The 72,089-nt window shown below is 41.3% G+C and overlaps 1 protein-coding gene across 3 annotated transcripts; it reads left to right on the forward strand.

Annotated features, from left to right (window-relative positions):
- Window positions 1-17,278: 17,278 nt before the first annotated feature.
- spdl1 (spindle apparatus coiled-coil protein 1) lies at window positions 17,279-56,400 on the forward strand. 3 transcript variants are annotated; one of them, XM_055648066.1, is made up of 12 exons: window positions 17,279-17,407; window positions 25,882-26,064; window positions 26,678-26,854; window positions 29,534-29,728; window positions 34,140-34,289; window positions 35,187-35,285; window positions 36,607-36,717; window positions 40,842-40,982; window positions 41,417-41,520; window positions 42,773-42,960; window positions 45,305-45,683; window positions 54,895-56,400. In XM_055648066.1, exons 2-12 carry the CDS (start codon window positions 25,891-25,893, stop codon window positions 55,055-55,057), a joined length of 1,881 nt encoding a protein of 626 aa, XP_055504041.1. In that variant the 5' UTR covers window positions 17,279-17,407; window positions 25,882-25,890; the 3' UTR covers window positions 55,058-56,400. The 3 variants fall into 3 exon arrangements, with proteins under 3 accessions (XP_055504041.1, XP_055504042.1, XP_055504040.1); XM_055648067.1 differs by lacking the exons at window positions 17,279-17,407; window positions 54,895-56,400 and adding exons at window positions 23,972-24,029; window positions 46,814-47,289; XM_055648065.1 differs by lacking the exon at window positions 17,279-17,407 and adding an exon at window positions 23,973-24,029.
- Window positions 56,401-72,089: the final 15,689 nt, after the last annotated feature.

A 72,089-nucleotide genomic window follows, 5' to 3' on the forward strand; every position in this document is an offset into this window, starting at 1 on the left:
TAAACCTGGAACAACGTGGTTTTAGTATAAACTACCGCACAGGAAATGGGCTGTCAGAAGCACTCTATCATTTTAGTGTAATCAATTTAGGTGTCCACTATAATTCTGTGTGCACATTTAAATTAGCATAAAAACACAGAAAGATAGGAGCAGGAATAAATTAGTTGATTCTTTGGGCCTGCTGCACGATTCAATGCAATCAATATTGATGGCCTAAATCAACACATTATTCCATCTGTTTCCATATCCTTTGATGCCTTCTGCCTCTGGAAGTTTATCAGCAATTTGGTCTCTGTAGCCTTCTGTGGTGGGGAATTTAATGTTCACTACCTACTGAAAGAAGTCACCTCATTCCTAAATAGCATGTTCCATCTCCTGAGACTGCAAACTTTGGTTCTATACCATCCTGGCCAAGAAAACAGCCCCCTGTATCCAGCCTGTTTAGGTTATTAATAAAACACCCACTGTAGATTATTAATAAAGCATGGATTATGCTTTTTAAGTAAATCCTGCAGGTTATCTAATTATACAATGAAATTGGTCATGAATTCCATTAATTTTCTTTTTCGATGAAATCCTTAATCCATTGTCGTCCAAACTCGTGAGTTTCTGAGTTAATCACAAAGACTGCAGTTGAGACATACATGGATTGGGAACTTCCGTGTTTAATTAAAAATAGATGACACCCTCTCCTCCAACCATTACACGTTTACAACAATACTAATACATAGCATATGGTTAAATATATGGTGATAGAAATCCATTCGTAGTTGCCAACCACACAATATAGTTGTGGCTACATGTTGACCTTCACTCCAAGAATGGATTCTATTCAATGGGGCAGAGCTTCAGATGCAGAATGATACATGCAACCACTATAATATCATCTATTAAGCATACAGTATATGCCTGAGGACAAATTGTGCAATATAAATGATGTAGCTGAAAGTTTAATACAATTGCAGAAGAAAACATGCTGTTTACTTAACCCGTAGTATCCATTAAGGAGTGAAATCTGCTTTCTTTACTTGTTTTGGCTAATGTATGACTTTGGGCTCATAAACATTGCTAGCTCTGAACAGCCTATCAATTCAAGGGACAATTGAAGATGGGTATTAAATGCCATGTTTTCTTCTGATATCTTCATGCATTAAATTAATAAGAAATATTCACTTCAGAGGCCACAAAGGTAATCTGGGCTTCTGCCACCAGAGGACCTGCTACCCTTAGCAGGCTTTCTGCCACACTCTGGTCCAGCTTCCATTCTTCCATTCGGTGATCTGTTTGAAGATGCTTCTTTAGCACTCTATACCTCATCTGGAAATTTAAAATTAGGCCCGAGGCACTTTGCTCCTCTGACTCGTCAATCAAAAATGTGCAAACCCTGTAGCTTACTTTCTGTTATTTTTTGTAGATTCTTGGAAAACCATGTATAGCTCATTACAGATCAGTCAGAGTTAATATATTTTTGCTTTAAAAAAAAAAAAATCAAATTATGTAATTTGAACCACGATACAACAAACACAACAAATTGGGAATTTAGTTCTTACATAATTGAATCATCAAGTAATTTAAATTAATCAATTTTAAATTAAGAGGTGGATTGAATTCTACAAATATTCGGGACTGTGTAATACGCAATGTTCTTTCAAGCCTCGGATCTGGGATTTGATGCAGTCCAGGCTAATAGTATACCAAAATCTGATGGAAATGTTCACAATAGGGCATTTCCTGTCATTCTAAACACATTGTCACTTTCAATTTGGAGCAGTCCAATGTTTTGTTTCCTGCAAGGCCAGAATTTAATGGCCTCCTGTAATTACCTCAAAAGGATGGTAGCAATCTACCTTCTTGAACTACAGCATGAAGAATCTCCCACAGAGCTGAAATATGAATTCCTGTATTCTAGCTCAATGACAATTGAAGGAATGGTGATTAAATTTCAATTCAGGATGGTGTATGACTTGGAGGGAAGATTGCAGATCTTCTCATGTTCCTGTTCCTTGTCCTTCTAGCTGATTTAAAGGTCACAGATTTGAGAAGTATGGTCAGAAAAGCATTGACAATTTACTGTGGCGCATCAGTAAATGCTATGGAGTGTACCATGGTGCATAACTCAAAGTGCTGGAAGAACTCAGCGAGTCAGGCAATATCAGTGGAGTAAATGGACACACAGGGTTTCTGGTTGGGACCCTTCTTCATTCTGATAGTGATAGCGATGAGACAGTTAATGGGTGGAGTAAATGACAAGGACTAGAGGTGAAGAGATAAAGCGTCAGATAAGAAGAGGAGAGGAGAGAAATGTAAAGCCAGAAGGAGGGAGATTGGTGGAAGGGAAAACGGGGGAGTGGGAGGAGGGGTGAAGAGGGATAACAATAAAATGGAGGATGGAAAATGAGTGAATAATCACTTATCCTGTTATTAGTGCTAATGGAATAATGTCTGCTGGTACACAACGAAAACCACTTTTTTTCAAGCTAACTTTTTAAGTCCTGTCAACTAGGCATATGAGGCTTCGGGTCTTGTAGGGAAGAACGTACTTTCTGCAATATAGCATTATTTTAACAATACACTGATAGGTCAGCATATATTATGAACCAAAATTAAAACTGAAACAAATGTGAAAAAAAATTGAAACTTGGCAATTTCATATCATTATGGATTGCACCAGTCCAAACATTCTTGCGTTTAACTATCTAAAAAGATCCTAATGTTTTGTTCTGCTTGGAAATATTGCTGATAACCAGAATGCTGTAGTTGATGAATTGTTACTACAATCAGTCTGAAGAAGGGTGTAGACCTAAAACGTTATCTGCGCATTCCCTTCCCAGAAGCTGCCTGACCCACTGAGTTCCTTCAGCACTTTGTGTTTTGCTCCATATTCTAGTATATGCAGTTCCTTGTGTCTTCTCCACAGATGTTGTCTGACCAGATGAGTTCGCTTGTATTTTGTGTTTTATCACTGAATATCAAATTTGATGCTCACAAATTTAAACACAAGCAGATGTAGAATGGCCATTTCCCTTGAGTGAAGAGTGGAACCAGGGTTTGTGGGATGGGGATGAGGAGGGTGGGGGGGGGGGGGGGGGGGGGGGGGGGGGGGGGGGAGTGTGATGAGATCGAAGTTTAGGGATTAGGTAGGTGTTTACGACAAAATGTGGTGATGTTTCTTTCCTCAGAGGGCAATGAATCTTTGTAAGTCTTTGCCTCAGAGGGTTATAGATGTTCAGAGGCATATTCAATACTGAGATTGAACCTGCCCTGGTTAAAACAAGACACTGGTCACCTATCCTATCTTTGCCTCTCATCATTTTACATATCCCTTCCATGACACCTCTGAGTCGCCTTCACTTCAGGGAAAACAGATCCAGACTATCCAATCTCTCCTCCTCACTCAAGCCTTTCAACCAATATTTTCAGCGCCTTCTCCATCTTAATCACATCCTTCCTACAGCGCAGCAACAAGAATTGCCAATAATATACCATGCGGCCTAATTGACATTTTGTACAACTGCACAATGACGTCCTGACTCTTGTACTCAATCCCTGAGTCAATGAAGGTAAGCTTGTCATATGCCTTCCTCACCACCCTGTCAACCCATGTTGCCACTTTCAACCATGTACTTGTACACCAAGGTCTCTCTCTTTAATCACACTCCTGAATGCACTGCCATAACTCAAATATAGGTTTAACTTCCTAAAATGCATTTAGTTAAGTTCAATTCCATTGTAGTGACTGACCTTGTACAACTGTAATAGGACCTCTTTGCTCCTATACTCAAATCCTCTTGCTATGAAGGTCAACATGCCATTTGCTTTCTTCGCTGCCTGCTCTACCTGCATACTTACTTTCAGTGACTGATGTACAAGGACAACCCAGGTCTCGTACCTCCCCTTTTCCTAACCTGACACCATTCAGATAATAATCTGCCTTCTTGTTCTTGCCACGAAAGTGGATAACCTCACATTTATCCACATTATACTACATCTGCCATGCATCTGCCCACTCACCGAACCTATTCAAGTCTGCAGCCTCATAGCATCCACCTCGCACCTCACACTGCCACCCATAGGGTAAATGGTCAGAGTCTGGCAGAAATACGAAATGTTAGTGGACATAGAAATAAGATGAGAGGGGGAAAGTTTTACAGAGATTTATTAGACAAGATTATTCCCAGTTTATTGGTGCCTGGAACACGCTGCCAAGAAGAATGGTGGAAGATGATAAACAGACACATGAACAGGCAGGGATTTATGGAACAAATATCACATACAGGGAGATGTGCAGTTTAAAATGGAATCATGATTGGCACAGACATCATGAATTTATTTGTGCACAAAACAGTTCTATGTTCTAAGGTACAATTTCTGTGCCAGCAGGTGGCACTGATGTTCTGCAGTATTCATTTTTGTAATTATGTGGCATCTTCATTAATTTCATTAAGTTAGTATATTTAAGTACTAAGTTGAGAGAAGACACAACCAGAAATAATTCACAATTATTGAACTTGTAATTTTGGGCTTAACCCAAGGTCAGGTGAATATCAGGTTACAGCAGTTGCAGCAATACTAGTTGCCCTCAATACATTATTTAAATAGAGTGAGTATTGAGATTAAAATTAACCTTAATTGAAAATTTTATTTTTTGTTTGTTAGACGATGATAAAGTTAGGTTTTACTGAAGCACCTCAATGAGGAATTGCACTGTCAAAACTTTCCAATAAGCGAGTTCATTATTACAACTGCACATGCCCAGGTCATGGGTCATTCGGGATAAACATTCTCGCCAGCTGAGCTACAGGGTGTGTACAGACCTGCATATTCATTTCAATGACATTTATAAATAAATGTATCCGTTGAACATGTCAGCAGTAGGCCACGGTGTACTGCAGGCTACACAAATCCACAATTGTATCTATTTAAATTATTGACTCACTACAGTACCAGCCTTGAAAACACAAGAATGCCTGGAACGAACCTGTCAATTATCAAATCCGTGGCATTAGCCTGAGTCACAGACATTCAAATTCAATATTGATTTACACGAATTACAAGTTGTGTGGTCAACCAATTTGAGACAGTCCTTACATTCCTTTCTAAACAACCTTCCTGTATTGACCCCTTCGACCACTCGGCAACCTGGGCTGCTCTGATCTGACAGCCCTCTCGTTAGCTCGATGCGTGCCCGATCCTAACGCCGAACCTCCACAAAACCTTTGGGCTTCGGGTAACACCTGCACAAAGAGCCTCTGCTACAAGGGCTGGCGAAATGTGCTGGTCAATGTATACTGGGTGAGATGGCTGGGGGAAACGCACCACAACCAGCGCAAATTTGGAACAGTACAGACCCTCCTCTCAATCTATCCAATACTAAAGGGCAGGCATTTCGTAGTTAAATGTCTTATATTGGACTGGCAGTTCCTTCACAGGGCCAACCCTGTACTCGGTTTTCCTCTGAGATTAATCTTTGCCTTAACGGTACATCACACAGCCTGTAGGTAAAGCATCAACCCACATCACACTGATACAGTCACTGCTTGCCTCAGATTAAATAGATTTTTACAGATAAATTATGAATAAAGATACGAAAATATTTCAAACAGTTACAGAGAGCAAAGCATTTAAGAGGCATTTAGATGGGTACATAAACATGGAGTAAATCGAGGGATATGTATTATGTGCAGGCAGATGGGGTTAGTTTAATTTGGTATCAAGGTTGGCAATAGGCAGATGCCCGGCGATGTCCGCCTCATGCTCGCCGGCGTGGATTTCTCTGATCCTCAGCAGCTCGCCAAATGGGCCAACGAGCTCTAGATGACCAAGCATCAAGATAGCGGCGCCATTAACCGCGTATCCGCACCAGCATGTTTTCCGCCTCAGCGGGCCCGTGATGAGGCCCTGCCCACGTTTTCCAGCGCTGAACCACAGCAGCATCCCGAGATTCGCGGTAGGCACCGTTGGTGTTACTATCACTTCCGCTACGGCGCGACGCTGCCGCCCACCCTGTACGTTTCAGGGAAATGCCTCGGCCGATCGTCTGTAGAGGCGATCGCGATCGGCACAAACAACCGCCTCTATGTCCGCGGCCGGCCGTCGTAAACCTGCCCACGTGGATGTGGACAGCGACGACTGTGACAGAGAGGTCGTCCGCCATTCAGGCTGCCATTTCCTAGCGATGTTACAAAACTTACCTTCAGCGGCGCTGCAGTTCTGCCACTGGCCGTGTGCTCGACTTTGGCACCTTTGAGGGAGGGGGGGGGGGAGGATTAAAATGCCGTTTACTCCTGTTTATCGGAGGCATCTTTCCTCGGGCTGCTAAGCTGCTGAAGAACAATCGATCGGACTTCCGCTCCCGATTTTTAAAATTTATTTAATCGCGAGACAATTCACTAATTACATTAAAATAAAAAGTGACTCTTACGCTCTCAATGCCTACAACGGGACAGATTGCATGAAGGGGACAAAACATAATGTAAGTTGTTTATTTTCATTTGCGAAAATGTGATTTGGGCCCCATACGAATCAGCAGTGTTTTTCCTGCCGATATGGGGTTCAAATTCACTGCAAATGCAACGTTCTAATCAATCGCGTTTCTGAAAAACCCACTCTCAAGATGATTTTAATGCTTTTTTTGCATTAATGATGCAAAAATGACTTTTAATTATTTTTTTTTAGGACAATCATGTCATAAGAGCATCTAAAACATCTATATTTTGTGTTATTGTCTACCCATTGTCAATATTTTTAGACTAAATATTAGTTTTAGTCCCTTGTATTGTGCAAAAAAAAAAAAAAAAAATTATATTGAGTGGATGTTTCTAGATTCATTTATGAGAATTAAACATTAAATTCCTTCCATCTGGCATATAAATTCATGACAGTGAGATTCAAAAATCATGTTATATTGTGAATTTGTGTGTGAATGGGATTAGTTTGTTATTTGGATAGGCTATTTAAAACAAATATCCTTTTCTTAAGAAATTGAATCGACAGGACATTCTTAATGGGAAAGTAGTGGGCAGAAAGGCATGTCATGTGTGGTTTGAAGAGCAAAAACTTGTAGTTTACAATGCCAACATTGAAAAGTTGAGGAAAAACAAGGTGTACAGAGTTACTTATTGGTTACAATCTGAGGAGTATGATGATGCTACTTATTATGATATGCCAATGTACCAGCAAGCAACTGATCTTCTCCATAAAGACTTGGTCTATTGCTAGAAATTGTAAATTATTTACCTATCTGTTACAGATGTACAGCATATAATACAATAATATTAATGTTCTGATCTAAATATCACATTTTTGAATTTTCAAGGCAGTCTGTGTGTTTATTACTATTTCCGTCACAATGGTCAATTTTGTAATTAACTACAATTAGGTAATTAACTAATTATAAGCTTTAATTTCAGGTCACCCAAGTAAGATAATAATAATAATAATAATAACAATGTTTATTTATATAGCACTTTTCAACAAAACCAGTATTTGAACCAAAGTGCTTTACAGAGATTGATTAAATTAATTGAACAGATCAAATGTCAAATCCATACAAAACAAAAAAGAGAAAAAGAAAAAAAGACACAGAACAGTACACTATAGAAATCAACATGAAACGTCCCCCCACAGCAGAATTCACTGTGAGGGAAGGCACTAAAAATATCCAGTTCTCCCCCTCATAGTCCACCCGAGGTCGGGGTCTATATGTGGCCTCCTCAGCCAACTCGATGTTCTCAGGCCCTCTGCCGCGAAGCTGGATCATCGGCGTCGGGTGAACATTCTTCAGCGGCCTGGACTGAAGCGGCCGCATCCTCCCTGAAGACTGCAATGTCCAAAGTTCTCAGGGCCGCGCTGGCCGGACCTCTGACACTGGCGAACTCGGACACCAGGCCCCGCGGTGTTGAAATCCAGTGCCGCCCGCCCGCGGCTGGACGCTCTGCAGCCGCAGCTCAGCGATGTTGCAGTCGGCGTTCCCAGTGCCCCGGAGCTTACCGGAAGGCGACCCGGTAAGGCATCGCCCGCTCCGTGTTGGTGTTGGTGTCCCAGCATCTGCACCGCCGGCGAAGCTGTAATCCCGGCAGGAAATCGTCGCTCCAGCTCGATGGTAGGCCGCACAGAGAGGACGAAGAAGCGGTTCGGAAGAAAACCGCATCTCCGACCAGGTAGGACTGGGATTAAAACAGTTTCCCCTTCCCCCCCCCACCCACCGCGCACCACATAGAAGAAGACTTCCAATGAACAATTTTCACGGACAGGACTAAAAATAAAAATAAAAAAGGGAGAAAGGACGGACTGCAGGAGGAGCAGCCATATACAACGGCGCATCACCCCCGCAGTCCGCCATCTTAATGGTGTATCATATTTGTTTCAGAATGCTTCAATCTATAATAACTGAACATTTCATTCAGTTCTCTTGAGTTTTAAGAAAGTTATGGGCTTTTGACTGTTCTCGATCACAGCTTTCGTGTTAAGTCAATGGAAAAGCAATAGGGAACAAGATGCTAATTTCCACGTATGGAAATGGCCATAACTATTTTAATACTTAAGATATGAAAGTGAATTTAGTGTCAAATTAAACTTTTTTTTATGCTTTATCTGATGGGATAAATTGCAGACTTGATTTTTTAAATCTCAAAATTTTATAACATTGCTACATTTCCTGGTGGACTCCGGTGTAATCGTCAGCATCCTTCCCCCGACCGCCGTGACACTCATGCTGGTAAACGGGGCCCCGTTCTCTTGGCCGTTAACAGGAGCACCATCCGAACGTACGGTACATGAACCCTTGCGCTCACTTTCGAATCACGCCCGTACAAGTGAATGTTTATCATGGCGGACGTCGCTCAGCCGCCCTTGGGAGCTGATTTCCTCCGCTGCCATCATCCGCCCCCTGTTCCGGTGCCTGGCAGGTAAGCCGCGGGATCTCGTGTGGTCTGCAGAGACAGACGCGGCTTTCGAGGGTGCCAAGGTGGCCTTGGCCAACGGCAACATGCTGGTACACCCGCATTCTTCCACCCCTACTGCGCTCACCATTGGTGCAATTCTGGAGCAGCTCGTTGACAGCCGCTGGCAGCCGTTGGCTTTTTTCAGCTGGCAGCTGTGGGTTCCAGAATGCAACTACAGCGCTTTCGACCACGAGCTTATGGCGCTATACCTGGCCGTCAGGCATTTCAGGTATTTTCTGGAGGGCCGCGCATTCACTGCGTTCACGGACCACAAGCCCCTTAGCCCTCGCTAAGATCGCTGATCCATGGTCCGCCCGGCAGCACCTTGCCTACGTCTTGGAATTCACGACTGATATCCGACACGTAGCGGGAAGCTTAACGTCATTGTCGATGCCTTGTCCCGCCCCATCATTCCCTCCGTTTCGGCCCTGGCCCAGCTCTACGGTGCCCGGTTGCACCACACGACCGCCTACCACTCGCAGGCTAATGGGCTGGTCGAAAGGTTCCATCGGCACCTTAAGTCAGAGTCTGAACTGGGTGGACCAACTGCCCTAGGTCCTCCTTGGTATCCGCACCGCGCCTAAGAAGAATTTGTCCGCTTCCTCCGCCGAGCTCGTGTCTGGCTTGGCCCTGCGGGTGCCTGGGGATTGCTGGCCGGCCTTCAACGGGTGCGCACATTGGACCCTGTTCCCACTTCCAAGCACAGTTCATCCGCGGTGCATGTGCCCGAGGTGTTACAACAGTGTGCCTATGTTTTGAGTCGCTGAAGCGCTCACCGCTCGCCATTGCAATGGGTCTATGAAGGGCCTTTCCGGGTGCTGCGAGTGGACGTGGGAGGCCGGGAGGAGTTTGTCTCCTTTGCCGTCTTAAACCTGCCTAAGTGGATGTGGACAGCCCGGTGGTCATTGCTGCACCACGACGTAGAGGTCGGCCGCCCGCTGTTCCGCCCGTACCGAGTAAGCCTGTTTCCTCCACCACTGTTACTGCTGCTCCTTCACCTGCCCCTGGTTTTGTTTCGCCGGCCCCTCATGTTACGCCCACCCTGCCTTCACGGACCATGCGTTCCGGTCGTCCCATTGGGTCCCCGCTCAGTTCCGTTCCTTGGGTTCTGGGGGGGGGGCCTGTAGCGGCACCTGCTGGTGCCCGTGGATAGTCAAACCCTGTGGTTGGTTACTTCGGTCATGTGACCGTGAGGAGGGGTTGTGTGTTTGTGCGCTTTCTGGTTGACGCCCATCCGATCTTCGACCACCGTTGTGGTTAGATAGTTTTTGTTGGCTATTGTTCAAGTACTGTTGTTTTCACCTCTTCGTCAATAAAGCTGATTTTGAAACCTAGTCTGTTGCAGAGCTTATTTGTTGTTGTGTTTAATAGCCTGATGGCTGTAGGGAAGAAGCTGTTCCTGAACCTGGACATTCAGTTTTCAGTTAGTACGATAGCTATTGCAAGAAGATTTATTTACTGGCTCAATTTGAATAGTTTTCTCCAATCATTGGTAAGCAAATGCAGTCCTTGCCAAATTTGTAAGAAGTCTCCCAAAAACGTATTTGCAACCATGGTGATGACCCACTACACCTTTTCAGAGAATATATTTGGAAGGGTAGAATATGTAGAGTATGTGAGATAGAAAATTTAAAAAAATGTTATACCTGCAATCCAGCTCAAGTTGTTCTTTTGACAAAGTTAATTCTTCTTTGGGCCTTGGGTTTCTTCACAAGTTCTATGATTTTTTTGAGGTAGAGCCAGGGATTCAAGCCAGAGAATTGCCAGGACAACAGAGGACAAGGCCAGCTTACAGTTAAAGAAGGCGAACTGAAGCAATGTTCATCTACCTTCCCTGGGTGAGTCTCAAGTACGAAGGAGCTGGTGGAATATATACCTTTCACATTCCTTCATAATGTTGCACAGCACGTTACAGCCAATGAAGTGCTTTTGAAATGTAGTCACTGTTGTAATGTCAGAAATGTGGCCGTCATTTTGCACATATCGAGCTCTTATGCATAGAAATATGAGGCATCAGTATTGGGGAGAATATTGGGAAACCTCTGTTCTTCAAAATAGCAGCAAGAGATCTTTTACTGCCTCTTGAGAGTGCGGGTGGGATCACGGGTCTTCACTCAATGATTAAACACAGGCACGGCACTGGAGAGTACAGATGTGACGTACAATACTGAGCTAAAGTACTGGTGGGGACTGATCTGCTGCTGTGTAACAAAAAAGTACAGATCTCTGCTGTGACACGGTAGTTGTATTTCTAAGAAACCTTATGTTAAAGAAATCCACACAGTAAAAACAATTGATTCACTGGGAGAAAGGGTTGAAGGCCTGAGAGTTTCAGATTTGCAATAACCGTTATATTTCCTGCAGGATTTTCAAAAACAAAATTGTTTTCAGTAGCTAGATTATTTTGTTACTGCAAACTAAAAATGGTTCAATGGCCCTTTAATGTCACGTTACCCAAGTACAGTGAAATTCTATATTTGCTTACAGTTCAGTGACAAGCCTACTATACATTAGGCATAATCATACTAAGTATAAGTGAAGACAGTAGACCACACCGTGGCCACACTACATTAAAGGCGCCATCTTACATTTTAAAAAAAAATTCAAGAGTTTTAATTTTGTTTACATTTTGACCTGGCAACAGCACAGGGTGAAAGTTGCAGGGATTGTCATGGCAAGGCAACATGTTGATGTCCTCTGCTTCTGCTCCGTTGCACCGCGCAGTGCCACATTGTTTCATCAAGTATGGTTGTACAAATGTCAATACAAATGACTTCTTATTCATTTCCAAAGATTTAAAACCACTCTAAAATAGGCCTCCTGCTGTGAAACTGGTGACTTATGTTTCTAAGGGGTATTATGGAAACACAAGCTATAGCAGGACTATCGGTACCATACTAGCGGGTACATACTTATTACACAAACTGGAACACAGCTTTTGTCACTTTTATTATTATCAGTCTCTTGTACGTTATTCTTGCTACACTCCTCAGCTTGTTTATGAAAGAAAGAAGTTAACGTTGTTTGCATAGAAGCCATAGCGTTGTTAGTGAGAAAAATTAACTTTAGTTTTAGAGAGTAATCTACGGAGTGGCATGGATTACCACAGATGTGGCCTTATGTGCCTGCCCCACTTACATGATTTGTTCGGCGACTGCCGGCACCCATCATAGGTCGTTGCAGGTCGCCGAAAATTTGTAACATGTTGAATATCCAGCGAAAACCAGAAAGGCGAATGAGGAGACTACTCATGACCATACAGGCGACAACCCAGCGATATGTCATGGGGTGAAGCCTGTATGGTCGTGAATAGTCGCCCAAAGAGTCTTTCCTTGTTCTGGTCGCCGTTGGATTTTCAACATGTTGAAAATCTTCGGCGACCTACAACGACCTATGACGGGTGCCGGCAGTCGCCGAAAAGGTTGCGTAAGTTGGACAGGCCCATCACTAATGCGACTGAGTCAGAGCAGACAATAGGGCCCGCAACGCTTAGCAGTGTTGTTGAGCTGCAGTTATAAAAGTAACAGAATTTACCGAAATAAAGCAAATACCTTTTTTTTGCATTTTAGCCACCTAAATTGGAACCAACGCAACCAAGTAATCAAGTATGAAAAAAGAACGTCAAATGAACTATTGCTAAAGCCACGAATATCGCAGAATATTACTATCAAAGGCGGTAGATTGGCAACTCTGTCTCATACCGTTTCTTTCGCAGAAATGTTTGGGCAGGAAGTGTACCTGTCGATACAATATCCTCACACGTCGGATATTACATAATTAGTAGACCAATACAAATCGTGTTTTGTTTTTAGATATATAAGAAGTTATAGAAGGTTGAATCATTACATAAATTATGAGCTTATCTACCCCAACCTACGCTTACATAAAATTCCCTTTACTTACTTTGCGGCCGCTGTTAAATTCCCTGCTAGTTAAAGCTTCACGGCTTATTTTAGCTTTTTTTTTAACAGAGGTGCCGGAGCAGCATTCCGGTGAGCTCCGGCAGCATTGCACCCCTGCCTGTCAAGTCTTTTATTGGCTGCCAGGGGTACTTCCAACCAAGGGACCATCTTCTAAACCATTTGATTCCATGAATCCTGCTATTGATTGATAGTCACTGAAACTGGGAAATGTGTGGGGTGCAGAAACAGATTCACAAGGAGTTATAAGGGGAGATTGTTCAGTTATTTTAATATCACCAATGACAGTGTAAAATGACTATAGACAAAATGTATTTTTCTCTCCATTGGTCCACAAAGTGCACCAGAGGACAGAGTCACCTGATATACAATGGAAGAGCCAGTTTCAGTTTCAAGCACTTTTCCACTAATGTAACTGTGAATTTCATCATTCAACCATTTGCCTTTGTTGTGAGGTGGCTCAGATTTGAAAACAATCTGTGTTTGGAAGCAGAAGAGACTGCTAATGCTGTAATGAGTTTAAAAAAAAAAACACTGGAGGAACTCAGCAGGTCAGGCAGCATCTGTGGAGGAAAAGGAGTTGATCAATGTTCGGGTTGAGACTCTGCATCAGCATTTCATGTGTTGTGTGTTATGGCGAGCAAGTGCAATGTTGCAACAAAATCAAGATAAAGGGCGGAGCAATAATGCAGTCTACATCAACCCAATCTTGAAAGGAATTGGATCAGTGGTTGGTCTAATGTTTAGAATCAGAATCATGTAGCAGGTGCGAAGGCAACAACATTTGAGAAGGGATTGTCTATTGTTCCCCTCTGTTGCAAATTTAAGGTTTTTGTTAACTCAAATCTGTGACTATGTGGTGGTTGATAATGTATCTGCAATTTTTCTTGCAGTTCTTACAGGGAGAAAACTTATTTTAAAGTATTTTTTTAATTAAAAGTGGGTATCAATCTAGTGCAAGGCTGATGTGCCAGAACAACAACCTTGATTTCAACATCAGTAAAATCAAGGAACTGATTGTTGACTTTGGAAGAGGAAGATTGAGGATCCGCAACTCTGTCTTTATAGATGGGATGGCAGTGGAGAGTCAAAACTTAAAATTCCCGGGCGTGCATATTCCTGAAGATAGACGCAAAATGCTAGAGTAATTCAGCGGGGCAGGCAGCATCTCTGTCAAGTCATCTTTATTAGTCATATACACATACAAGATGTGCAGTGAAATGAAAGTGGCAATGCCTGCGGATTGTGTAAAAACAACAGAACAACAGAACAGAATAGAACAGAACCAGTATTTACATTTTAGGATTTTTTTTTTAAAAGACACAACCCAACAGTAAATTAGTCCCTGTTGAGATAAGAGTTTACAGTCCTGATGGCCTGTGGGAAGAAACTCCGTCTCATCCTCTCTGTTTCCACAGCATGACAGTGGAGGCGTTTGCTTGACCGTAGCAGCTGGAACAGTCCGTTGCTGGGGTGATAGGGGTCCCTCATTATGTTGTTAGCTCTGGATCTGCACTCACTGGTGCAGGGGTGTGAGTGTAGTTCCCATTGTGCGTTCGGCCGAACGCACTGCTCTCTGCAGAACCTTCCTGTCCTTGGCAGAGCTGTTCCCAAACCAGATTGAGATGTTGCCGGACAAGATGCTTTCTACAGCCCCAGAGTAGAAGCACTGAAGGATCCTCAGAGAGACTCTGAATTTCCTCAGCTGCCTGAGATGTTAAAGGCGCTGCCTTGCCTTACTTACCAGTGCGGCAGTGTGTGTTGTCCATGTCAGGTCCTCTGTGATGTGGACTCCCAGGTATTTAAGGCTACTCACCCTATCCACATTTATCTCCAGTGGTGTGTACGTGCTCGGATGTTGAGCCCTTCTAAAGTCCACAATCAGCTCTTAGGGGCCTGTCCCACTTTACGAGTCATCCCGACTATTTTTTTTACTCGTGGACATTTTTCATCGGGATGAAAAAACGTCCCGACTTACCTGATGCCCTGAGTACCTACGGCTAGCGTAATGAGCCGCTACAATATATCTACGAACTCCTATGGACTCGTTACGAACATTCTGCGAGTTTGAATCGGGGTAAAAACTCGGGAGAATTCGTGAATTACCTCATATAGTGGGACAGGCCCTTTAGTTTTTGTGACATTCAAGAGGAGGCTGTTGTCATGACACCAGAGAGCTAGATCAGCCACCTCCTCCCGGTAGGCCTTCTCATCATTATTGGAGATCAGGCCCACCACCACAGTGTTATCAGCAAACTTGATGATGGAGTTGGAGCTGAACCTGGCCACACAGTTATGTGTGTACAGGGAGTACAGTAGGGGGCAAAGGACGCAACCCTGGGGGAAGGGGGTTGCCGGTATGTCTCCCCATCTTGACCACCTGGGGCCTGGTGATGAGAAAGTCCAGGACCCAGGCACACAGGGGAGTGTTCAGCTCCAGTTCCAGCAGCTTCTCAGCAAGCCTGGTGGGGACTATGGTATTGAAAGCTGAATTGAAATCAATGAGCAGCATCCTCACATAGCCCCCCTTCTGGCTGTCAATGTGAGAGAGAGTGGTTTGCAGAACCTGGGAGACCGCATCATCCGTGGATCTATTCAGACGGTATGCAAACTGCAGTGGGTCCATGGTGCGAGGGAGGAAGCTGAGGGAGGAATTCCTTCTGGATAGAAGGAATGGGTGACGTTTCGGGCCGTGACCCTTCTCCAGCTTTTTATGTCTATCTTCGGTGTAAACCAGCATCTGCAGTTCCTTCAAGCACTATAAACCCTTCCGTCGGGCGCACAGCGTGCATTGAACTGGTCCTCCAGCTCCAGCTTCCTCCAGGCGCCGCGGACCCTGTGATAAATGTTGACTGGGTCTCCAGCGGTACAGTTGCTGGAGACCCAGGTTTGATCCTGTCTGTATGGAGTTTGTACGTAGTCTGTCTGAAGACAGGTCTCGACTCGAAACATCACCCATTCCTTCTCTCCAGAGATGCTGCCTGACCCGCTGAGTTACTCCAGCATTTTATGTCTCATCTTCGTAGCGTTGTTACAAAACCTACCATCAGCGGCGCTCCAGATCTGCCACTGCCTGTGCATGCGACTCCAGAGGCAGGGTGGGGCAATTCCAGAGGCTGTGGGGGAGGTGGGCGGGATTAAAATTCAGGTGTGCATTGGTTGTCGGAGAGGTATTTGCTCGGACTTACAAGTTGATAAACAAAATTAGTTCTGTGCTTCCATTCCCGTTTATAAAAAACGTTGCTGGACGATTGCATCGCTGGATTGAAGTTAAACGCGACTTCTAACGGCTTCAACATAACGGATCAAAATCAACATCAAGGACTTGCACATCAGGACAAAACAAAAGTTATATCGTTTATTTTACATCTTACCTTGCTTTTTGGTGTGGTTTCATTTTAATCTGATGATTCAAAATATGTTATTTAGGCCCCAATATTGGCCGTGTCTTGCCTGCCGATATCCCTGGGCTTATGGCAGTGGCCACATTCCGATCCATCACAAACCACTCTCAAGATAACCAAATTCATTATTTTTTTGCCTGATCATGTCATAAGAACATCTAACATTTATACTTTGTGTTATTGCCTATTGAAAATTTTTTAGCCTTTTAAGAATGGGATAGATGTTTAGATCTAGTAATTGAATTTAGATGAATTTAATTGATTTGATGACTGATTAATATGATTTTTTAGTTGGGTGTTTACTGTTTGTTTTAACGTTACAATAAAATTAAGGTTCTGATCTTGAGAATACCCCATTTTTGAATTTTCAAGGCAGTCTGGGTGTTTATTACTATTTCCATCACAACGGTCAATTTTGTAATTATCTACAATTAGGTAACTAATTATATGCTTTAATTTCAGGTCATCCAAGTAAAATGCATCATATTTGTTTCAGAATGCTTCAATCTAATAACTGAAAATGTAATTCAGTTCTCTTATTTTTTAACAAAGATTGTCTTTTATGTCAATTGACTGTCCTCGATCACAGCTTTGGTGTTAAATTAATGGAAAAGCAATGAGGGAACAAGATGCTAATTTCCGAGTATGAAAATGACCATAACCTTTTTAATACTGAAGATATGAAAGTGAATTAGATGTCATATTAAAGTCATTTTTATGCTTTATCTGATGGGATAAATTACAGGCTTGGTTTTAAAATCTCAAAATGTTGAAACATTCCTAATTCTTCGGAGTTCGTACGTTCTCCATGTGACATGCGTGGGTTTCACTGCGTGAGATCTTCGGTTTCCTCCCATACTCCAGAGACGTACAGGTTTGCTTGGTATGGGTGTTAAATGTTCATAGTGTATAGTGTGTCGATGGTCGGCACAGACTCGGTGGGCCGAATGGCCTGTTTCCGCGCTGCTCTAACCTGAACTGGTGGGGGAGGGATGGGGGGAGCGCAGCGCCCTGATTGGCTGGCCCTGTGGAACGTGCCCAGTTCAAACTGGTCACGAGGGGAAGGCGGTTGCAGAGCGCGCTGCTGCTGCTCCTCGTCGTCCTCCTCCTCCTCCTGACCCGGCGCTGCACCGGCTCTCAGGTAAAACAATTGCTCCCATTGCAATCTGGCCCCCTAGCCGTTCATTTGTATTTGTGTGTGTGTTAGTGCCGGTCGCTTTTACATAGATTCTCTCTTTCTCACTCGCGCCACTTGCGGGGATAGTGTGGCCTTTGGGCCGAGCGTGTGTGCGGGCGGGTTTGCAGGCGGAGAGCCGGCTTGCAGGCAGCGCGTCAATGGTCAGCATAATCTTTTGGTCAGCATATCCCGCATTCACCATCCGAGAGCTCCTAGCCTCGGGTAACCAATGCCAAAGGTTTACCTCTCCCGAGCCGAAACATCACCGAAGATAGACACAAAATGCTGGAGTAACTCAGCGGGACTGGCAGCAAGTATCTCTGGAGAGAAGGAATGGGTGACGTTTCGGGGCGAGACCCTTCTTCAGACCATCACATATTCCTTTTTCTCCAGAGATGCTGCCTGACCCTCTGAGATACTGCGGCATTTTGTGTCTATCTTCGGTGTAAACCAGCATCTGCAATTCGTTCCCATGTACTAAAAATCACATCGTCAGTAGATGCGGTGTCAGGAATCGGTAAACATTGCAGCGAGATATCTTCATTCGTGTTATTGCAAGCAATTAAACGGTTGCCGACCTCTCAAAGATCAATAGTTCGTTTGGTTCGGATGGGCTATCCGGCCACCGGGCAGCTATCATTCATTCCCAAACCAATTGGAGTGCTGTTAAAAAAAACAGCATTGCGGATGGCAGGGGAAAGTAAGGCAGATTAACGTACACGCAAATGGTGCACCCAATCGGTATACTTTTGCGGGACTGTATTATTTGTTTACTATGTTATCCAGATCAGCCTATGTAAAAATTAGATGAACGTCTATGTGTAATTTTCCTAAGAATGAGCAAGGTTTCCCTTTCTGTAGGGATGTTTACACCAAGCTCTCGGTTAAAATGCCGGTCCGCAGCCTGTTTGTCATGTCTATTGGTATCAGGACCACTTCACATCGTCATTCAATCTGCTTCTACATTCTCCCCTTTTTCCATTGAAGAAAAATCTGCTCATTCTTAAATATTAGGGTCTAACCTCAATCAGCTTGCATCTCTGTCCTCAACCAAGATTTTATTGTGCCACGAATACCCACTTTTTCTTAATTTCAACGGATGGTTACCTCCAGCCGTTTTATTGCAGCCGTTAACTCTAAAAATATAGCAACGGTGTTTGCAAACTGTTAGCCTCTGTCAAATGTTCCCTTTGCAACCACAGGCACATTGTTAATTGAAAAGATTAAAATGAATGGCTCTTATAGGGGTTGTAGAAATGAGGTTGAGAAGGCGATGAAGTTCGGCCCTTATTTGCACGTGCCATTAGATTCACATGAGAGCCTCATCTAAAATCGGTATATTAAGCAAGAGGGTACACAAAAATTAAGCAAGAAATTATTATCTTTACTTGATTTTAAAATGCAGCTCCTGGACTTTTTGCGTGTACATCCAAAGAAACCTAATCCAGAGATAGCCTGGTATTATAATCTTCTTGAAAAGTTTTGGCTCTCCGAATAAGATATCGAAAATTCCAATATTGAGCTTAACTGCAGAAGTTCAAATTATTGTATACATAGAATTCTGCAATGACCCATAAACCTAGCTAAGGCCTACGTATGTTTAAGATAATTCTGTGCTACTCCTTCCACCCTACCACTATGCTAAGATTGAATTAATGAGGGCATATTGCAGTGGTTTTGTGTTAATTGTGGGTAAATTGGTGGCAGGTAAAAAGATAGTTCTTTAAGATTAAAACTCGGTCATTTTCTCTTTTTAGCATTAGGACCATCAGTGTAGTTCTTAGCAGTGAAGATTTTATGTGTTTGAGACATTGCTTATTGTTTAATACATGTTAAACATTTACCAGCAACGTAATATTCAGAATTATGGCAGTATAAATACCTGTTAGCATGTATTGATTTTGTGTTTATTAACTAGCTTTTGTTATGAGTATAACTGCAGTTGAAACATAGAAAATCGGCGCAGGAGTAGGCCGTTCAGCCCTTCGAGCCTGCACCGCCCTTCAATATGATCATGGCTGATCATCCGTTAGCCCTAAGAGCTCCATCTAACTCTTGAAAGTATCTAGTGAATTGGCCTCCACTGCCTTTTGTGGCAGAGAATTCCACTGATTCACAACTATGAGTGAAAAAGTTTTTCCTCATCTCAGTGCTAAATGGCCTACCCCTTATTCTTAAACTGTTACCCATGGTTCTGGACTCCCACAACATCAGGAAAATGTTTCCTGCATCTAGCCTGTCTAATAGAATTATGCTTGTTTCTATATGATATCCTCTCATCCTTTTAAATTCCAGTGAATATAAACCCAGTCGATCCATTCTTTCATCATATGTCAGTCCCGCCATAGTATTGGTAGTTCAGAAGCTGGTCTTCGGTTAAAGAATGATGTTGATAGGTTGGTAACCTGAGAAGAGCAGGACAATGGACCTCAAGGGAATGTCGATGAGCCTTGGTGTACAACCCCAAGGATCTCAGAGTGGCAGCTCTGGTGGTTAAGGAGCCATATGGAATATTTGCTTTCATTAGCTGGGGTGTAGAATGTAAGAGCAGTAAGCTTTTGGTGCAACTTTATGAAATACTAAGGTCACATCTGGACTACTGTGTGCAGTTCTGATTGCCAAACAGAAGGATATGATTGCACTGGAAAGAGTGCACCAGAGCTTCATCTTAAGGTTGCCGGGAATGGTGCATTTCAGTTATGAGAAAAATCTAGATAGGCTGGGTTTGTTTTCCTTGCAGTAGAGGAGACTGATTGTAAAGACTTGGCTGAAGTGCTCAAATTTACATAAATTACATAAAGGCATAAATAAGAGCACACTTTTTCTCTGTAGCAGAAGTGTCTAAAGCCAATGGGAATAGATTTAGGAAAAGGGATAGGAGGTTTTGAGAGAATCTGAGGAGGAACCTCAAGAGTGTGATTAAAATATAAAAAAAGCTACTAACCATGTGTTGGTAAATTCCATCAGTGTAGACAAATTCTTGATTGTCATACGCATGGTGGGCTGAAAAGCTTTTTCCTGTGTATTACAACTCTTTGTCAATGGGACATGTAGATACAAATGAAAAATAAGAACATGTAGGGGAAGATCAACAAAGCACAAGTAAAAGGAGCAGGAGTAGACCATTTGATCCGTCAAGCCTGTCCTATCTTTCAATATGATTGTGGCTGATCTATGATGGCCTCCAATTCTTCAGTGTCAGTTGCCCATAACTGTCGAGTCCCTGATCTTTCATGTATTTATCTACTCTTTAAATAGGCACAGAATTATAGAGATTCATTAGCCTCAGAGAAATTTCCAAGCATTTTATAGGTCACAATGGAATATTGGGTAATGTACAACAATGAAAGGGGAAATTGATGAACAGAGGGAGCTTGAGGTTCAACTCCATAGTTTCCTGACAGTGGCAATATGGATGGATGGAGTAATGAACCCATATGGTTTGTGTGCCTTAAGTCGGGGCATAAAATATAAAAGTTGGGATGTTACATTGCAACTTTATTGGTTTCAGTTATGGTGAGAGATTGGGTAGGCTGGCTTTGTTTTCTGTAGAGCAATGGAAGCTGAGGGAGTAACCCAATAAATATAGATACGATTTAAGGGATCTAGTTAGTCGCGAAGGTTGTGGACACCAATAAGATCAACAAACTGATCAGGTAGGCTGGTTCCATCCTGGGGGTGGAGTTGGTTTCATGGGAGGTGGTTTTGAAGGGGAGGATGCTCCTTAAACTGCGGTGCCTCCTGGACAATACAGCTCACCCCCTCCATGACACACTGGTCAACCTGAGGAGTACCTTCAGCAACAGACTGGTTCCACCAAGATGCAGGACAGAACGCCACAGGAGATCCTTCTTCCCTGTGGCTATCAAACTTTACAACTCCTCCCCCTTCTGTCATGCGGTAGATTGAGAAGGACTCCCCTCCTCCCATCCCAATCTTTGCACATCCCCCCCAAGCCATTCCACTCGTCACTTTAATTTCATGCTTCATGTATTTTGTGTTTTTATGACTCTTGGCAGATCAATTTCCCTCTTGGGATAAAGTTCTAATGTATCGTAGATAGTAAAAATCTTTTGTTCCATGGTAGGGGCATCAAAGTCAAACAACCAGGGAATAATTGTTTTTAACCCCTCATTTTCTTGACGTAGGCATAGATGGTGTGGCTTTGTGTTACGGAAATATGTGATAAGGGCCATTTCGTAGGAACTCAACACCCCCTCCCCTTATCACAGAGGTCACCTGCACCAAAATTCCATGATAACCCTATTCTGAAAATGCACCCGATGCGCACACACATCTCTCCATTATCAAAATTCCTTTAGTTTCATATAGTATAATTCTTCCTCATGTCCGGCCATCTTCTATATCATGTCTTTCCGGTCGGTCAGTGATGGTTGACGGTCGGTGGTTGCAGAATTGGCTACTTCAGTCAGTCACTGTGGTACTGTTTCTGTCGTCCGCATTGCCTGGGATGCACCACGTGCAGGATTCTGCTTGCATCCCATAGTATAATTAATTCATGTAAAATGTAATCAATTTGGAGTGTTAATAGTAAGTGATCACACATTCCACATCTTGTTTTTTTACAAATGTTTGTGATTGAGATCATGCTTAGCATAATTATTGCATAATGTTAATTGGAACTATTATTTACTGTAAATTGTGTAAATTCTGGTCCTGCATAAGGACATTTCACAAAATAGTTAGGATTTAACATTAAAATATTTGGTCTGTGACATTGTTGCCTGCCTGATTAGGAAATGAAAGGAACTTAGAACGTGAGGAATTAAGATTCCATTGATTGCCATCTATGCTTGCATTGCAGTTTGGGCTTGCATTCAAAAGTATATGTCAGTTTAATGATGCTTGTCATCTTTTCAATAGTATTGATAACTGCTAGTTACAAGCTGCTTGGTTGTCCAATAAAATGTAGTCATCTAATATGAAATCTAGATGGTAAATTAGGGATATGATTTGCTATTCTATGTTACTGCACAAATATAAGCAGATTGAGGCCTTGGATATTTACCTTGGGTTACTTGTTTATTCACAAGGGAAGTTCAATACATTGAAGAGCTTATACTTAAAATTCAGAAGTTACCAGGCAGAGATTGTGATCTCTCAAATTATCAGGAAATAAACTCTCTCCCACAATGTAATTTTGCTTGTTTTGTGCTCCAATGTGCATTGGTTCTTACTTACAAGCACAGACTTGCTAAAAGTTTTTAAAGCACAAAAGCCTCTGTGTTAAAGAGCACAAAGTAGAATGCATTCATTAATATGGTGGGTTTTACTCCCATGATCTAGGGATATTAACACTTTTATGTTGCACAGCATACAATAAATTGGTGAGAGTGAAGTAATTTGAAATTACGAATGATTTAAATATTTGTTGGGAATAGTTATTGTGAGAGAACATTTTACCTAGTTTGGACAATGCAGAAAGGACACTGGAAGCATAAAGTTCAATATTACCATATCTTTTGTGTGCAATTAGAAGTTGAGTTGCACTAATCTTGACAAGTCAATGTTTTTTGAGGATCATGCACATTAATTACATTGCAGAATTTATTATGCTTATTAGCAATATATGCAAGCTGAATGGTTTTAATTTGTCGTTGTGGTAGAAATAGAATTGAGTTTATATTCAGGCTTGTAGCTGTTGATTTGTAATCCATGCACGTGTAACCACTGCACAATTCATTTGACAGCATCTTGAAGACTGGACAAGCAGCATTAAAGCTGATCAAAGGATCATTCAGCCATATATTTAACAGGACATGTTGCATTGCCAGCTTTGTTGGTCTGTGGAAGTATAATGCCTTGTTTCTTGCTTTCCAAAGTTTCCTTTTCTGATCTGGCCGGCAAAGCTGGTATGGCACCAAAATATTTTAATAATAATAACTGTGTACTTGGGTATTTCATTGTTGGTTGGAATCTACGTAACTTAGAGAAAACTAGTGTTATCTGAAAAATTATAATCAGTGAGTTTGTGCTGAAATATTTGAGCTCCTGTATGTACTGAAAACTAAACGATCATGCTAAATACCAGGGCCTCTTTTATGAAAATCAAAATTTTCGTAAGTGCCAATCAAGCTGCATCACTTTTTGTATGTATTTTCAATTTTGGTTGCTTGGAACAGGACAGTATGATGTGAACGAGCGTTTGATCTAGTTCTACAATTTATGTGGGTTTTAAATGTGTACTGCAGGGATTTGAATTTTCAAGTTTACTCGGTTACAGAATATTGGGTGATTTAAAATATTGAAAATGGTTTGTCTGGGAAAATCTCACCATATTGGGGTTTTTTGTTGATTAATTCAGAAAGTAATATAAAATGTTATTTTTAATTGAGATAAATACTAGAACTTGTTCGCTATTTACCAGGGTAGTGTGACTTGTGGTTAAATACACAAGTTTCCAGTTGAGATGGTGGTGTACATCTCATTGTTCCAGTGGAGCCTTGGTTTCCATTTTTGTTTGTTGTAATATCCCCATTGTGTTTGATCACAGAAGAGACTTAAAACTGTTTCTCAAAGATCCTTGGAGAAGTGTTTGGCAGCGTTTTATGAATGTGTGCAAATGGTGAGAGCTTTCTTCAGTAGCCTACTTTTGGATTAAATTTGGTGCTTGCCATCCAGGATACACTGATGATTATGATAGTTGCTCCAGTTTTTATAGAATACTAGACCAAGTGCAGACCCGTTGGGGCTGTTCCCCCAACGTGCGGTTGTGGGGGGGGGGGCATGCAGCATCACACACTAACTACAGCACTCACGCTAATAGAGGGGAGGAGGGGGGGAGAGAGAGGGAGAGAGGGGGGTGAGAGGGGGGTGAGAGAGGGCGGGGAGAGGTGGGGAGCAGGGAGCGGGTAGGGGTGTGGTGTGGGGGGGAGGGGGGGTTTTAGGGAGGGACGGTGGGGCGGAGAGGGGGGGATTGGAGGAGAGGGGGGGAAGAGGAGAGGGAGGGGGGGGAAAGAGGAGAGGAGGGGGGGGGGGGGGGAGAGAGAGTGCCTTTTTACTTGAACCCAAACCCAAACATCCATTTACAGGCAGTGCTTTTTTACCTCTAACCATATTTTCATTGTCAAACCAAATTAAGGGTACTCACAGTGCTGTAGACATTTGTCAGTGTCATTCAAAGCTCTGATTGAGGCACACCACTTGCAGAGACTGATTGAGGCACACCACTTGCAGAGACTGATTGAGGCACACCACTTGCAGAGACTGATTGAGGCACACCACTTCCTGGTTTTATAGTTCCTTTCCCTCCCTCCAGCAGGGGCAGCGAATGGGGAATGTTGTAAAAACATTAATATCTCTGTCAATTTTCATCGACGGGACAAATCCTCGGCACACACACGTCGGAGGGGGGCTCTGAGCGAGGTTGCCAAAAATGATGGCCGTAGGTGGCGGCGTACTCTCGGAAACCGCAGCACAGAAAGCCAAAACCAGTCAAGAACAGAGTTTTAGTAATATAGATAGATAGTAGATAAATCACTTTGTCTCAGTGCACAAATAATACTTGCATGTGCCAGAGCATGCTTGGTGAGACAGCTATCTGCAACTGCCCTTGCCATTTACTGTTCCTCCTGCAACTGTCCTTACCATTTACAGTTCAATGATCTGGCAGCCATCACGTGAAGCTGAATAACCATGCGCAACAACTTGAGCTTCTGGTTAGGCTTGATCCTACAAACCATCACTAGCACTCCCTGAAGGCCTTTGGTCCACTTGCTGTTGCCAACAGCACTTTTTACATGCTTTAAAAAAAAATTAGCCCATTTACCTGTGTAGGAAGGACTGCAGATACTGGTTTAAACCAAAGATAGACACAAAATGCTGGAATAACTCAGCGGGACAGGCGACATCGCTGGAGAGAAGGAATGGGTGATGTTTTGGGTTGAGACCTTCAGACTGAAGACGAGTTTGACATTTGATGCTATTTCCTACCGCACCCTCCCCATGGCCATTTATAATGAGGGTTATCAATAAATACGTATGAGCAACTTCAGATTTAAATTTTTGTTAAGGTTTGATATTCAAGAATGAGAATTAGATTTTGCATATTAGTTGAATATTGTTTGTATTACAAATGTTTCGGTACTGGAGTATGTCGGTCCTAAGTACAGACCTTCAGTTGCCTAGAGAATCCAGACCCGCTCCTAGGTTTCAGCACAATAATGCTATGTTTAACAGTTGGAATTGGCCTTTAATTCTGAAAATTGCTGTTTTACATTTTTTAAATAATGCTTCATAATTGGTGATATGCCTGGCTTTAACGAAATGGCTTTTTGCCATCCATTAAATTGTTTCTCTAAATTACATGTACTTAATTTTTAGATTCATCTGTAGACCTGCAATTTATTTCTATCTCCATATCCATTCTGAAGTTTTAGTAGCAAAAATGACATTAATCTCACCTTGTTACTTTGCAGCTTTCCAAAATGGCAACTATTGCAGAGTTGGAAGAGGTAAACCAGCAGCTTCGGCAGCAGCTGCAGGAATCGGAAAGTGAGAGGATGAAGGCAGCTCAGTATGGACTAGAGCTGTTGAAAAATGAGGCTGAGTTGGACAACAAATTGATAGAAGTGACAAATGAATTTGCTGCTGCCAGAGAGGTATGTATAGTGGTTACTTAATTTAGGACCAACAAATTGGCAAGGAACTTTTGGAATGATACATTGCAAACAAGTGTTTGAGCTAAGAAAACATTTTCTACTGGTTTGGTTCAGAGATACAGCAAGGAAATAGGCCCTTCAGCCCACCAAGTACATGCTGATTAACCTGTTCACACTAGTTCTATGTTATCAAGCTTTCGCATCCACTCCCTACACACTTCGGGTAATTTCCAGAGGCCAATTAACCTCCAAACCCACACGTTTTAGAAAGTGGGAATAAACCCGTGTGAGAACGTTCAAACTCCACACAGACAGAGCAAGGTCGGGATCGAACCTGAATCTCCGATGCTATGAGGCACAAACTCTACTGTGTCATCCTTAAGCATTTACAAAACCTGTTCTTGGGTATGTGTGCTTAAATCAAGTAGATCTACTTCCACTCTCCCTTCTGTTATGTTTTATCATGTGGCTGTTATGTTTCATAGTAATGTATAGCCAGTTGTCAAGCTTCTCCAAGATTAATTACATAAAAGTATGAATCGTATGCTTATACTTTGTACTAGGAGGAGAAAATGTTCTTATTTTAAAAAAAAAATCTGTATCCTTTAAACAGCTCCTGGAGCAAGAGAAATATTCATTGCAGCGAGAAGTTGAGCTGAAGAACCGTATGTTAGAAAGTCAGAGTTCAGATATTGAGAGCATCAAACAGCAACAAAAAACACAACTGAGTCAACAACTGGAACAAGTGGAAAGAATTCACACTCGTGAAATTAATGAGTTGAAGAGCAAGGTATGATATTCAAACACTTGTCTCTCGTTGGATATCTAACACAGTTTCTTATTTTAAGGAGATCTTAAGGAAATTGAATCATTAGCTGGCAGCTTTTCATTGGGTCTTTCAAACACTCATTCTTCACAAATTGTGTTTTGCATTTGAGATGTAGCAGTCTTAAAAAATAAAGCTTTACTGGCAGATCACAAAAATGTCTTGTTCTTCAGTGGCATAAAATAATGAGGTGAATCAGTAACTCCTGAGTGACATTGTGAGTGTTTGTTGAAACTGGACTCTTGCGACTATCTTAATTGTTTCAGGTACAAGATTGTACAAAGGTTGTGATTGCCCACACTATTTAACAAGGACCATTAAAGTGTCTTTTAATTGCTTTTGAATATAATATTCCTTCTCTTCACTGGCATATCTGACTATATTTTTTCCTTCAACCATTATTCACAGCAAAACCAAAGCTGGGAATGTAGAGTTGTTGTACCATTGACTTTTAAGATCTTGTTTTCTTTTGTTGATGTGCGTTATTTAAACCACTGCAAAATCAGCAAGAGGCTTAACTTATTTACTTTTGAGGACCTTAGAACTATTCGTCTAATCAGTATAGTCTAAATATAATGTGTTTTGTTGGGAGGTGTGTAATTAGCCAAGAACTACATTTTTCTGGCATCGCTGGAGTATTGAGGTAAAGTTAAAAGGGGAGCCATTATAGAACCAACACTTATTTACATTTGTGTAATAAGAATGGAGAATCAGGTAGAGGTTGAAGAAAGAAGAAATCACTCGAAAGTAAACTATAACAGGTAGGGGGTACACAAAATTGCTGGAGAAACTCAGCGGGTGCAGCAGCGTCTATGGAGCGAAGGAAATAGGTGACGTTTCGGGCCGAAACCCTTCTTCAGACAGGTAGGGATTGGGAACCTCTGAACTATTCAGTGTTAGTCCTCTATTTTTAAAAATGTGGAAGAAAATGTATATGTCTGATAGCTTATTTTTAAACTGGATGTGTTTTCCTAACTGACGATAGGTCAATGCAGTTAAAAGAGATTAGCAGCACTTTTGAGAGATATCTGAAACTTAATGATGTGATAATTTGAAATACAGGTTCTCTCTGGTATTGTTTGAAGGTAAAGAATTTAAGATTTAGGTACAGGTGCACAACCTTTTATCCGAAGTTCCAAATAACGAAAACCTCCGAATAGCGACATTTTTTCAGTCCTTGAAGAAAGGTCCTTGAAAACGTTCACCGAGGGCGGCCCGCAGAGGTGACAGCGGAACCTCCGGTCGGTCCTCGAAGAAAGGGGAACTAAATCCCCATTCATAAAAGAGAAGGTGAGGGTATATTGCGCGGGAGGGTTAATAATTGACAATCTGCTGCTGCCTGCCCGCTGAGTTAAAACGTTCCCACGGTAGACTCACGATACACAGTGTATCGTGAGTCTTGCATGAGAACTTTTTAACTCAGCGTGCAGGCAGCAGCAAATTGTCGCTCCCTTCAGTTTCACCCCACCTACACCCCTCTGCTTCCAGGCCATGTGTGTGACCCCTTCCCTCCCCTCTCCAGCTCCCCGCCCATTGCACCGGCGTGGGGGCTTTGCACTGTCTTCACGTCGGAGCCAGTGCCAATCACCGGAGACGTCAGGACCAACGGGACACCGGCCCCCAGGCCCACTGCAAGCACGGAGATCCCAGAGACCCACAGCCAGCAGCAGCCCAGCCCCGTTCCAATTCCCGAGGAACACGCTCCCCGTAGGGACCGAAGCTGATGGTGTGCAAGGTGCGTCTTGGTCTTGAGGTTGCGGATGAGGGGGCGCAGCTCGGGCTGCGACATCTCCGGCCACCCCCCTGTACAGGAGCTGAGACTGGGAACTGTGGGGTTGTTTGCAGTTGCAGAGGGAGGGGGCAAGGGCGGTACAGTTCCCAGTCTCAGCTCCAGTCCAGAGGGGTGACCGGAGACGTCAGGACCAACGGGACACCGACTGCAAGCACGGAGATCCCAGAGACTCACAGCCAGCAGCAACTCTAGCCCAGCCCCGCTCCAACTCCAGAGGAACCCGGGTTGCGGATGAGGGGGCGCAGCTCGGGCTGTGGGCGAACTGCCACTTGTCGCCGTAGCGGCGCATCGGGGAGCGGATTCCTCTGGAGTTGGAGGGACAGGGAGACACAGCGGCTTTTGAGAATGGTGGGCAATCACTTCCAAAGTTCTGCCCACACAGTCAGTACACCTCTCCTACACTTGTCTCCCGCACTAAGATTATCTCGCAGAGAATGATCCCAGCCTAACCCTCCCTATTCTCTCCTATTCTGCAAGAAAAAACTACATTGAAGACTCAAACTCGCGATCGAGTAACTGCCGGGATCGAGGCGCAAACTCGCGACCTTGCGGATATGAGCCGAGCACTCTACCACTGCGCCAGCCGTTAAAATCTACGCTAAAAATCTTCCATTCCGAAAGCCGAAAAATTCTGAATTACGAAAAGTGTCTGGTCCCAAGGCTTTCGGATAAAAGGTTGTGCACCTGTACTTATTTTTAAGCAAAATTATGCAATTCCTATTACTTAACACCAACCGATCAAGTAAATATCTTGATTCATAACTAAATTACAAAAGTAAACCTTCCCATGGGTTTAGGGAAAAGTGATGTGGTGAGCCACTTTTAACTCTTAACCATTGCCTGTTTACTAGTTGGAAAAGCAGAAGTCTGAGCTGGATGAAGCACAGCTATGTGAGAAACAACTGAGACACAAACTGGATCACCAAAGTGAACTACTTAATACTAAGACTGAAGAATTGCGGAATCTATCTGAGCGTGCGCAGGAAACAATGTCATCTGAAATGATGAGCCTACAAGTGGAGAACATGGAACTTGAAGCTGCAAAGGTAGAGAATCTAATATCTGAAGTACATTTTCATATAAATAATTTGCATTACGAAAGCACAAAACTGTTCTTTTACTTTTGTGATTACCCAAATACATTGTCAGTAGAAACAAGTTCACTGGAGGTTTGTTCTTAGCACCACAGAAATTACATGTGGTTTTGCATGCACATTTAGGTGCTCGACGTACTAAAAAGGTGCAATTGCGAACCTGCGCTTCATTGGACTTTGCAGTAATTGTATTTAGCAACTGGTTGTGTACTTTGTCACCAAGTTTTTTAATATTTTAACAATTGTTCTTGAATATGAGATAATATGGGAAAAAAATCAAAGTTTTAAACAATCAAATTTGCTATCAGTTTTTAAATTTGCTATCAGTAACGTAACAAAAGCAAAGATAAATCTGATCAAGTGGCTTATTTATGCAGCAGGTGTCCAACCTTTTATCTTTTGTATTGTCTAAGTTAACCTCTTCAGCCATATGCAGTTATAATGTGTAGGAAGGAACTGTAGATGCTTTAGACTGAGAGTCCGGCGGAGGGGGAAATTAAAGATATGGAAGTGTAAGGTGAAAACAACAGATCAGAGCAGATGCTTATAAAGGAATTGTAGATGGTTAATTGTTGGCTATGGGGAAGGTGACAACGAGGTATAGAAAAAGTAAAATGAACTAGGGTGGGGAGGGTTGGAGAGCAATGGTTACTTGAAGTTGGGGAAATCAATATTCATACTGCTGGGTTGTAAGCTGCCCAAACAAAATATGAGGCGCTGTTCCTCCAGTTTAGGTTTGGCCTCACTGACAGTGGAGGATAGGACAGAAAGTTTACTAAGGATGGGGGAGTTTGTGTTTAGCAAGCGGGAGATTGCGTAGGCCAAGGTGGGTTGAGCGAAGGTGTTCAGCTAAACGTTTGCCTAGCCATTATATATAGGATACACACCTGGGAACAGAGATCAGTTTCGAGGAGTCTGTCTCACCTGAAAGGACTGTCGGGGTCCTTGGACGTAGTTGAGGGAGGGAGGTATAAGGACAGCTTTAGCATCTCCTGAGATTGCAGGGGAAAGTATTTGGGGAGGGGGTGGATTGGGTGGGAAGGGATGAGTTAACCAGGGAGTTGCGGAGGGAACGATCTGTGCAAAAAGGGGTGGGAATGGGAAGATGTGGCTCGCGGTGGGATCCCGTAGGAGGTGGCAAAATGTTGGTGTGCTGGGTTGTATGCGACGGCTGATGGGGTGAAAGGTGAGGACTACGGAGATTTTCTCTCACCATCTTATCCATCTGCAGAAGACATAGCCCTCACCTTTTCCATTGCACTGTATAGCGTCCTGAGCATCATTTCCTGCAGAATCAGCTATTTTTATTTCCTCCGGTGTTTTATTGTTGTGATGGTACACACCATATGATATACCAGCATTGTCAAAATGTTAAACAACATTACTTTGTTTTCTTGCCACGTGACATATGTTTATTAATTGTGTGTATTCGCCATTTTCTACACAAAAAAAGCACTGATGTCCTCCGATTTGATAGACTGCATTTGGTGCTTACAGTCTGTTTTCATCACTGTGGAAACCAAATACAAATTTGGTGACCATCTTCACAGAAGTCGAGTCGGATTTATTCATCACGTGCACATAAAGTGCAGTGAAATGAACTTGCCAGCAGCGGTACAATAAAAAAAAAAGAACGTACAATACACAAATATTTAACACAAACATCCACCACAGCATTCATCACTATAGTGGAAGGCACAAAGTTTGGTCAGTCCTCCTCCATTTTCTCCAGACATGGTAAGTCCTGAATCGGTGCATCCCCATTGGAGACCGCAGCTTCAAGATGGTGTAGGCCGCATGCTGGCGGTCGAAGATCTAAAGTCCCCGCCACGCCGCAGCCAGAAGCACCGCAGGGCCGCCGGTCGGAGCTCCTTTCCTCCGGGGTCTTCAACGAAGGACCCCAGGCTCCGGACGCCGCGCCAGTTGGAAGCACCGCAGTCCGCAGTCTGGATGATGTAGGCTGCGGGCCGGCGGTCGGAGCTCCTCTCGAGGGATCCCGCTCAGGGTGGTAAGTCCCCGCCAAGCCCGCGGTTACAAGTAGGCTGCAGGCCAGGGGTCGGAGCTCTTCTCCGGGGTCCTCAATGAGGGACCCCAGGCTCTGGACGCTGCGCCAGCTCGAGCCCCGCAGACTGCCGGCGGCAGGCTGCCTCGGGCCAGCGAACGGAACCCTCCCCGCTGCTGAAGCCCCGGGCACGTCACTGGGAAAGGCCGCACTGATCCTTTGTGTTAGGCGGCGAGGGAGGCAACATGGAAAAAGTCGCCTCGCTGTAGAGGAGACGACCGAAGCAGTTTCCCCCTTAAGCCCCACACCACCCCCCACACTGAGAAACGTTAAAAACACATAGGGACACACTAAAAAACCAAACAAAAGTGGAAAAAACTAACACGCTGCTGGCAGGGCAGCTGGCTCGCAGCGCCCCCACTGACCCCTTCAGAAAGCCATCTCAGAGTGACTCCCGCCCCCCTCTCCCATATTTTCCAGTTACCTGACACTTTAATCCTCTGCTGCTCCTATTTTTGCCTCAGATTTTAACTTTCTGGGACGAAGGTCAACATAAATTTGAGGAACCATATCTTATCTTTTGACGGCATGCTACAGTCATCCAGACCCAATAGTGAATTCAACAATGTCAGATAATCAACTATTCCTAAGTGCATTTTTTTTAATGCTGTCTGGGTCTTGACAATTTCAGACTTTATTTGTGGTTTCCTGTTTACATCACTTGCTAATTGTTAATCACCAATTTTGATACCTCTCATTTAGTTATTGCCATTCGTCATTTGTTTTCTCCTAGCTTTCTTCTTTATCAGCAACTGAGCCATTTTCTTCCCACAAACCTTTTCTCCAACATAAAACTATTCTTGTCTCCAACTGTTCCCAGTTCTGATGAAACATTGCGGCCTGAAACTTTAGATACTGCAGGTGCAAAGAAAGACAAAGTGCTAGAGTAATTCAGCAGGTCATGCAGCATCTCTGGAGCAGGGTCCCAACCTGAAGCATCACCTATCCACGTTCTCCAGATATGCTTCCTGACCCGCTGAGGTACTCCAGTACTTTGTCTTTTTTTAATCTGAAACCTTAACTCTGTTTCAGATTTTTCAGCACAGATACATAGAAAATAGGTGCAGTAGTAGGGCATTTTACCCTTTGAGCCAGCACCACTGTTCAATATGATCAATGCTGATCATCCAAATAAGTACCCTGTTCCTGCTTTCTCCCCATATCCCTTGATTCCATTAGCCTTAAGAGAAGAAGGGTCTCGACTCGAAATGTCACCCATTCCTTCTCCAGCGATGCTGTCTGTTCGGCTGAGTTACTCCAGCTTTTTGTGTCTATCTTCGGTTTAAACCAACATCTACAGTTCCTTCTTACACAGCTATATCTATCTCTCACTTGAATACATCCAATGAATTGGCCTCCACTGCCTTCTGTGGCAGAGAATTTCACAGATTCACAACTCTCAGTGTGAAAAGGTTTTTCCTCATCTCTGTCCTAAATGTGCAGTATTTTACTTTTGGATTACACGCATTGCAATTGGCTTCAGTGCTCTTGGCTAACATGTTTTCTGTGCCACATTGTCTTTTGGAGATCAATGTGTATATGCTGACAGGATGGAATCAAGCTCAGTTGCCAGAATTGATACACTAGCTTTTCTTATCTCTGCAACAATGCTGGCAGTTAAGAAAACGCATTGCACTATATTCTAAATGAATGTTCAATTGAAATATAACATTTATTTCATAATTTTCACATTTGGTCCTTTAAAACTCTGAATTTGAGTCTGTGCCGTGACATTTTTCTGTTTTGTAGAACTAAAATGAATAATATACTAATATATGTGTCATTAATTCTCACAACTGTTGTAAGTAATCATAGTTTTAAATAAATGAGTATAATGTCACAATGTATATGGTTTACATGAGCCTTTGTTAAATTGGAATTGCAATGTTTTGAAAAAATCTAATTCCCCCTTCTTGCGATGCTCATTACCATTTAAAGTAATACTTCCTGAGTCTCCGTAATTTTACAGATATTACCTGTATTTGCACTACCACTTTGACCCTCAACACTCACCGCCTCTGCAACTTGTAGCACGTGTTTACTCAATGCATCTAAATAAATAAACTCCTCCGCAGTCTTCCCTATGAGATGTATACAATATGGTCTGAACTTCTACGAATGATAGCATGGAAAAGAAACTAACTGTAAATCCAAGATACTCTACATACAGATCTGCATCTGTGCTGTGACATTTTCTTGGTATGCTGACATAACATAGGATTATAGAACATAGAATAAAGTGGACTTAAAATCATTTGTTGCGAAGTCCTGATTTCAAATGTTTTATTGTCTCCAATTCAGGCAAAATTGCAGGAAGATTTTAATGAAATGATATACCACCAAGAACAGTTGGAACTTGCTAATAATAATCTTCTACGCAAGATTGAGCGAATACAAGAGGAAAAAGAGGAACAAGAGAAAGAGACGGTTTCATACTGCAATGCATTGGAGGTGATCACATTTGTTTATTTTTAAAACCTATTGTATATTCTAGATGAAGTACACGGGTCCAAAACTGATCACAGTTCAAACACTGTTTAAGAAAGAACTGCAGATGCTGGGAAACATCGAAGGTAGACAAAAATGCTGGAAAAATTCAGCGGGTGAGGCAGCACCGAAACGTCACCTATTCCTTCGCTCCGTGGATGCTGCCTCACCCGCTGAGTTTCTCCAGCATTTTTGCCTACTTGCAGTTCAAACACAGACAAACAATTTAACCCAGCTAAATTTACAGGTTAAGAATTTTCTGTTGATGTAGCTCATGATAATATAAAATGATGCCAAACTGTAACCCAAATGTCCACAAGGCATTCATCTATAATTACATAAAAACATTTTTTTTTTAATTGTGATGTGCACATTATTCTGGATGGGTACAGACCAAGTGCTGGTAAATTGAATTAGTATAGATAGGTGCTTTATATAGTTACATGGACATTATCGGCTGAGCAACCTGTTTCTGTAACTTTATAAAATTTTTAGGTGTGATATTGTGCTTACTTTTATGTTGCATTCAATCGTGATTTTGAAGACAATTTGCTTTATCACATTGTTTGCATAGCAAATGATACGTTTTGCAGCATTTTAATTAAGAGAGGATCAATTATTTTTTATCTATATGCAGTGAACAATGGAATTTAATACTCATTATTATATTTTATCACTTTATATTTACTTTTTTTTGCCGGATCATACAATTGTTCCACTGGGCATTGTTGTAAGATAAGAATGCTGCAGACCCATTCTTAATCTGAAAGAATACTCAAAAAGTATATATACATGAATCATTTCAAGGTTTTTCTATTTAGTTCTTGCAGTGATTTGCTGTTTATGTTTGTGTTAATACAGAAAGCACGAGTGGCTAACCAGGATCTGCAGATCCAATTGGATCAAGCTGAGCAAGAGGCTCGTGATCCCAACAGTAAAGGAAACTCGCTTTTTGCTGAGGTATGGTATTGCAAAAATCTCCCAATACAACTGTTTTTTAACAAGCGTGTTCCATCTGAGAATCGGATGATATAATCTCAGATAACGTTAAGTATTTCTGAACAATAAAAGTTGTTCATTTTAAGTAGTTTTATGATTTATGTGCACTCTCCGAAAACCTGTCAATCAAAGCATCTTCCTGGGTAGCCCTATTTGCCTGTATGTCTTCTTGGTCTTAAATACTATAATGTCCAAATATCTTAAACATTATAATCAAACCCACCTCCACCATCTCTGGCAGTTCATTCAATATGCCCCCCCTTGCTCTGTGTGGAAAAAGCTGCCTTTTGGGTCTCATTTAAATCTTTCCCCTCTCATCTTTAATGATTGCCTAATAATTTACCTATAACTACCTATCGAAAATGACAGTGGCCATCCACCTTGTGTATGATCCTGCTTCTTTTCTTCTTCTGCACACCCATAAGATCACTTATCAGCCTCCTTCATTCCAGGGAAAACAATCCCAGTCTATCCACTGTCTCCTTATAACCCAAGCACTCCAGTCCCAGAATCATCTTCCTTAATTTAATTACACCTCTCTATAATATGGTGACCAGATCATTTAGTATTTTGTCCATTCTATGATATTTAGTACCTATCCTTAATCAACATAAGGATCACACTTTGATTGGTACATGTAAGTATGGTGATAATTAAATTGAGGGATTTGTTTCTGAATTATTATAAATTCGTCATTGCTTAATCACAACAGAATCAACAATCAACTAGGTCAAAGCCCTGCATAAAGGGCCAGTAGAATTCTGCATATTAGAAGATTTAATTTAGAATACATTTTAAAGAATATGTCACTTTCAATGGAGGCGCAAGAACTCTTTGCAGAACTGCAAAGTCTATATCTCCTCAAGGTATGTCTACTTTGAAGAAGTTCTCCTCCTCAAAGTCTATATCTGATTATTTGAAGCTGATTGCTATTTCAAACCAGCCACAGTGGTGTCATATGAGCTCCTATGTGCAAATTTGGGAAAAGGGAAGTTGGAAGATGTCAGAATTCGTTCTTCGCACCAAAAAATTATATGAATCTGTGTAGTGTCCTTGTAAGTCATTATGATAGATGATGGTTTCTGCTCTTGTTAGATTGTTATGCTTTTCTTCCTGGTTGAAGTGATCATTGCCATCAGCAACTCTATCCAATACCATCTTACCCTTTATTTCCTGGAACAAGCTTTGATTGTTAATGCCTGTGTGTTAGTTATGCCAGAGCAGTTGAAGGACAGGATGATAACAACTTTTTCAATTGATTGATGCTTTTTTTTCCATCTAGGTGGAAGATCGTAGAGCAATGATGGAGAGACAGCTTATTGGTATGAGAGTACAGTACCAGTCCCTGCAGAAGCAACATGCATTTTCTCGTCAACAGCTACACAGAATGAAGGTATTTCTTCAAAACAAGTTTCTGTAACTCCCAGGATACTATCTTTATTCATGAACTCAGGGTTCTAAAATTGATGGAAAAACTAATTTTGGTAATTGCTTTCTACTATTACACAATTGGAGAGAATGTAAAGAAGATTGACTAGGATGTTGCCAGGGGTGGAGTAATTTGTCCAAGAGACTCTATAGACTAGGTTTGTTTTCTTTGGAGTAGAGATGGCTAAAGGAGTTGATGATTGAATGCAGGACCTCATTCTGTTAGGTCCAGTGTATCTATCTTGTGATCTGTTCCAGCACCTTCTGGATAGGACAGGTTTGGAGGGATATGGACCAAATGCTGGCAGATGGGACTAGTGTGGCTGAGACATGTTGGCCAGTGTGGGCAAGTTGGGCTGAATGGCCTGTTTCCACACTGTATCACTCGATGACTATGACCTCCTCACCTAACGAGACACATTTAAGCTTCAAAAATTAACCCTGAATTCAGCAAATTTACATCATCCATTCCATTTCTTATCTTGCATTTTGAGAATTATTTTTCATTTATCACCAAATTTCACTTCTTTCAGATGTTCCTTTAGTATTGGTTCATATACCTGTACAGAAATCCTTCAGCTTGCATTATGATCGGAAGAGTGTTAAATCTCTTATGCTTGCCACCCTTTAGGGAAACTTCCCCCATTGTTCCAGCCAGCTCCTTCCTTTCTCTGCAACTTGTTTCATTCTCTCTCGGTTGCCCGACTATTGAGTATTTCCATAAATTGCATTTTGCTCTCTGTGCATCTAGACATCTCTGTTGGGAGCAATGGTTCTCTCTTATCCCCCTCATGCATTTGTAAAATTCATCAACTCCTTTAGCCATCTCTACTCCAAAGAAAAGAAACCTAGTCTATAGTGTTTCTTGGATGAATTACTCCACCCCTGGCAACATTCTAGTCAATCTTCTGTACGTTCTCACCAGTTAAATATGTCTTCCTTTTGCGTGGCGACCAGAACTGCACAGAGTACTCTATAGCCTGAGTACCATGGTGCCACGCCTTCCCCTGGCAATAGGCCTGGCCCACCGCTACAGAATCAGGAAACCTTCCCCCAAAAGGCAAGCCGCCAAGCCCTGCTCATACCGAGGGCTGAAGAATGGCGGCAGGAGTTGGTCAACTGCGAATGTTACAATTCAAGATGGGTGCGGTGGCAGAAGCAGGGAAACAGACGGGCCGGTAAATCAAGTGGAGTCTTACCTACGAGGTTAGAAGACTGAACAGATCATGATTGACGTTTCTGGATTGTGGAGTGGGCCGCTGAAGGCCCTCAAGCTGCCTGGGGCTTCACTGGATCAGGCGCAGTTCCAAGAGGCGGAGTACATGGATCGGACACAGCCTGCAGTGACACAGAGCAGCAGCAGCAACAACTTTGCCTGCCCAGGCCAACCCTGCTACACCACTAGGACAATGGGCCATTATGGTGAAGTCAAGAACTCTACATTTATCATTTATAACATCTTTCAAACTTTAATCTTGAAAAAGGCATCAAAACATGTTGATTCTTGTGTATTGTCTCGGTGTACTATACCTATGTACTTGTACTTATTGCGTTCATGAATAGTAATACTTTTACTGAACTCTGCAAAAACAAAATTTCATTGTACTTTGGTGCATGTGACAAAGTACTATTGAACCATTGTAACATTTTAAATAGTACCATAGTAGTAATGGTATTTTAAATAGTAACAGTACCATAACCCCACCTACCGGTTACTCTTTTAATCTATGCTGTGGCTTATGAAATCAAATATTGATTTTGTGTCCACTATGCCGTTCCTTCGGGGACCTGCAGCCAAGATCCCTCTGTCTGTTGATACTTCTTAGAGTTTGACCATTCACCGTGTACCTCCTTGCCTTATTGTTTTTCCAATAATGCATAGACCTAGCATTTTATAAATCAAGTTCCATCTGCCATTGCTCTGTCCATTTCACCAACTTGTCAATGCCGTCCTGTAATGGATAACTATCCCCCTTACTGCCATCAGCATCATTAATTAAGGAATCGTTGGCAGGCTTGCTAATCATTCTGCCTACATTCACAGCCAGATTATTATGTATCTAACAAATAATAAGGATCCCAGCACCAATTCCTGTGATTAAACTACTGGAGGCCAGGTTTCCAATAGTAAATACAACCCTCTGCATAACCCTCTTATCCTCGCTGCAGGTTCAATCCTCATAAGCGAGCAGAGCAGACTTCAAGCAATTCAGTCAAATTAGTCAGCCAGGATATCTCCTTTACAAAGGGATTCTGGCAGATCTTGATTAATCCTTGTCTCGCCATGAACAGATTAATACGGTTGCAGAATAATTCCATTACCACCCCTGTCCCTTCACCCGACACGTTTGATGTGCCTTCTTTAAATGTGACAATGTTTGATTCACTTAGTTTTTCCCTGAAGGCTCTGTGGCATATGAAGATTCATATGCCACAGTTGTCACTGCTCATCGATGTGTGAGGTAAATCAATAATTTGAATCAAATAGACATGCCGTGTCTCCTGGAATTGAAGGACTCTAATTTAAAATGGAAACTGGTCCACCAAAACAGCTTTCATTGACTGCCACACTGCTTATCAGTGGGGTTTTTTTAGCTTCAATTCAGCTTGAACCATTTATTTTAATTCTTACATTTTTGTCCATCTTGACCCAATTGTTAATTTATTTTGTACATCAAATGTGAGGTTATTCATTTTTAGTTTTTGTATAAATACAAATTTAATTGTAGAAAATGGTTCCAAACACTAATAATTAAAAAATCAAAACATTCAGAAACATAGATAATTTTATTTTATAATAAGACAGGCATTTTCAATTTACACATAGTTAACCTTTATACAAAAAATCTTGTAGCCAAATCTTTTGAACTTGTGCATAACCACCGTTTACTTAACTGCCTTGCATATTAGTGAGTATTTTCTGCTTTCAAGCCATTTCCAGGTTTGTTCTTGATTATTCCGCATGGTATACTCAGCGCACACTTAAATGTATTTTTCCGTGTGCTCTTTTGCATTGCATTAGCCCAGTGGTGTATAATTTAAGGCCAACAAATTACCAGAGGCACTTGATAAGTTGATCCATTAAAGTGTATTGCTGAAAATGAAAACTAAAACTCAAGGCAAAAGAAAGGAACAACAAATAACAAGGAATATCGGGTAGGCATAAATGGGTCTTTTTCATGCTGACAACATAGTATGAGCGGTATGCCACTTGGATTGGTGCCAGGGCCTCCACTAATTGCAGTTTGTACAAGTTAATTGGTTAAAGAAATCAAAGGTCTGTTAATTTTGCTGATGACCGAAATGGAGACTGTGAAGGCATATAAATACAGTAAGTAAATGAGCAAAGATCTGGCAAATGGGAATATAATTTGGGGAAATGAAGGAAAATTTTAAACACATATTTTTGAATGACACTGCAGAACTTGGTCTATGATGAAGGATCTCGGTTTCCTAATTAATCATTTGCAAAAGGCTAGTGTATGCAAATACAGTAAGTGATTAGAAAAGGTAATTGCAATGGGGAATTTAGATAAAAGTAGGGAAGTTGTGCTTCGCCTAAAGAATTGTTGAGAATATTTCTGGAGTACTGTGTGTAGTTTTGCTCTCCTTGCAATGATTGATGTTAATACTTGCCAAATGCCTGGAATGGGCAGTTTTTATTTGGAACGTTTGGTTAAACCAGGTCTGTATTTCCTGAAGTTTTGAAGAGTGAGAATTTCATTGAAACTATAGGTTACTGGGGAATCCTGACAGGGTAGATATGAAGAGGATGGTTCATCCAGAGGAGAATCTGACACAAGGGTGTCTGTTTATAATAATTTAAAAAATGGGGTCTCCTATCTAGAACACATGAGATTTTTTTTTCTGGAAAGATCCTAAGTCTTTGGGGAAAAATACTTGACAAGCAGGGGGGTCGAAAAGTCATCTTGGCTAGATGGGTATTTGAAATCGAGATTCCAGTCAGCTCAGCCATGGCTTTATTAAATGGTTGAACAGGCTCAAGTGGACGAGTGATCTTATCTTGATCATAATTTATAAGTTTATATGTTCCTTCAAGATTTAATGTTTCTAATTTTATTTTATTAGGTGCAGATAGCCACAATGTTACAAATAAAGGGCTTGCAGTCAGACCCAGGACAGCTAGAACGTTTGCAATCCATGCTCACACAGAAGAACAATGAGATTCAAGCTCTAGTGGTAAAGCTACGACGCCTGGAAAAAATGGAGGTAAATTAATACTCAAGTACTACAATGAATATTAGATATTTTCTATTGATGGCAAGGTACCACTAGTGTGTGACAACATTAAACTGTCTGACTGTGCCAATTTGGAGGAGTGGTACATGTAATTAGGACATAATTTTATTCCAAATGTTTGAAAAAACATGCATGAAATGTATGTGCTAAAGGCCATTGTGAGAACATTATGATTTACTAACCTTTCTCCAAACTGGCGTCTAAGCAGATTTGTATTCTATGTTTGCCAGATTGGTGAAGTCTAATGCCAACTTCTGTTATAATGATGACTTGTCTGAGGGTGGGATCTATTGGGTAGATATTGCACAACTTTCTTGTCATGAGCTGTGTTTTTTTTTAAAGTGGCCACGTTTGCATTGCATCTTTTCTCCACTATTATCCAGAATACATTTTGTATGTTTTAGATAAACTATGATCCTGTGGAAAATCAGAATGAAGTTGTTGCTGCAGATTTTGGAGATGGGCAATATTATATTGAATTGCTGAAACTGCAAATTGACAATGCCAAGTATGTATCAAGTTTGCATTGTGAACAATAATAAGTCTATCTGTGACAATAGCTTCATCAGGAAACCAGCTTTAGATTTAGGCTTCTGTGAATATGTTGACGTCTCTGATAGGATTAATAAAAATGTTTGAAGTCTACCATCATAGTTTAGTAGGCAAGATTCAGTCAGAATAGAGAGCCCATTTGACTATTACACAGTCATATAATAAATATGTGGGGAATGTCTGAAACTGCACAAGAACATTACTAGCAGTTGTGTGTTTGGTTACTATTACTATATCCTGACCCCCAAAACGCCCTGGGTATAGTTGTACTCCACATTGGCATCATACCTAGTTTGAGTTTCTTATTTCTAGGTTTAGATTTTGAACTTTTTTGGATTTTAGTATTTTTAATTCTCACACTCCAGTTGGAATCTTGCTCTCCTTGATTGGATTCGTTCACAGGATACGGTTTTATGCATTCTAGTTGCCTGCAAGAGTCAGGCAGGTGAAGGACTCAACAGCACATCCCAGCTTGCTAACTATTGTATCTGAGCATGATCTTGTGTTTCATGAAAATTGAATAAGTCTAGTTTTGTGTTTGCACAATTTCAATTTGTCTTAATTATTAAACCGGAACAATAAATTGATATTGTTGTAATCTTCCTTATCTTTGAAAAGCATTCAGCTAAAAAGCTGCATTGAATGAAATGTACTTATTTTCATTTAAAGTTTAAGAAGGAACTGCAGATGCTGGAAAAATCAAGTAGAAAAAATTGCTGGAGAAGCTCAGCGGATGAAGCAGCATCTATGGAGCGAAGGAATAAATGTGGTTTCGGGTCGAGACCCTTCTCAATTCCTACGCTCCATAGATGCTGCCTCACCCGCTGAATTTCTCCAGCATTTTTATCTACCTTCATTTAAAGTTTAATTACTTTCGGAAGAACTATGACCATATCTATAATAGATAATATGAATATTAATTCTTTACATAATTGGATGAACAATTTAAGTGCATTGAGCCTATGTAGTCCTCCGAGGCAGCTCCTATTCCACGTGGTTCTTGTATTTTCATTTGGAACCATTTCTTCATTTGTAGCATATGTAGATGCAATTACTGAACTGTTATTGTAGTTCATTTGAAATTTGACAAGATTTGGTAGAAATCATTATTTTAAAATGTGCAATATTTGTTAAAATATACTCATAATTAAGTTAACTTTTTGAATTTCCATGTTGATGTCACTAATATAATGTAACTGTTACACTAGGAAAGAAATTAAGTCGTTGAATGATGAGCTCTCTTTACAACGCATGAAGGCTCTTGCAGAGAGTCAGCGTGTCTTGGATGTTGAACGTAAATTTTACACCAATGAGAGACAGTTGAAACAATATCAGAGTGAAAACATGAAACTTCGCGTCAAACTGGATGAGATGAAGCTTAAGTACGAACCTGAAGGTATCTTTGTGGACTTACAAATTTGAATTTTGAAAACGCAGCAGCAAGAACAGGATGCAACCTGACCCTACAACTACCTCTCAATTGATTGGGCTACAATTATCACTCAATTGATATCACTAAAACAAGAGTGAAAAGCAAACTGTTGAAGGAACTCAGTGGATCAGGCAGCATCCTTGAAAGGAAATAGACTCTTAAGTCTCGAGTCTGAAGAAGGGTCTGACACGAACTGTTGTCGCCTGTTTCCTTCCACATATGCTGCTTGACAATTTGAGTTCCTCCAGCAATTTGGATTTTACTTGAGATTCCAGCATTTGCAATCTCTTGTGTCCGCATCACTAAAACAAGTCATATGATTAGCACATTGTTGTTTGTGTGCATGAATGGTGTTTTGATCCCTACTTTTCAACAATGACTACATTTTAAGAAAATCATTTGTAAGGGATTTTACAGTATCCAGAAAGCTGCTATTTTTAGTGCAAATTTGTTTTTGTTTTATTTAGTTCCATTTGTTTATTTTTCTATTTGTTGTATTGTGCCGGTTTCAAACTTAAAACTTACCAGTGCTTTAATCTCCTGTATTGTAGAAAAGCACAAGATTCAATTGAATTCCCATAAATTTCTTAAAGCTATTTAGCCTGTTGGCAATTGAACACCTGTGGACACCCAAATTTGGCAAAAGACAGATAGAAAAACATATTGCTTTTAACCTCTTTTATAAAACAATTCAGTACACGTTTCTGATTGCTTTGTAGTAATAGCATGTTCTCTAAGTATGCTGTTCTTCAGAATTCTGCAAGTATTAATAAAGTTGAGCTTTCACAGTATATAGAATTACTTCCTTGCTCTAGCGCTTAATATAGTATCAGCATCAAATATATTAAAATGATAAATAATGCTAGCTATGAACTTAAATTGATTAAAAGTTGAACCCAACTATTTATGTTTCCTGTTGTGTTCTGTAATCAACATAGATGTTATTTTCCAGAGCCATTATCTTTTAAGATTAAGTTATGTTTAGTCTTTGTCGTCTTCCTTTAACATCACATGCTTATTATAGCACAATTAAAAGCAGGGTAAATCATATGGCCCATTGTGTTAGAATACTAAGCACCAAGACCATGAGTGATCTTCCACATCATTGTCCTGTTCCAGCACTAGCCCCATGTATTTATTTTTTTTTCTTGAATATATTTGGTGATAGAAACTCCAGTCCTAAAGAGTAGAGAATTCCAAAGATTCATTATCTTCCTAATGAAGAAATTAATTCTCATCTCTACCTATCATTCTGAGACTAAATCCAGATTCTGGATATCCTGGCCAAAGGATTCATCAACCCCATATAATTTTAGAAGATATACTTTAATAACGAACTATATTGAGTTTTTTTCTTAAATTTGTAACGTTAAAAAATGCATTATAAATTGTTACGGAAGGTTATCGTAACATATACAAGAAAAAACAATTCTACAGAGAGAAAAATCTGCTATAAATTTAGACGTGGAATATATGTTCCACTCAAAGTCACATTCTAATGAAGTTCACAACACTAAGTATTGAGAGAGAAGCAAAAAATTATGTCATAATTTAATACTGCAATAGTTTTGAAGAGCTAAATAACCTCGTCCTGTTCCTAAATGATGCAATGATCCAAGATTCAGTGACAAAACTTTCAGTGAAAATTAATACATTGTTTGCACTGAATAATGGAGAACAATATTTTTTAAGGATTTGTATATTATCTTTAGGTGTTCTAATCTGGTTCCTCTGCACTTAGATTTGGGTTTTTTTGTTTAATTTAACTGTATAATTTTGTTTTCATCATATTACCATTTTCACATGAAATGATCTAACATAATGTGTACATGTATGGAATTGCAGAGAATGCTGGCATAGATGGGCCTTACTAACTGTCATGTCCTTTAAGGGGCTGTCTCACTTAGGCGACTACCAGGGACTAGTTTTAATGGAATTCACCTGCAACACCTACGACAGTACCTACGGCAGCAAAAATTATCACCACTGTCGCCGAACATTTTCCAATATGTTGAATATTTTGTAACAGTCGCCTGTAGTCGCCCAAAAAATCGCCTAAGTGGTACAGGCCCATAAGGATGCTATTGTTCTATACGGGTAAAGCCTCATTGTTCCAATGATTTTCTTTTGTATATTTTTTCTATTTGGCTGTTAAATTGCTGTATGTTGAACAATGCTCATCTAAATGTCATGCTTGTACTGTATAATTCTAATAAGATGAGAGCTTTTAGAATTTCTTGTTGTATATTCTAAAGATTAAAAATGTGATGCTGCTAGCTTGTTAAATTTGCTAATTTTTAAATTCCAGAAGTGAAGAATCAGCAGCAAACTCGCAAGAAGGAGAAACTTCCAGTTGAGGTACTCGATGAAGTTCAACTTGTATCCAGTAGCACTCATGCTATCGAAGCTACTCTCTCATCTGATAAAATGACTGAAACCAGAAAAAGGCAGACCGATATGCTACGTAAGGAGATTTTGACTCCAGCATCCAAACAAGATGTTCATTCTGCTCCACCTTCAGGAGTTCTGTCTGCTAACGACAGAGAAACAATAAAACAGGAACCAACCAGTAAGCAGACAACATCTAAAGAGGGCAAGCGGGTGCGAATCATGCAAGAAGCAGGTGAAGTTCTAGTTTTTTCTGAAAGGAAGAACACTGAAGTCTCCAGGCCAACTCCCTCCCCAAGGTCAGTGCCTCGATTTCAACTATTGCCTGCCTTTTCTCGCTGGCCTGCTGCACACTTCATCTACTGCATGAACTATGGTCTGTGCTTTATTCTTGGTTTTTTTGGTTATATTTTCACTATTTTCACTGCCTTACCAACGTTTGGACTCGCCAAATTATGGAAGACTAGATATCTTTTGATGAAGAGACAGACTTAGGTAGTGTGCAGTTTTTTTCTTTTTTTTTATCTTGCTGCAGTTTTGGAATGCATATTGTTTAGCTACCATAATCTTGTTAATCTGGAACATTTATTTTGTGGGTTATGGTGTTTTCTTTTTGTTTTTGTTTAAATTGCTGCTAATTTTATTTTGCTTTCCCATTCCCTCTGTGTGCTTGCCTTTCCTTTTGTAATTCCTTTGGAAATGCTGTAAATCCTGTAAGTGTAAAGAAGTGGACTGAAACCAGTGTCATGAAAGTGTCAACATTTGCCTAATTTATTTACCCAAGCATTGGTTTTAATGCACATTTTGTTTACAATGAATTGGATTGGATTTACATTTTCGTTAACTTTTTTCCCTGAGAGTAGCTGCATGATTCCCTGCTATTTCTATATCCTCCAAAACAATTGTTAATTAGTTCTCAGTCGTTTGCCAGCACAGTTCTTGATTTACCCAATTGACGTGCTGTTGCAACGTCAATTGACAACCTGCCGTTATAAGGAACTTGCAGGACGAATGATATTTTTAATGAGAATCTGTTGACTGGATTAACAAGTCCTCGTCCATGACAATTTCTTACCTTATAATCTTGCACTCCATAATTTTTGGATCGTATTCTATTCATACAGCAAACAAATTTGTCATTTGAAATTATCTAATAATTTTAGAGCACTGTTTTGCTGCTTAAATTATTGGGTAATTATTTTATATGCGGAAATAACTAAATTGTAAATGGTAGACTAGCAAATGCATACTGTTGCTCATCAGTGTGTCTTTAAGTATGCCATTGATGTGCAACGGAATCATTGCATTATGTATAGTTAATTATTTTGATATTGTTCACTTTATTGATATCTCCTGAGTGTATTCTTCTTTCCCTTCTGGAAACTTACTTGTCCTTTTCTCTTTTCTCCTACCTTTTAAACTACTTTAGATCCATGCTGTCTCCAACGGGCTAAACTGACACTTCAAAATATAACTCTGCTCGTCAAAGACGACTTCCCCAATTAAATTCTCGTTTAATCGCTAGGGTACAATGAGAACTACTAGAAGTTTTGTATGTATCCTGATATTTCTGTTCTGTCCATTGCAGCAATTCTGTAAAGAGATCAGAGACAAAGCTCTATAAATTCTCTTTTTTTGCATATATTCTCTCTAACCATTTTTCTCTTCGTGATTTCAAATTCTGCTCAAGGTTTTCGCCTTTCTATCTTATGAACGTGCATTGTACCAGTTAGTTAGCAACATGATCTAGTGTGAACAATGCTGCGATAGAAACATTTGTCTTGTAATCCAATAATGCATTCTCATTCGCTATGTAGCTATTTCCTTGTTTCTAGCTTCACTTTAGGCCACTTTTGGTAGATATGGCCCGCTGGGTTGTTATTCAAAGTAGTAAAATATAGTTGTCTCTGAAATATATCAGAACATGTTTTGACCTGCTAAATATTGTTGCATAATTATTGAAATAATCAGTATTTTTATACATTAGTATTCCATACATACTTGGCTTGAAATCTATTGTGTGGTCCAGGGAAAGAAAAGCTTTGCAGCGCAATACTGCATGCATACTTTAAGTTTGCATTGCATTACGGCAAACTGAATGTGTGGAACAAAAGGTACTAAATCTGCCTCCTCATCAACTGAGGTTATACATTTATAACCAGAGCTTCCAATAGAAAGGAGAGGTCAGGAGAACTGTGTCCAAGGTGCCAATCTTGAGTATTTAATTGTAGTCATTCCGCATATTAGAGGCTGAGCTAAATAGACTTAAAGACTAATGGGAAATGTGAGAATAGGTCAGAAAATGATCAAGACAAAGTATTAGACATGATCTTAATGGCTAGTTGAATAGCTGTGCGGAACTCAGGATTGGTTTGGTATTTTTCGGATGCAATATATAATGTAGTTTAAAGCAAACTTAGCGAAGAGCTAAAATGAAGTGTGAAAGGTTTTGAGGTAAGAATCATGCCTTGCACTTTCTGGAATAGATAAAATATTGACATTTCTTTGAACATAAAAAGTAGAATGTTTGCATTGAGAGGATTTGTTGGCAGGCAGGAATGAAGGAAGAGGATCATAATAAGAAAAGCCAAGGAGAAGGTTGTTCTTGGATATGAGAGTAATCACTGAAACAAATGACCTGTTGAGTGAAATGTAAGGATTCTGTACAGAAGCAGAAAGTGCGAGAATGTGAATATGAGTGGTGGGAAAATGAGATCCCTATTAAAGCACTGACTGGCTGGGTTGTGCAGCCTGTTTTGTGCATGTTTCATGCCAGAGTGGGAAAATCAAGTTAAGATATTCAGTAGGCTAGAGCAGGGAGAATAATGATGAGGTAATGATAAAAACACTGGTAAACTAAAGTGACAAGTAAAAATTAAGAAACGAACAGGAAAGCAAAGGGAATGTGTTGTATGTTTGAGGAAGATGGGTGACAGAGCCTTGCTTTAAAATAAGTGTTATATGCTAGGAATAACTACCAAAGCCTTATTAATCATTGTAATTAGAGTTTGAAAAGTTAGAAAGCTAAAATTAATGGTAAATTTAACAAAATGCTGGAGTAACTCAGTAAAACAGGCAGCATCTCTGGAGGGAAGGAATGGATGATGTTTTGAAACATAGAAAAAAGGTGCATGTAGGCCATTCGGCCCTTCAAGCCTGCACCGCCATTCAATATGATCATGGCTGATTCTCCAACAGTATCCTGTACCTCCCTTCTCTCCATACCCCCTGATCCCTTTAGCCACAAGAGACCCTTCTTCAGACTAGTCCGGGGAAAGGGAAACAAGAGATATAGACAGTGGTGTAGAGAGAGAGAGAGAGAGAGAGAACAAATAAATGAAAGCTATGCAAAAAAAGTTACGATGATAAAGGAAAAAGGCCATTGTTAACTGTTTGCTAGGTGAGAACGAGAAGCTAGTGCGTCTTGGGTGGGGGAGGGATGGAGAGAGGGAATGCAGGGGTTACTTGCAGTTAGAGAAAGCAATATTCATCTCACTGAAGTGAAATGCGAGATGCTGTTCCTCCAAATTGCTTTTAGCCTCACTCTGACAATGGAGGAGGCCTAGGACAGTATCAACCAGTATTTGCAGCTCCTTCCTACACTAACAAAATACACCTTGAACATCAAAAATCTGGTTTTAATTTTGTATTCTGTGCGAATCTAGTTTGATTGCTGGCACTTGCCAATGATATCCAAATGTTTGGGGAAGAGGGGAAATGAATAAATAAAATCAGTGATGCAAGTCATTGATTTTTGCAATCATTATTCCCAAGTATTAATACCAGCTGGAGATAATTTTCAGATTTTAATAAAATTTAACTATTGCCGTTTAGTTTATGTCCATTGATGAAATATAAACTGCACTGTTGTGACACTGGTACAGTTCAATTCTTGTTAATATTAACCTTCTGAGTTTTAAATTACTATATGGCTTTTCAAATGTTAGATGGAGAACTGATGATGTCCAGAACAACAGTACTAATTTAGGTTTGATATTCTGTTATAGTGTTTGGAGGATCAGTGAGAATGACACAAGTGCCTATTATGACTTTTAATGCATCTTGAAATATATGCTCTTGTGAAGCCATTATACAAATTATATTGAACTTTTAAATGTATTGCTTTTGTGAATGTTCTTGGCGGGAAAACATGTTTTTGTAGACTGCTGTGATTTCATGAGATAGATCTTTTACATTTGACAGTCAAGATTATGTAGATAGCGTGCGACTCGAATGGGGCTGCCTTTATCACTAGCAAGACCTTCAGAAGTGTATTGAGGCTTGAGGGTATTTTCATTTATTTTTGCTGGACAGCAAATTAACTGGTGTTTATTCTGAGAAAGTTTTGGTACTTATACTGAACTTTTTTTTGCATCAATAATTTTATTTACATTTTGTACCAGTAGTTACTTATCATGCCGCTCAGTGCTTTATCCAGAGAAAATAAAGGGAGGATTGCATTTTCAGTCAGCAGTTTTCTACAGAATCATTGGTTGGATGCAGAATCTGGTATATTGAGCTGAATCTTAATGTTCAGATGTAGGTGTTGTGGGTGTAGGAGAGTTTGGTGTTATAATAGAAAGTGGAAGGTTATTTATTTTATTTATTTTTTCTTGAAGATGTAAGGAACTGCAGGTGCTGAAATATTGAGCAAAACATAAAATGCTGGAGGAACTTGTCATGCAGAATGGGCAGGTGATGTTTCAGGTTGGGACCCTTCAGACTTATTATAAGATGGGGAAGAAAGCTGGAAAAGAGGTGGGGGTGGGGCAATGCCTGGCAAGTGATAGGTGGATACATGCGAGGGAGCTTAATTGGCAGATGCGCAGCTAGGCTGTCGCCACATGGTCGCCGAGGTGTCGCCTGTATGGTCGTGAGTAGTCTCCAGAGTTGCCCAAAGAGTCGTAGCGTATTTCTGGTCACCGCTGGATTTTTAACATGTTGAAAAATATTTGGAGACAGTCGGCAACAATGGGTTTGATGCCAATGAGCGTAGCTTGACTTCTCCTGACGTAGGTGCTGTCGTAGTTGCCGCCAGGTTGACGTAGGTTGTCGTCGCCAGGTTAACGTAGGTTGTTGCCAGGTTAACATAAGTTGTCGTCGGTGCAGACTTCGTTTTTTTTTTTGTTAAAGTAATGATTCTATTTCAAGTTTTATGTCGAAGGGGGGTCTAGTCACCAGTTTTTCGGCGACCTGCTTTCGACTATGACAGTCGCCGGCAGGTACCTAAAAATAGCCGAAGTGGGACAGGCCCATAAGTGACAAAAGCTAGAGATTAAAATTAGACAAAAGGGTGTTGGATAAGGAGAGAAGAGGAGGGGTTTTGCAGATATTTTTGATGAAGGAAAAAAAGCCACCTTGACATTTTGTTTCCTGCCCAGTTGAGTGCGTATGATGTAGACTTGCCCAAGCCCATTTATTCTCTGTCAATTGTTTTTAAACAAATTAAATCTTGATATTTGTTGGATTGTGGAGTTGCAAGGAAATAACAAAAGGGATAGAGCCTTGTATTCCAAAGCAACTTTTCAGTGATGTAGGCAAATGAATTTAGTGCCCCTGCTTGTAAAGAAGACGAGCTCCAATCTAGTCTTGTTAGTGTAATTGACTTTTTTTATTGTAACTTTTATGTAATTAGAATATTTTTCTGGAGACACAAGAAACTGCAAATGAGTAGAACACAAGCTGTGGGAGGGTCAGGTGACATCCGTGGATTGAATGGACCGATGACCTTTTGGGCTAGGGCTCTTCTTCAAATTCCAGCACTTTGTATTTTGCTATGGTATTTTACTTCTAATACTCATTCACGTTAAACCTCCCCACCGGTTCGGGAACATTGCAGGCTGCACAGAAAAATGCCCTGAATCTTTGCTGGGACTGGAACAAGTAGTCGGCCATGGTGCGGAGTTGAGCGTTCTCTCTCTCAAGGGTTTTTACCGGAGGGGGCGAGCTGGAGCAGCTTGGCGTTGGAGCCCAGGTTGTGGCGGTGGTCCACGTGGAGACCACCCCCCACAGTCACGTCCATGATGTCGAAGCTGTCCGGGGCCACCACAGCAGGGTTCATGTAGCGATAGTACAGCAGGTTCCCCACCACTTTGAGCAACTCCTATTCAGTGGCGCCTGGGAACCTCTCCCGCAGTGAGCTCTTCAACACTTTTGCCGTGTACCTCATTCCATACGATATCTTGTCCACGGAGGAAATTATGGCGTTCAGGAATTTGTTGGTGGCAGCTCTCAGGTTGCGGATGGATATGTCGAGTCTCCGCTCGACCTCCGAGTGGGTCAGGGCTTGGTCCGTCGTCACCCCGTATGGCAATTGACTTCTGTCCTGTCTGACTCTCCATCTGGTTCACCCAACACTTGTAGATATCGACTGGGTCGGTTTTGATGCTGAGCTTTTTATCCTGCAGAATCTCTTTGACCACCAGCCCCAGGGTCTCCCGCAGGGCGTTCTGCCCACGGATATTCCGGTAAAAGCTCACCACCAGTCTGGTCACCATGGGGTTTCCAGTCACAATCTCGCGGATTTGGTCAACCTTCGACCTAATCTCCTCCCGGAGGGCCGTTGTGAACAGACCCAAGAGCAGGTAGCCCTCTAGTTGTACAGCGAGAAGATGACAGACTCCATAGACTTGGTCGACTTGTTCTGAGGCATCTGTTGGTAAGCCTCCAGTTTCTCCCACTTCTCTCTGCTCAGGGCCTTTAACCCTTTCTGCGTGTCAATCACCATCAGGTCTGATAACTGTTCCTTGTTCTTCCTGGTCAGTTTCTTGCAGTGGGAAACCACTTCCTGCAAGGTGATCCTGTTCTTCACTAGTAGCCCGATCTTGATGTCCATGACGTTGAGGTCTTGCTCCAGTTGGCGTCTGGAGCGGATGCGCTGGGCCACCTCCCACAATTGCATCAACCCCAAGTCTCGATGAGTATACAGACACTGTATAATCATTTGTCAGCTTTAGCGAGGACAGTTGCATTCCAACTAAGACCCGGATATGGTTCCACAACAACAAGCCCTGGTTCACTGCAGAGCTCGGACAGCTCCGAAGGTCTAAAGTGGAGGCCTGCAGAAGTGGGGATGCAGACCTCTACACATGCAGGCCAAGTACAAGCTGAGAAGAGGAATCCGAGCTGCCAAGGAAAGCTTCTCTGAGCAGTTGAGCAAGTTCTCAGCTAGTAACTCTTCTTCAGTTTGGAAGGGCTTGCAGGAAATTACCAGCTGCAAGAGGAAAGCCCCCGCTCTCTGGACAATCGTCAGCTGACTAATGACCTGAATGAGTTTTACTGCAGGTTTGAAAATCAGATGCGTAACCCTGTTACCCCATCTCCTCCCCCCCACCCCTCCCCCCCCAACCAATACAGCCAGCCCACAGTCTGCAAAGAATGGACCCTGCCTCCTCTCCTTCCCATTCACCGCTTCACACCGACTTAAGGCAAGACTATGAATAGACTAGACTATTTTCCTCCCCAACCAACACTTCATACCCACTCGCAGCCTGATCTCAGTCTGCAAAGACTGGACCCTTCTAGACCCACCCCCCTACAATCACCACTTCACACCCAATTACACACACCCTCCTTGCTGAACAACATCACTTCATCAACAATATAAATAGAGGTGGAGAGGCTTTTCAGTAGACAGAAATGCCGGAAGTCTCCAGGACCTGACAATGTTTCCCCCTCTACTCTCAAGGTCTGTGCCAAACAACTGGCTCCAGTCTATACAGACATTTTAACCAGTCCCTGCAAACATGTACTGTTCCTGCCTGCTACAAAGTCTCCACTATTGACCCTGTACCAAAAAAGGCTAAAATCACTTGTCTTAATGACTATAGGCCTGTCCCACTGACCTCTGTAGTCATGAAGACACTTTTGCTGGCAGAGCTGAAAAATATCACAAAGCCCCTGATGGACCCTATGCAGTTTGCATATCCAGCCAATAGATCTGTGGATGATGCAATCACCCTGGGCCTGCACTTCATCCTCCAGCACCTGGACCGCCAGGGAACCTATGCGAGGATCCTGTTTGTTGATTTTAGCTCTGCATTCAACACTATTGTGCCAGAGCTATTACACTCCAAACTTTCCGAGTTGACTGTGCATTAACCCCTCTGTCGGTGGATCAGACGGGAAGCAGCATGTGATGCTGGGAAAGCACATCTCGGACCCGCAAACGCTCAGCATTGGAGCCCTGCAAGGCTGCGTACTATTCTCCTCTCCTCTACTATCTCTACACCAATGACTGCACCACCACAGACGCCTCTGTCAAGCTTCTCAAGTTTGCGGACGACACAACCCTGACTGGACTGATCCAGGATGGGGAGGAATCTGCATACAGACAGGAAGTGTCACAGCTGGTGTCCTGGTGCCATCGCAACAACCTAGAGCTCAATGCTCTCAAGACAGTGGAATTGATTGTAGACTTTAGGAGAGCCTCCTCTCACCCCACTCACCATCAACGACACCACAGTCACATCTGTGGAGTATTTTAAGTTCCTGGGAACCATCAACTCCAAGGACCTTAAGGGGGGGGGGGGGGCGACCATTGACTCCACAGTCAAAAAGGCACAACAGAGGATGTACTTCGAATGGCAGCTGAGGAAGCACAATCTGCCACAGGCAATGGTGGTCCAATTCTATACGGCCATCGTGGAGTCTGTCCTCACCTTCTCCATCATGGTTTGGTTTGGCTCAGCCACCAAGCACGACACCAGGAGGCTGCAGCGAATTGTCCTATTAGCTGAGAAAATTATTAGCTGCAACCTTCCCTCCATTGATGTACTGTACATTGCAAGAGCCAGGAAGCGAGCGGGTAATATCATCTCTGACCCCTCTCACCCGAGCCACAAACTCTTTGAATCAATTCCTTCTGGAAGGCGACTCCGGACTTTCAAAGCTGCCACAGCCATCATAAAAACAGCTTTTATCACGAGTAGTAACAAAATCTGTAGACTCTCTTTGATCTGGTATTCTGCTCAATCAATGGTGTTTTATTATTCATGTTTGTATTATTATTAATGTTTAGTGTTTTCTGAGTCATTCGTAACTGTCACTATGTCATGTTGTTACTTGTGGGCGGAACACCGAGGCAAATTCCTTGTGAATACTTGGCCAATAAACTTACTTAGACTTATACTTGATGGTTTAGAGTGAATGCCAGATAATCTTTCTGTCAAATCATGAAATTACAGCAGATCTATGAAATTGAATAATTTTTCCAAATCATTGACAATCTGTTGCTTAATTTCTATGAAGAATGTCTTTAAATGCATTTGTGGATTCATTCGCATATTTATCCAGAGCTTTCTGACATTTTAAACTTGACCACTTCAATTAATCTGAAATTATTCAATCGTATTTCTAAAATTGTGGGTATTTTGGTGTCAACGGTTAAAATTACAATTGAAGCTGGAACAGTTATTATTTCTGCTTGGTGTTGGATAGATTTCTCACTTTATCATGTGCATATTGTTCGATCCGATAAAGCGGAAGATTGTTTGAATATTTTCTTTGTAGGGTATCCAAGGGTGATATAAAAGTAGAAAAAACAGATGAGAAGAAATTGGATAAAGAATCGGAAGAATCAAAGGGAGCGAATAAAATTAAACGACAGAAGATGCACCCAGTCATCCATGTGTCATCTCAACCCACTGTTGAATCTCAATGTGCCCAACAGTAAATAAGTTATGCTTATCTTTCTGGCATTGAAGCATTCAGTTTCTTTCTAATGTTTATCTTGGGAAATGTCAATCAATCCGTGTGTGTACAATATCATATGCCGTCACATTGAGATGTGCAAGATAATTATTACATCAGACATTCCAATTAAATAATCTCGTGTGGTCATTGAAAATAGGAGATGCCAATATTTTTATTATCTGGCATATAAAATCTTGTATTCAGTGGATGTTTCTAAATTTTAAGGTTTGGTATTTTCTCACTCATAATTGAATTGTAGAGTTGACCAGAGGAGGCTGAAGCTAAAAGAATTGCACAAGGTTGCTTGTTATCAAGGTATCATTGTTGCTGGAAGATCAGAAGACATGCTGAAAGCCACAAAGATTAATTCAGATCTTAGTACATGATTCTAATACATTATGGCTTTCTCCCCTAGATTAACAACTTTAAACAAACTAATGTTAAATATGATGCAAGTTCTACTGTTTTACTGTACAGTGCACTGTTGGTGGGGTTGTGGAAGGCATTATGAAAATGTACTGATTTATAATCCCAGTGAATAGGTTGTTAAGCAAGTTGATGGTGAGTTTTTATAGATTTGCAGTTTCCATTTATTGATTTAATTTTTTGAAATGCAAACATTGATATAATGACTGGGTGTACATACATTTATTTATTCTAACCATTATATGTGCTTTCCCATGTATTAATAAGAACAGCCCAAAAAAATATATTTTTTTCAAATCTCCCCTAAATATTAAATCAATTATTTCAAAATGTGGTAACTTGCAGTGTTAAGCATTTCTAAGAAACCTACACGCACACACCATGCCATCTTTTGAATTGGAATACTACTTGTTCTACCCCTCAACACTTTGTGACTAAGCTCGGGTATAACCAGGAAATTGACCACTTCTTAACTTCCTCCTTGCTCTGCAACAGTGGAAGAAAGTTTTGATGGGGACCTTTTTGAAAAGAGTTTATTCTTTGTTGTTTAAATCTTTATTATACCATCTTATTAGGTGCCTCAATTCAATTAATTAAGTCAAAATGTATTAATCTTTATAAATGTAATTCAGATTTTATAATCTGATGCCAGTCTAAACAAATAAATGCAGTGATGCATATTGGGCTATTCTTTACATTAAATCACAATCAACATTTAGTTTGAGTTTTACAGCTTTTGGGAAAAATAAAGTTATTTCCTGAAAAATGTTAGAATTTTTTTTTAGAAAGTTTATTTGTTTCACTTAATCAAACACCTTAACTTCATGATTTTCAGGTTGTTAACCGAACCATGTATTTTGATCGTAATGTAAAAAATAAAATATGAATTTTGTATTACCAGTTTCTGTTCCTTTTTATGAATGGAAAGGAGTCAAAACGAGTGTGTGTGAAAGTTAATATTCTTTTGTATGTTTCTAACAAACATTGAGGGAAATGCAGTTCTTTTTTGAGGGAAGTCTAATATTAAATGTAATTATAACCTATTATTCAGATTACAGTTTAGTTGTTCCAGTCTTTATAAATTCAACATTTATAGTTTAAAGAACATTAACAAAACTTATCCATGCACATTGTTTTTGTTTCTCCAAAAGATTTTGTTTTTTTCACGTTTCTTTATGATCTATTAATATGGTATCTTTGACTAGAAAACAATCAAAATATTCTTCAGTTTTAAACCATTGAAATGGTTGCAAGGTGCAATCATTGATTTTGGGGGCAAATGAGACAGTATACAGTACGGAATTATACCTTTGGCCCCACGTCCATGCAAACCAAGTTTCCAAAATGAGCTAATGGCACTTGCCTATGCCTGATCATTGTCGCTTAAATTTTCCTATCCACGTAATATCTAAGTGTTGTTACTTGTCTCTACCAGGTGCCAGAAGATCAGATGGTGGCTAACGTTGTGCCTCTATTTAACAAGATTGGTAAAGAAAGCCAGGGAACTATACTAGTGAACCTAATATCTGAAGAAGGGTCTCAACCTGAAACGGTCTGAAGAAGGGTCTCGACCCAAAACGCTGCCTTCGCTCCATAGATGCTGCCTCTCCCGCTGAGTTTCTCCAGCATTTTTGTCTACCTTCGATTTTCCAGCATGTGCAGTTCCTTATTAAATCTAATATCTGTGGTAGGCAAGTTACTGGGGAGTATTCTGATGGATAAGATAGATATGCATTTGGATAGAGAGTGATTAGAGATGGTCAGCTTGGTTTTGTACATTGTACTTTACAAATCTGCGTTTTTTGAAGAAGTAACAAAAGGGCTGACGAGGGCAAAGCCATAAGCATTGTCTATATGGACTTCAGCAAGGCATTTGATAAGGTTCCACATGGTCGGCTGCTCTTGAGGTCACATTGCCTCCAGGGAGACCTAACTGACCTGATAGAGAATTGGCTTCACGAAAGGAAGCGGGGTAATGATGGAAGGTTGTTTTTAATTACTAGAAGCCTGTGACTGCTGGTGTGGCTCGGGGATCGGTGCTGGGCCCGATTGCTTGTTTATATTAACAATTTGGATGAAAATGTTGAAAGTATGATTGTGAGCTTACAGACGACACTAATGTGGGTGATATTGTAGATAGCACCATTGGCTATCAAAATTTAAAGCAGGATCTTGATCAGTTGGGCAAATGGAATGAGGAATGGTTAATGGGGTTAAATACAGATAAGTGCGATGTTGTATTTTGGGAAGTCAAGGCAGGACCTTCACAGTGATAGGCAGGATCTCTGGGGAGTATAGTAGAGTAGAGGGATCTAGGAGTGGGTGTACATGCATAGTTCCGTAAATGTGGAGGCACAGGTATTAGTAGATGGAGTCACAGGTAGATCGAGTATGTAAGTTGGGATGTTATGTTACAGTTGTACAAGACATTTGTGAGGCGGCATTTGGAGTATTGTGTTCATCTTTGGACACCCTGCTCTCGGAAGAATGGTGTTAAGCTGGAAAGATTGCAGAGAAGGTTCAAGGATATTGTCAGGATTTATGGGGTTGAGCTATTGGGAGAGGCTGGGCAGACTGACTTTATTTCCTGGAGTGCAGGAGGACAAGGAGTGATCTTAGAGGTACATAAGATCATGAGGGGAATAGCTCAAATGCACAGACATTTTTACCCAGAGCAAGGGAATCCAGAACCAAAGGGCACAGGCTCAAAGTGAGAGGGGAAAGATTTAATGGAATGGCAACATTTATAGAAAATACGGTGGGTATATAGAAAGATCTGTCGGAGGAGAGAGTTGAGACAGGTACTACAGGTATAATGACATTTAACAGATATTTGGTACATTGATAGGAAAGACGGGTACATTGATAGGAAAGATTTAAAGATACGTGGGCCAAACGCAGGCAGGTTGGGTTAGTGCTGATGGGGCACTTTGTTCAGCGAGAGGAAGTGGGCCAAAGAGTCTCATGTGCAGGAAGGAACTGCAGCTGCTGGTTTAAACCGAAGATAGACACAAAGCTGGAGTAACTCAGTGGGATAGGTAGCTTCTCGAGAGAAGGAATGAATGACATTTCGGGTCTAGACCCTTCTTCAGACTGAAGTCACGGGAAAAGGAAATCGAGAGATATAAATGTAGAGATATAAAAATAGAGATAAAATGTAAATGTAGAGATATAAAGAACAATGAATGAAAGATATGCAAAATGTGGGTGGGAGAGGGATAGAGAGAGAAAAGAAAAACGGGTTACTTGAAATTAGAGAAATCAACTTTCATACCGCTGGGCTGCAAACTGCCCAAGCAACATGAGATGCTGTTCCTCAAATTTGCGTTTAGCCTCGCTCTGAAATGGAGGAGACCTAGGCCTAAGGTCAGTGTGGGAATTGGAAGGAGAATGAAAGTGTTTAGCAACTGGGACATCAGGTAGGTTCGGGCGAACGAGTGAAGTTCAGCGAATTGATTGCCCAGTCTCCGTTTGGTTTTGCCAATGTATAGGTGTCCACATTTTGAACAACGGATACAGTAGATGAGTTTGGAGGAGGTGCAAGTGAACCACTACCTAACCTGCAAGGGCTGTCGGGGTCCCTGGACAGAGTCGAGGGAGGAGGTATAGGGACAGATGTTGCATGTTCTGCGGTTACACAAAAAAGCTGGAGAAACTCAGCGGGTGCAGCAGCATCTGCAGTTGCCGGGTAAGTTACGTGGGGAGGGGGTGGTTTGGATGGGAAGGGATGAGTTAACAAGGGAGTTGCAGAGTACGAAAAGGGGTGGCGATGGGAAGAGGTGACTAATGTTGGAATCCCGTTGGGGGTTGCAAAAGTTCCGGAGGATTATGCATTATATGCGATGGCTGGTGGGGGGAAAAGGTAAGGACTAGGGGGGCTCTATCTCTGTTGCGACTAGGGAGAGGGGGAGCAAGGGCGGAGCTTTGGGTACCGAGGAGACACGATTGAGGGCCTCCTATGATGGGAGAGAGGTACTCCCGTTCCCTAAAGAGCGAGGACATCTCGGATGTTCTGGTATGTACTGTAACACCTCATCTTGGTTATAGATGCAACGTAAACGGAGGAATTGGGAGTAGGGGGTAGAGTTTGCAGTAAGCAGGGTGGGAAGAAATGTAGTCGAGATAGTTGTGGGAGTCGGTGGGTTTGTCAATTACATAAGTCGATCGTTTATTCCCTATGATGGAGACTCAGGAAATGGGAGGAAGGTGTCGGAGGTGGTCCGAGTAAATTTTAGTGCAGGATGAAAATTGGAGGTGCAGTTGATGAAGTCCATAAATTCTACATGGATGCAGGAGGTAGCACTGATGCCGTCATCAATGTAATGGAAATAGAGTTCAGAGATAGGACCAGTGCATGTCTGGAACAGGGATTGTTAAATGTACCCTACCAAGACTTTGTGTGCTTCATGACTCTAACTCCTGGGTCTAGCAGATCTAGCAGAATAAAGAACTGCAAGAATTGAAATGAACAAGGTTAAACCACATCAGTATGAAGAAGGGTTTTGACCCAAAATGCCACGCATTCCTTCTCTCCAGAAATGCTGCTTGTCCCGCCCGCTGAGTTACTCCAGCATTTTGTCCCTATCTTCAAGTCCTTACACGGTCATTTGAACTTTAAATAATGGCCACTAGATGGTACAAGCGTCCTGCAAAGCTTGGAATGAAAACTTGCAAAAAAAAATGTCAGGACTTAGTCACGAGGTTTAATTGAGCGTTTTGATTTATGATCTGTATGCGAGTACAGAACTGAGTTAGTCTGCGGACAGGTTTGCACTTTTATGGAACTTTGTAAGTTCATAACGAACTATTAAACACAGCTGTAGTAAATGACACGTGTTCAAGGAATTCAGTCGCTGAGTAAAACCAGTAAGGATCAATCATTTAGGCTACATGTTAATATTAAAGTAATTGAAGATGATTGCAAGACTGTGGTTTAAATATTTTTAAAAGGATGCCTTAAAATGAAAGTGAATTAAAATCACTGAAGGAGCAGTTTACCTTGGTTGTATATTTACTCTTCCACTAGCTTTTCATGAGAGTAATCCAGTTCTATACTCTGATATAAAACTGAAGATGCTAAACTCAGAAAATCTGCTAGCCTCTGTGAAGTGAAAAGCAGTGCTGATACAAGGTTTGCAGAGCACCTGTATTCAGTCTGCTAACTAAAGAAAATTTGTGAGCAGGAACAACCCCAGCTTCTTCAGGCTCTTCATATAACCAAAGTATTTCATACCTGGAAACAGTCAAGCAATTATACTCTGCACACTAATTTCTGTCAAAATGTAGCACACAATGTAAACTTATGCTAAACAATTATATGATTTTATTTCTTAAGAAGCTTCCGTTAATGAACCAGATTATTTCTTCATTAATTTGGAATTATATCTTGCCAATTGTTATTTCTCAAAATGATGCCAATTTGCCATCAAAACCACAAAGCTACTACTTCAACAAAACCTTTGGGGAAATAATTGGTGCCTGGACATATGCTGATCCATCTGGCAAAGAAAAGTTGGTTGAGGCTGGAAATGCAATGTTTGCCAATCCAGTTTTTTTCCAGGGCATGATACCATAATGAACAAGTGAAGGATGGAGCAAGTGGATTCATTCATAAAAGCATAAGAATTCCGTTGGTGTCCAGCACACAGTGACACAAAGAACGGAGTTACAGAGCAGCTCAGCAAGACTGTACCCTGTTCTTGGCATATTTTTGCATTTAAGGCATTTGTGTGCAATCTGATCAGTCACATTCAGCATTGGTTCCACTTCCAAGCAATATTCATTTCACAGTTTCTCTTTTTGCTGCTGGATGTGTTTGAACATGTGTATTAATGGAAACAGCGATCTGTTACTGATTGTATTATCCACTCTTCACTTGGCTCCCATATAGACATTATGCATATACTCTCAATTATTTTGTTTCTAAATATGCTAAATTTCAGCTTTAATTTCAAAGATGTTGCCTGTGGTTTATCTAATTTCTATTTCCAGTGCTCGGTGCTATTACTGATGCCAACTTGAAGGCGCCTTGATTAATTGTTCTAAGTGGCATAGTGCTCTATGCTGCACAATATGTTTCACAATGGTGAATCACTAGGCAATGAAATTCATTTCTCCAGTGAACTATGTTGTGTGATGCACTGGACAAAGGGCAAGTTGTTTTGTTTCTCTGAGGGGTGCAAAGAGAAATGCTGCTCTGTTGGTTTTTGGAGCAGAACTGATGTGAGTATATATATATATTTTTTTTTTAATTAGTTCTATTATTAGCAAGGCCAGCATTTAAAGCTCATGTTTAACTGTAGTAGGCGATTATGTCTCCACCTTAAACTACACGTGCAGCAAGTGCATTCAAAGTGTTGGTAAGTTGGTGGCTCTAAGCATGTATTCAATCACGAAAAGTAATGCGTTTCCAAATTGGGATGTTTTGTTGCATAGAAGGAGCTTGTTACGATGTTCCCATACAACTGTACCCCTGTCCTAGTAATAGAGATTATATAACGTTTTGGGGCGAGACCGTTCTTCAGAAGAAGGGTCTTGACCTGAAACTTCACCGAAGGTCTTTTTTTCTCTCCGGAGATGCTATCTTACCTGCTGACTTAATCTAGCTTTTTGTGTACCATCGGTTTAAACAAGCATCTGCAGTTCCTTCCTACACAATAGAGATGACAGTATATGTTTGGGAGATTGTAAAATGGCTTACTGCAAACACAAGTCTTTTCACTGTAACTGTTTATTAACTGAGAGTTAACACTAGGCTGTAGCTGTCCGTGGTCATCACTGGAGCTAGAGAGCGAGCTAGAGGTGGGGACACTACAATTATACTGGAGACAATGGGGAGTGGTTAGTAATGGGGAGGTCACTATGGTTAAGGGAACATGCACTGATCTACAGAGATGTCGTTGAAGATATCCTGTAAATAAGTCTTCAGTGCATCTTGTAGATTGTGTATCATGCAAAGGCCAAGAAGTTTGGTTTAAATGTAGATCAGGGTAGGATCAGCTGGCAGGCTGGGCAAATCAGTGGCAGATGGAATTTAATCTAGACAAGTGTGAGGTTCTGCAATTTGGGAGGTCAAGTTCTGGTTGGACACTCGGAGTAAATGTCAGGGACAATAGTCCTGGACCTTAAAGCATGTCAGTTTGCAGTACTGGAAAACCAGTGAATTTCTGGTGGATCCGAGCGTACCTTTCACTGTGCTGGTTCTCCAGGAGCAGTTGACCTTTCCCTCTGTGTGCATCCCTGAGAACAGCTCATGCAGCATAGATTTCTGTGTAATGCATCTGTTTTGGAAGAACCTTGACAAATACCATTGCAACCCTGGACCTGCTGGACAATAAGATATTATAGTAGATGGATGATAGAAACATAGAAATTAGGAAAATGATGATCTCCTTTGCGATGCAGCCATTATGGGGATACTATTTAGTGTCACTGATTCTCCGAATGTGCAAGAACGATAAAATCAGGGCCCTCCTCTCTCTACCGTCATAGCCAGATCTTGACCCTTGCTTGAAAGCTTAGCCGATGAGGCATTTTACTGAGGGAAATGTGAAACTGGAGCCACCATTTTCTTCTGCAAGCCTCTGATGTCAATGTAATCATGTATAGTCTTTTCGCTGACTAGATAGCACACAACAACAAAAAGCTTTTTATTGTAGCTCAGTACACTGACAATAATAAACTAAATTAAGCACTGCCTAACTTATTCTATTAAATATGTTTAATGTGAAATAGGTGGTGTGGTATGGTCTCATTAAAATGAACATGTGGCACCATAACCAGACACATCCTTCATAAAGCTGAGGACAAATAAAACTTCAGCATACAATGTCACTCAATGTTAGCTTTTCCAGAATCTAAGCAGAAGTGCATAAACGTGCAAACTGTATAATTTGTATTCCCTTTTTTTTAGTTGTACTGCATAACCAATCCATTTTGGAACTACAGATAAACTGCAAAAGGTCTCTGATGACTGCTTCAGTGCAGCCATGGCTGAGTATGGGCTACACATGCAGCAAGTCGAGACCTCAACTGATGATTGCATTCTTTCCTGTGGGCAAGATAGAACATGTGCCAGAATACAATTTTTCTGATTTATTTATCTCTTAAATTCCACCCAGTTCATGGTGCATGATGTCCTCCAAACCATGTTCTTGGCATCATCTTGCACCAGAGAATGAATGGACAAAGGATTAGTAGGCCAATCTGCCAAAGACCATGGCTGTAGTACATTCTAACCAATTGGTTGCAAGTCAAGAAATGGGCCCATTCTGAGTCAAAGCAGAAGACAGGAAAATGCTACACGGAGGTTTTGACATGTGTATGTACGCAGGCCGGTATATTAATTCCCTTCCTGATGGGCTCAGCAAAAGATTCTAGTTAACACACAAAGAAGACTGAGAAGAGAGGGCATCTGGGTTAAATTAGGTATTTTTCTGTTTCCATCAATGAATTTGGGGAGTGGCACTGAAGTGAGTTGTATCTAACTGGGAATTCTCACCCCAAATTCTGGTCCACATAGGGATATGTCCGTAGCGAGAGGATTTGAGTATAGGAGCAAGGAGGTCCTACTGCAGTTGTACAGGATCCTGGTGAAACCGCACTTGGAGTATTGTGTGCAGTTTTGGTCTCCTAATTTGAGGATGGATATTTGTGCTATTGAGGGAGTGCACCATAGGTTTGCCAGGTTAATTCCTGGGATGGCAGGACTGACATCTGATGAATTATTGCGTCGACTGGGCTTGTATTCACTGGAAGTTAGAAGGATGATAGGGGATCCTATAGAAACATACAAAATTCTTCAGGGATTGGACAAGCTAGATGCAGGAGAAATGTTCCCGATGTTGGGGGTGTATAGAGCCAGAGGTTACAATTTAGGAGTAAGGGGGAGACCATTTGAGACTGAGATGTGTGACTGTGGAATTCTCTGCCACAGAAGGCAATGGAAGCCAATTCACTGGATGTATTCAAGAGAAAGTTAATTTTAGCTCTTAGGGCTAATGGAATCAAGGGACATGGGAGAAAAAGCAGGAATGGGGTACTGATTTTGGATGATCAGCCTTGATCGTATTGAATGGTGATGCTTGCTCGAAGGGCCGAATGGCCTACTCCTGCACCTATTTTCTATGTTTCTATGTCCGCCCTTACCTTCATGTATTTCATATTCCCAATTAGCATAAGGCTCCCGGAGACATTTGCAGCTTACAGCACATACTTGATGTGGATGAATTACCAAGGTCAATACACTCGATTCGAGTGGTGATGAATTTGAGCGGAATCTTTGAATCTATCATTAAATGTGAACATGCCACCATTTTCTGAGTTCTTCTGTGCTCCTGTTACTGGAGATGAGAGTGATAATTCCCTTATTGAGCTGACATTCTGCCTGTCATTGAATGTAACTTGCCTCAAAAGAATGCACTGGCCTTGTTAGTCTATACTCTCCTTGTCATCAAAACCTGAAATGAAAGACTGGGAGTTCTGGGAACCTGTGCTGCCTGTGCCTTACAGATTGTTGAACCCAGCATGGAAGAAATTACAGATGCTTAAAGTTGTTAAATGTCAAGGGGAGGTATTTGAATTTCTCCTCGGAGGTGGTCAAAAACTTGTGTGGTATGGATATAACTTGCCATTTAACAAATCAGGCTGTAACCATTCTGCTTCATTTGTTGAAGGATTGGCGATAGAACTGCCAAAAGGTGGCAGCATGAGTTAGGAAATTATCTCAGCCAATGCAAACATCTGCTTTCTGGCTTTTATAGTGGGGGGGAAAAGGTAATTGTTGAAGAATTTAAGGCTGGGACATTGCGAGCTTTTTGGAGTATCATATAATTGGCATCCAAAACCACAGCATCTTCTCTTGTTCTGGGTGCAACAACAGCAATTCTGACCGTGTTTTTCTTTTTCATTCCCACGGGCTTCAGTTCCGCCATTGCCACATTTGCTATTGTGATTTGTGGACAAATCTCATGTAGTTGCAGCGATGACTTTGTTGTCACGCTGCTCCATTCGCTTGTCCGGATGCACAGCTATTTCCAGATCACATCTTCAGCACTGCTGTCAGGATGTTGTCACAGGACCGCAGTGTCATACATACATCATGGAAACAAGCCATTCAATCCAAAGAGTCCGTGCCATAACCTATTTACACGAATCCTGCACTAATCCCATTTCTATCCCCCTGCACACCCGGCAACTCATCGTGCATTCTACCTCTCACCAGCACATGAGGTATTCTGCACTGGTCATTTAACTTGCCAATCTGCATTCTTTTGGATGTGGGAGGAAGCCAGAGGATCTGGACTAAACCTATGCAGTTACTGAGGAATGCCACTCGGACAGCGCTGGAGGTCAGGATTGAACCCTGGGTGCTAAAGCTGAGAGACACTTTTTTCAGGCACTGCATTTATCAGGGCCATATTTGCCAAATTGATTTTCCTGAATGAGTGCTCGAAGTTATTCCTGTCTTCTACTGTGGTCCCCCACTCTTTCCAGGCGGTCTGTCTGCGTCTTCAATGAAGATAAACAATAAATACAGTATTTGTTTCATTCTTCCACCATTTCCATGTTTCCCAAAAATAATTCTTGTTTCAATCTGCCAAACCCTTGCATTAATTGTAGATAATCTTTTTGTATATCCATAGAGGAACCTACAATCTGCGTTTTTGTTAGGGCGGCACAATGGCACGGCAGTAGAGTTGCTGCCTTGCAGATGCTGTCTGTAAGGAGTTTGCTTCTCCCTATGACCATTCTGTTTCCTCCTGATGCTCTGGTTTCCTCTCATATTTCAAAGACATGGAGGTTTGCAGGTTAATTGGCTTCTGTAAATTGTTCCTAGTGTGTGTAGGGTAAAACTAGCGTATGGGTGATTGGTCGTTGATGCGGACTCTAGGCTGAAGGATCTGTTTCCACATTGTATCTCTGAACTAAACTATACTCACTTGCTAATCTTATATTCTACTTTCCCTTTAACAATGCCTTGGTCTTCTTAACCCAACCCTCAGGTTACTGCTTTTGGCCACATTTAAGCCTTTTTCTTTGATTAATTTTCCTTTTTATTTAAATGCTGGAGAGATAAGTATTACTTTTAACCATAAAGAATTATGGAGGCCATCTCGACCCTTTAGTCCGTGGTTAATTGTCCCATATACCTCTGACCATAACCCTCCATTCCCTTCCCATCCATATAACTGTATTCCTAATGATAAAAAACGTGCCTGTCACTGGAAGTCATTCCAAAGCTACCACTTTCTGAGTAAGGGTTACCCCTAAACTTGTCCCTTAATTCTCATGTCATGTCCCCGTTTGAATCTTCCCTACTCTAGGCTGAAAAGGACTCTGTCTATCCCTCCATCATTTTAAAAAACCTCTATCAAGTCCCCCCTTAACCTTCTGTATGCTCCAAAGAATAAAGCCCTAACTTGTTCAAAACTATAACTCACTTGCTATTCTCTTATATTGTACTCTATTTTTGACATACCCTATTTAACAAAATGCCCAATGCCTTGTCTTCTTAATCCCAACTTCTACACTCAATACTGATTTTTGGCCACTTTTTTAAGCCTTTTTCTTTGACTGTGCACAGTTATTCCCAATTTTACATTCTTTCCCTATTTACCATGTACGTCCTATTTTGATTTGTCCTGCCAAGATGTAGATCAACTTATCAGCATTACTTGCCATCTTTCAACATTTGCAATTCATTTAAAACTTCATTAACTATCTTGTATCATCTGATTTAATGACATCATCCAGATCATTGATTTGGACCCAACACAGATCCCTGTATGGCCTCCAACCTTCCCAAACTACATTACTCTCTGGCACTCCCATTCAGCCCTTCATGCTACTTTTAATTTATTCTTAAGACTTCCAAGACTTGTTCAAAGGCCTACAGTCCATATACCGCACTGCGGCACAATTTCCTTCAAAAAACAGAAGGAGCAGGCCAGGAGGGTTGTAACAGCATTCATTTAAAAGTTAACTATTGCTGATTTAATGACATACCTTTTAATATAGTTTCCCAAACTACTACAGCCAACTCACCTTCATGGTTTTATTTATTCAGACTGAAGACCTTGTTCCTGCTCACTCCAGCACTGGCACTTCCTTCATGGAGCAGCCAGGAGGGTTGTAAAGTCAAATGTATTGTTGTGTGGTGCAGGTACATTGAAAGCCTTGCTTGGAGCTGATCACAGGCACATGGACTCAGACAAACCACACCGTGAAAAAGAAAAAGACTGCAAGGCATTAATACAAAAAACACAATTAGATAGCCATTCCATAGTAGTGCAAGAGGTGGTCCATGGTGTTCCATTATTAAGGTAGGTTTGGAGTCAATCCCAGTCTTGCACCAATTTGCTCCTACTCTTTACACAACTTTCTCTTATGATCACAACATCCTCAAGACCCCTCAACTACCATGTCGTCAAATAACCTTTTTTTCAGTTTACAATACAAGGGTAAAATAGTCCCTTGAGATTTTTTACATTCATCTGAACAGGAAGAAATGGTTTGGCTTCATTCCAGATCCCGATGGGAGCCCCTTTGACGAGGCAGCATTCTCGTAAAGCTGCATTGAAGTGTCTGGGGAAGGATTTTAATGTTATGTTCTGTGCTTAAATCCTGTAGCAGTAAACCTTCCAGCAGAAATGAAGGACCACTGAGCTCATCTGGCAGTGACAGAAGGCAGGTCTGCCCTGCAGTTGGAGTGAAACAACTGAAATCTAGTTCGCTTAGGGAAATATGAATCATTCCTCGCAAAGTGTGCAAATAACCCACTCACCTAAAGTATATCCAATCAGGTGATGACGACTCAGTAATGCACAGGGTGCGTGATCTTTTCCTTTCGAGATTGTTCAATATATACGTACAACAGACTCACTAATACCTTTCCTGATAAGACCAGTAATCTGGATTTAGAAGTTAAATCCTTGTGGATGCATTAGTAAGACTGACCCATTTACATTTGTTACAATTTGCAATGATATTTTTAAATGGAACTATACATGCGTTTGGCGCATAACTGGATATTTCACGTAACCATACAGATTTTTTAAACAATAAAACGTTATTTGTTTCTTTATTTCTGGAAATTATCTAAACTGACAGCAGTATCAGATCTCCCTGATTGCAGACTGGATTTAGGAAAGCTCGCCTTGTTGATCTATTAGTTTTTATTAAACTGAGCATGACAGATTTTTAATGCCTTGGGAGTAATGAGGGAGTAGAAAATACAAAGGAACATGTTACGCAAGAACCTGAGGTCAATGACGAACATCATTGAACCTGTGTTTCATTAATGTTTGCTTTCTTTTGCAGTTTAGGACATTAAATATACAAGGTATTTAGTTTAAAAATTAAAAAATAATATACCAATTGGAGACTGGAAAGATCCAATATCAGACACAGGACACTAGGTAGTGGATTACTGAGGGACAAATCATGGGGCGATGGGCCTGAGGGTGGATTTTAATCATTTTTAACATGTCTGGTAATTATCTGAGTAAACTGCTTCTCTGTTACGCTTATGTTATTGAATTTTCACAGCTTTTGAGCATTTTCTGTATTTTTCCATTTGCTGCCAGTTTCAGGAATAAAAAAGAAATGTATTAATTTGTGTGTATTTTCAGACTAGAGCTTTTGGTTTTCTGTTCTACCTTGAAGTCGCCTATAAAACAAACATACTTCATATTTATGGACTTTCCAAATAAAATGTCATCTTCCTTTTAGTTTAGTTGCCATTCCTTTCACGGACCACTCAAACCACAGTCACAACCCCCTTCTCCCCTCTCCGTCAGGCAGAAGATGCATGAAAGTACCTCCCACAGAATTCAAGAACAGCTTCTTCCCTAGTGTTATCAGACTTGAATGGACCGCTCCATTCAGCTCCCAGTTTACCACGTGGACCCTGCATTTTCTCTGTAACATTCTATTCTGCACTCTGTTTCATTTCTTTTTTGCATTATTTGTTTGCATGCACGTATGGATTAATTGTACTCAAATATGGGGTGATTTACCTGGATAACATGCAAAGCAAAATTCTTCACTACCACGGTACACCCGAAACATCGCCTGGCTATTTTTCCCTTTTCAACTGCTGCCTGACCCTCCATCTATTTGTGTTTTGATGAAGATCCCAGCATCTGGAGTTTCTTGTCTCTATGGTGTGCTTGCCTTCATCAATAGGGGCAATGAATATAAGAGTTAGGAAATCATGTAGCGGCTTTATAAAAGTTTGCTTAGGTCGTGTTTGGTGTATTGTGAACATGCTAGTTACAGGAAGGGTGTGGGGGATTTGGAGAGGGTGCAGAAGAGGTTTACGAGAATCCTCGCTGGAATAGTTTGGGCAAATTTGGATTGTTTTCCCGAGAGCATGGGAGGTTGATGGGAGACATGATAGAAGTATAAACAATTATGGGAGGCATGGATAGAGTAAACCAAACCTTTCTTCCAGGGCGTAAATGTCAAAGACTAAAGGGGATATGCTGGGCAAGTTTTTTCACACAGAGTGGAGGCAATTATTTTAACTTGGCATCATGTTCGGCACAGACATTGTGGGCTAAAGGGCCTGTTGATGTGCTGTACTGACCTATGCTCGATCCAGAACAAGGGGTCGTAGTTTAAGGATAAAGGGGAAATCTTTTAGGACCGAGATGAGGAAAACCTTTTTCACACAGAGAGTGGTGAATCTCTGGAATTCTCTGCCACAGAAGATAGTTGAGGCCAGTTCATTGGCTATATTTAAGAGGGAGTTAGATGTGGCCCTTGTGGCTAAAGGGATCAGGGGTTATGGAGAGAAGGCAGGAACAGGATACTGAGTTGGATGATCAGCCATGATCATATTGAATGGCGGTGCAGGCTCGAAGGGCCGAATGGCCTACTCCTGCACTCTATTTTCTATGTTCCCTAATATTTTTTTAATGGTGTCTCATGGTGGTAAACAATAAACACTATTTAAATATTTTTAGACAAATTAGCCATAGTGTAGACTTTGTGGAATTTCAACCCCTTTCATCTTAAATTCAGCGTGGAGCAGAACAATCGTACATTTTTTTGGAATCCAGTCTTGCTAAGCAAAGTGACCTCCACGAAATGCCAAGAATGAGGAAAAAAATGTGGAAATGCTAAAGCTTTTCTTCCTCAACGCATTGCATGTGAAAAACTAAAGCTATAGAAGTACAATGCATAATATTCAACTAGAATCATCACAGGCTGCGTTAACGATTTTTTGAAACACTGAATTACAGGAGTCCCGGCATTTCCTTGGTTAAAAACCTTTGGCTGCTTTTGTTCATCACAAACTTTCAGGCGGTGTGGAATTAGAGACACAAAGAATTACCGATACTGGAATTGTGAGCAAAATACTAATATAGAGTGGGGTATAGATGACTCAAGCCCTCTTCAGAGTTATAATGTGTGATTCAGGAGCGATAAACACAAATGGGTAAATGGCCCTTTTTTTAAAATCGTCAAGCAAGCTGACTCGCTTCCATTTCCACGTAACAATGGCAAGTCTTGGAATGATGGAGTAAGGCATTATAGACGGCTCTTCGGTATCTCTGCAGCTGGACAAGGAAAAGACAGAGCAGAGAAGTTAATGGAAAAGTACCGCAGGCTTATGGCACGTGTTAGTGCTCCACGTCACCCCTTCAGTGGGTTCAAGTGTCAAAGCAGTTGTCGAAGGAAACACAGCATATTGAGCAATGGTCGATTCACATTTTCAGTGGAATGCAGCACATGACAGTGAAGGGGATTTTATCTGTGGTTCCACACTGTGTGATTTGACAAAGACACTGCACCAATGGAGGCTGGATTCAAGGGCATTGCAACTAGTCAATATTTAAATAGTAACGGGGTAATTACATTGCTATCGTAGACTGAAAGTGAATGTTTCCCTTCAAATACTCTATTACCAACTCGTGTTTCTCTTGAATAATAATCCACAGTAAACATTTATTTGAAGAACTTTCTCCATCTATGTGGAACACTAAAGCAGCCAATGGTCTTTGGTAGGATAGGTCGAGTTCAGGGCTTCTGGTTCCTCCTTGATCCCTAATGCTATGACAACATTTAAAAGACATTAGGACAGGTACATGGATAGGAAATGATCAGAGGGATTTGGGCCAATTGCAGTCGGGTGGGATTAGGGTAGAAGGGCATCTTGGTCATGTTTGGACATGGGCATGTTTGTGTGCGGTGTGACTATGACCACCTTTGAGACCTGCGCACAGTCTGAATCTCTGTAGTAGGTGGCTCCATGCTGCACGGATATTGACTTCTGTAATATAGTCATCCAAGATGGTATCCCAAGTGCTTTACATCCAATGGTGCATTTGAAGCAGCATCCGTCTGGTAACGCAGGAAGAGTGGCAAGCTGGAGACGCGAGGAATAGCAGATGGCAACCAATTTGTGCACAGCATAGTTCCTGAAACAGCAATGTGATCATGGCCAGTTGTGACGTTTTAATTGAGTGAGGGAAATTGGACGAAAATTCACTCTTTTTCACAGTCATGCCCTGTGAAATTTTGAGAGAGCAGATGGAGCCTTGATTCAAGGATTTACCTATATATCACCATGCCTGCAG

This window comes from Leucoraja erinacea, chromosome 16 (assembly GCF_028641065.1).
Source record: "Leucoraja erinacea ecotype New England chromosome 16, Leri_hhj_1, whole genome shotgun sequence".
Taxonomy (NCBI): domain Eukaryota; kingdom Metazoa; phylum Chordata; class Chondrichthyes; order Rajiformes; family Rajidae; genus Leucoraja; species Leucoraja erinaceus.

Coding starts and splice junctions, on each gene's coding strand:
- spdl1 (XM_055648065.1), top strand. Junction 26,065..26,677: donor AATTTGCTGCTGCCAGAGAG/GTATGTATAGTG, acceptor TCCTTTAAACAG/CTCCTGGAGCAAGAGAAATA. Junction 29,729..34,139: donor TGGAACTTGAAGCTGCAAAG/GTAGAGAATCTA, acceptor TCTCCAATTCAG/GCAAAATTGCAGGAAGATTT.